The following is a 65,602-nucleotide window of genomic DNA, read 5'->3' on the forward strand; positions in this document are numbered from 1 at the left end:
AACAAGAATCACTGAAGCTGCTTGGATGGCTGTGGAATTTAGCAGGAATTCCAGCCAGAATCTCTGCCCTGGCTTCAGTCAGTTTTCCACTATGTCCCCAATTAAATATTGTTACACCATTAAATAAGGCCACTTCAGAAATGCTAGACCATTTTGACTCTCTTCCACACACTTGCCTCATTTTGTTTCCCAAAACCTGAAGAAGATTTAGGGTTTCCATGGACACCAAAAGCTTTCCTGCATTGCAACACACACTATGACCTTGAGTATCTACTCAAAGAGTGGCTACTCACACAGAACAATTGAGATAGGATGAGATCTCCTGAGATCGTCCAGTCAAATCCTGATGCTCACCTACAGCATGCAGCCTGAGTCATGTCCAGACAGATTTTTAATAGCTCCACTGATGAGATTCTGAATCCTCTCTGGGAAGCTGAGTTTGACCATCCTCATGGTAAAAACACAGTTTCTTGCATTCAGATTGAGTTTTCTGGATTTTAATTTCTGCTCATTGCCTGTTGTCCTTTCAAAGGGTATTCCAGAGAAGAGTCTGGGTGCCTCCTCTTCTTCCCCTCCCATTAGATATTTATAGGCACTGAAAAGATCCTCCTGTGAACCTTCTTATCTCTGGGTTACTGACAGGTTAATGCTTGTTCTGCTGACATGCCAGGGGAAAATCTGTTTCTGGTTGTGCTTCATTTTCTGAGGACTTCAGACACTTCTCTGAACCCCAGGAAAGCTTTTTATATGTTTGATAAGTAGGCTTAAAGAAAGCAACTGGCTTCGGTGGTATTTGTTAGTCTAGGAAACTCTCCAAGACCTTTGCTGGCACTTTGAATCTTGTTCTTGGTCAGCTCTTCTTTGAGACAAAGCTGAAACTGAAATGGCATATGGAGTCTGATAAACCTCTGTGTGTGTGTACTCTTATTTATATCCTCACAGTAAAAGTCTTCTAAGTTTATTTAAAAAAAATAATTCCAAGTATTCCGTGAAATAAATGAAAAATACAAGATGTCTTCTAGAAATATTTCACATGTCTCTCAACATGGTTCAGATGCTAGAATTACTAAGAAGCACTGAAAGAAGGGTATTCTGCTTTATTTTAACCATCAGTATCTGCTGGAATGCTACAGAACGGATTGCAGATATCTAGAAAGGAAGTAAAGAAAATCTAACATATATTTTTCTGAATTTGTGGCAAAATCAGTCACAGTAGGCACAGAATTTGATCCCACAGTTAAAGTGTTGCTCCAACGTACAGTGTCATGGATCACTAGATCCAGAAAAAATAAAATCTTCTCACTGACTTCATTTAGGATTGGGAATTATTAATTTTGTTGAGAAGTCCAGAACTGAAATAATAAAAAATATCATCTGCAACTGTTGAAAGAGAGAACAGAAAAACTTGTTCCAAAATTCAAAAGGGAATTCATTACCTTTGTCCATACTGGGTATATTTGCTACTCAGAAGTTGGAAAATAGGTAAATTGCCTTCCACTCAGTTACAGAATATAATTTCAAAGTAATTGGACTGGAGCCCTGCTTTTGTTACCCACGTGTCTGAGTCTCACCAGTTTTCTGCAATTGTCCTGTCTGTAGGGATGTGGTGTGGTCTCTGCTATTGCCCAAGGAGTCTGTAAACAACACAGGTTAATGATTTTACTCTTCAGGTAACTGAACACTTAGTTAAAGCCAAGGTTGTTCCTTACATTCCTATAAACAAACACTTAGTGAAAGCCAGAGCTAAATTTATTCCTCAGCAAAACTGCAAATGAGTTTCATTACAATTATAGCCTCAGCATCAGCATAGGTGGAAATCATGAGAGACCTTCATTGTGTTCCAGGGCATAGCCTCTGGGAACTGACATGGGAAAGGTTAAGTGACTAAGAACTGAGTGAATGGCAGGGCAGGTAGCAGATAGAAAAGGTTTAATTGAATGGCACTGTATTTTATTTTTTAACCAGCAGAGAGAACTACAAACGAAACAGCTGTGCTGTGAAATAAACACAAGCTGGTGAGCAGCAGAGTAGTAAAATAATGGCCATGGATCAAAATATTTTGTTTTCATAAAGGAGAAGCTTTTGTTGCTTTTATCTTTGTGTCAAGCCTTTTATATAGAACATCTATGCATTAATTTCCAAACTTTTTTTGATTGAAAAGTCCCAAATATTCCAACACCATCAAAAAATCGAAACATTACAATAATATATAATTTGAGGAAAAAAGTTCCAACTTAAATGTCAGCAAAGCTGACAGCTTTTAAACATGTTTCAACAACAAAGAAAAAAGAAAATCAGTTCCAGTATACCCACTAGCTACAGAAGATAAACACAAAACAATCATGCCAATCAACAGTTTAGTCTGTTTTCATCATGTAAAGGATAATTATGAACACTGGAGAGTTTAGAACAAGAGCAAATAAACTCAAAACATCTGAAGTTTTTCTACTCTGTGATGAAAAAGTGAAAGAAGAGTATATAGAAGTGCCCTTGAGTTTTGTTTTTTTTCACTTAAATTCTTACAACACTCTCACTCCCCTGCTCCTCTATTTCTTTTTTTTTCCATTTAATTTTTCTGCATCCTATGCCCATCCCCAGGTACCACACACTAAGTGCTCTGTTGCTGTCCTCTGATCACACTCGTCTTTTCTGGAGTATGCCCAAGAAACTGCCTCTGCTGACTAATACAGGAGTGACTCACTCACTGCTCCTCTTCACAAGAGCTGCCAGGGTGAAAATATGTATGTATATACAAGGCAAACAGAGAAAGCAGTGATGCTTCTCCTAACTCGTCAAGAAAATAATTCATCTATTTTCTTTAATTATGGAAAAACATGGATTATTTCAGCTCCTGTTCTCAGCAAGGTCCACATCTGTGGCAAGGGATGGAATGGTGAGAAAAGCCAGCATCAGGAAAGGACAAGAAGCATCCAGAGCTGTGACTTTAATTAACGCAAAGCTCAAGCTGAACATGTCTTTAAGGGCTTTTGTAGAATTTGGGACTGACAGATGATGATAGATGCATTAAATATGTGCTTTGGTAGAAACTCTTCATAGAGATAAGATCATCTTTTAATTAAGTGTAGCTAATTAAAGTAAACAGCAGGGTTTATCTCATTTGCTGCACTGAGAAAAAAACAACCAAAGCACTGTCACACTAAGGCTGTACAACAATATACAGATCTCAGGTCAGCTGCTCCAACATTTTTCCAGACATATTCATAATTTGATGTCTGTGTGTAACTTGTGGGGATGAGGTTTGGAGGGAAGGGGGGGAAGGCAGTCAGCATTAAACAAAGAGGAAATCAGTTGTGCTACAAAATCACTTGTGACACATCCTTTTCCTGTGGGAAAAGAAAAAGTGACAAATGCTGCAGTACTGGTCAACACTGTTTCACCTACTAAACCACAGATCATTATATCATCTCCTCAGAGAATCAGACATTTGTAGCAATCTGATGTTACTACAAAAAATTTTGGAAACATGTAGAAAGAACAAGAAAGGTATTGACAGAAAGCTCCAAAACTAAATACTGAGGGGCTTAATCCGTCTGCCTCCATTGCAGTTGTGTCAGATGTGCATGATAAACACACCTCAGCTCACTGAGATGTGTCTACATCCGTGGAGGAATGTCAAGTCCTAAATTAATAGAATGGCTGTGTCATGAAAACACCCCAAAACAAAATGAAAATGGAAATGAATCATTCTGTTTACATCAAAGAAAGGCAGGGAAGAACTCAAAGTATCCCACCAGACAACAAACTAGAAAAAAAGTGAAAACTGAATTAGTATTAGGTCCAGTGATTGAATAAGCAATTTTTTTCTTCCTTAGGATTTCCCATGGAAACAAATCTTATTGCAAGGACAAAAATTGATAAAGTCTTGTTTCTACTGGATTTATGCCTCTTTGTTGATTGACTTTTTAACTGAATTATAGCAACATTTCCTTTTATCTCCATATATAACTGGATTATGAGGCTGAGGTAACATGTTTTGCCTTCTCTTCCTGCTCCAACTGTCCTCCAGCAAAGTAGGGACAAAAACCTCAATTTCTTTGTCTACTTAAACATCTCAAGTATTAAGCCAAAGTAATCTCTTTCCCCTACAGTATCACCCACTATCTGCATACATATGAGCAGTTACAGCCAAGAGAATAGAAATTTATCTGGGACAATGTTACAAGTGTTTATAAATAAATGTTTCTTATTCTCTACAGGCCATTCTTCAGCAAATCTAGCAGAACAGAATGGCTTTTGAAACCTGTTTTTCTGGAAAACTTTTAGGAGGTGATATCACACACTGCTTGAGTGATTCCCTAAGCTTTGTTTCCACCAAAACTAGTATAAAAATACCAACTACATAAAAAGATGTGATGGAATAATGCCAGTGCAAAAGGAAAAAGAAAGAAAACTAAACCAGGTTTTCTTTGGCTTTTGAATCTTAGAAGTTTTCACAGCCTTAACATTTAGTTTAAGTAATTATGAATATTTAGAATGTATATAATCATATATTTATAACAGAATATAATCATATTTTTAAGTGTATACACTTATGTATACACATACACACATATATATATATATGTATACAAGCCAATGTAGTTTATGTATTTACACACATTCAGTTATACACCACTGAATGATAATATCTCGCTTTATTATTATTTATGCAGCTGGAAAAATTGCTATTCAAGCATATTGATTTCCAGCTATGATCTATAACATTTCCCCAGGAAAAACAGTGGTGAAAATAAAAAAAAAAATCAACTTAATCTTTGCTCCTGTCACCTGCTCTAACAGAAGTACTGTTAATTGCAAACTGGGGATTCCACTATTAAGATTTCAATAATTGTCATTTCACTCTGGAAGTAATAAATCTTCTTTGTAAAAGCAGCTTAAGTGGCAATTGTTCATCTTTACATATAGCAAAGATAATCTGCATGACATGAAGTGGTGTTTTAGTGTAGTCAAAAAGCCTTCTGCAGACATCTTTTCTTCTTTAACCTAGTGAGGAAAACACCAGTAGGTGACTTTAAGGATGAACATTCATTATTGAAGTGGTCTAGGTGCAAGCTGCACTGCTCAGACATTTACAAAGATAAAACCATCTTTGCTCTGGAGAATATGCAATTATCAGTCTTAAATGGAATTGATGAAAAGTCCCTGATGGATATTGGACCAGGATGCATAAGCAGGAAAGGGCAGATCTGGGCTTGAAGATTCATGCATCTATCAGAATACACAGCAGCTAATTAATATTGTGAAAGAAAACTGGAAAAATCAGGATTTTTCACTGCTTACTAACCTGGACTATCTTCTTCTCTGCTTAACTGGTTGGTAATTTTTTTCTTCCCATGTTGAAATGGTCAGATGAAATACAGTTTCCAAACATCTGAACGAAAAGCCAAGCAAATAAAATCACTGAACTGCCTGGGGAGTTTATATGAAGATATCTAAATTTAGACAGTTTTTACTGCCTTGCCTAACAGAACAGGTAGAATCCCATGCACCATTGAAATCCTGTTCAAGATCATTTTTCAGGGCTTCAGTGCAAGTAACATATACAAAGTTTCACTTTCTCCCAGGAAAATTTTCTCAGTAGTGCTGTGAGTGAACGTCTTCAGCTCAGAAATTCAGTTCTACCTCTGTGAGGTGTTTTTAGTCCTTTCAGGGGTCAGAGGTAGGAAAGTGGAGAAAGGCCAATAAAATCAACAAATTGGACCAAATTTCTGCAGACTACCTATGGAATGCAAGGCAGAATTTGTCCTGATTACTTGTAGTGACTTCTAGTATTTCCCATAAGAAAGCAAATTCCAAATTTTAGATTTTATTTCAATCTCAGTACAGCATAAAGAAAATACCCTATAAATCAGATAAGTGTTTATTGTTATAAATGACAACTTTTATAATCTTATAGTGGATCTGTGAGTATTAAAGTATTAATTTTTTTCTTAATTTGAAGCAGATATCTTGTTCTATTTTTGATGAGGTGCATTCAAATGAACATAAAATAAGGTTATGTAGTTGAAGTGACAAGACTAATAAATTTTAAGAGCCATTTCCTTCAGCACAATGTAATTCTGACTGTACTGTGGGTTCTGGAGAAAAAAAAAAACAAAACATCTGTAAAGCAGACCAGCTCTGAGTAGGATGAATAGGCAGGTGTCTCAAAATCTCTTTTATCCATTTTATACTTCTAAGTAAAAAATGCTGACAAATGTCATCAGTAGAATTTCTTACAGCCTTAATCCAGGAGAAACATCTTTAGTTTTAGGCTCCAGTTAAACTCATCTTTTCAATCAACCACATGTGCAGTGAGATTCAGGCTTGCATTTAAAGTAAACCATATGCTTGTTTTGTCCAAATGTATTAAGACTATAACTTCATAGGAAAATGGAAAGACCTTTATTAATTCAATGGAGCTTAGATTACGAGACTGGAGACCCAGAGGGCATTTAGGCACCAAAACAGGAGAATAGAATAGAATAGAGTAGAGTAGAGTAGAGTAGAGTAGAGTAGAGTAGAGTAGAATAGAATAGAATAGAATAGAATAGAATAGAATAGAATAGAATAGAATAGAATAGAATAGAATAGAATAGAATAGAATAGAATAGAATAGAATAGAATAGAATAGAATAGAATAGAATAGAATAGAATAGAATAGAATAGAATAGAATAGAATAGAATAGAATAGAATAGAATAGAATAGAATAGAATAGAATAGAATAGAATAGAATAGAATAGAATAGAATAGAATAGAATAGAATAGAATAGAATAGAATAGAATAGAATAGGTTGAGCGCCTGTAATATTTCACTGGTCTATATCTTTAAAGTCTAAGTAACATCTGTCCAAAAATGAAATTCCCCAAAATTCGTACCCCATAATTCCCCACAATTAGCACCCCAAACCATTGTTAAATCAATCTTGGGGATATTTGTTATGCATTTTAAGATACCATGCAGACAAACCAAAACCGATAAGGCTGAATGTTTAACTCATTATTTTTTATATATTTACTGTGTTTTTCTAAGTATATGTAACAAAGCAGACACATCCATCATTAATTACTATGTTTAAAGCTTCTCCCTGAATGATAAACAGTTAAAATTAGTTTTTAGTTGCCCTTTCCATTACATTTTTATTAGAAATTACCACTGTGTGCACAGTGATTTATACACATCTGTTATTCCTGCAAATGAAATACTACTCAAGAACATATTGTCCCTGAGAAAGAAGAACAATAAAACAAAAATTCTGCAGATTAATATACAGCAGCATTTCTGATGCTGAAGCTAAAGGGATGCTGTTCAGTTGATTAGGCCACAAAATTGATTTACCTTTAAAGATGTTTCATATTATAGCTCTTTACTTCCAGACTCCCAAATGTGATTCTTTTGAAAATCAGTCTTCATTGACAAATGTTTTTGACAAAGCAATAACAAATGAGGCAGAGAATGGCTCCAAGGGGTGTGCTTACTGCTGCCTTCTCAGAACACCCAAAGGCACTCTTAAGACCTGCCTCATTGTCTTTGCTGACAGTAAATGTGCAGCCCAACTCCCTACTGCAGCATGGAAAGCATCTTCCAGAGCACTCAGGACCCATATTTAAAGCCATGATTGTTGGTTTAGTGCAGCTTGTGGAAACATAAAATCCTGCCAAGCATTTCTGCTCAGGCCAACAACAAGGTACCCATTTCCAAGGTACATGGGAACATCCACGTGCTTCCTGGGACCTCTTTTTAAATATACAGCAGATTTAACCAAGCAATTTATGAGGACCAATAAGAGCAGAAAAAAAAATATTCAAGGGCATGAATGACAACTGTATATCTTATTCCCATTTACTTTCTGTAGAAATTAGGCATTTAAATGACATCTGAGGCTCTGAAAAGCTCCACCTGCTAATTTTAAAGCACAGGATGGTAGAATGTTACAATAAATTAGAAAGCATGTCATTCTGAACAAAAGACATCTTTGGACTATGAATCTGCTGCAGGCTCATCAAAGACAAATGTCACTGGAAATGCATTCATTAAGTTAGTGTATATATATTAATTCCTTTGTGGTTTAAAAGCTGTGGTTTCTGCTGATTGTTTAAAAAATTAAGAAATTTATCCCCTAAAGCCATAGAGAAAAAACATTAGACAGTGACTTCATGTGCATTAAGGCATAAAGGGGCATAATTTCAGCTGCTAGCTAAGACATCTGGACCTTTTAAAAGAGTTTCTACAGTAGGCAGTTGCATTTTGGGACACAGCAAAGACTTTCCCCATGATCACAGGCTTTGTTACCTCATCACATTTTCCTCATAAAGCAGGGCCAACTTAGGCTGCAAAGCCATCTGTGAGGGTTAGCATGTTACACCTAAATGTACTCTCTTTGCATCATCTGATGTGTTTTGCTAAAATCACAGGACAGCATGTTGAATTTTATCCACTTGTTGTAAGAACTGGAATATTTGCACACATGGAAACCTTGATGGAAGCTAAAATGGCAGCTGGGATCCAGTTAATCTTGACACTTACAAACCTGCACTTTGCTTGCTTTAAAAATGAAATCAATTGTAAAAGTTGAAGTTTTATACATAATAATACTGCAGGCAAAAACTAAGCTCCAGAGAATAATAGAGCTGACAGCAAAATCTGGAACATGACTTTTAAACTCAAAGGTGCTGTGCTTAGTTTTCAGGATATAATATTTTAGAAGAATTAGTGTGACATTACACAGACATGATCTGATTTTCTCTGGCTCCATGGAAAGAAGAGAGGATAAGTGCAGTTGCTTTTGTACTGAATTTTCTAGCAGCTGTGTTAAGTCAAACTGCTGAGGCCATGTGTTTTAAACCCTACACAAAACCATGGTCCTGAAAAGCTTTGGCAGGAGCAGCTTCCCATCCAGCCTTGCACTTCTGCAGGCAGTAAGAAAAATGCAGGCTTTGTACACAACCTGGGGACATGATTCTTTCTGGTGGAAAGCTGTCTCCTGATCTGAAAGATTTGCAAGTGATCAAATGGTCAATAGTGCAGAACTCGGACTTCACAAATTAGAGTGACAGAAAAATGTTTTGTAGGAGTACAAGTATGTTTTTCTACAAATGCTAGGCAATGAATATAGGGAAAGAATAACCTGAACCATGGCTGCAGGATACCAAAATCCAAACTGACACACAGCTCTCTAAAAAGATCCCAGAAACAATTGAGACCATCAGTTCATTATGAAACTTTTAAAAAAAAAAGTTTGACATCATTTGGAAAAGTACTGAGAACAAGACAAATGATATTATTTTGTTACTGTTAGAACCTTTATTTGTCCATATCTTGAGTCCTGTGATAGGTTCTGATCTCTGTGACTCAAGAAGGATGTAGTAGAGTTAGAGAAGGTATGGAGGAAGGTAGCTAATATGATCATGGTGATGAAGAAGCTGCTTTATGAGAAGATGCTAAAAATAACAGGAGTCCTCAACAGGGTGCTGGAAGGTGAGATAAAGATTTACAAAATAATTAAAGTAGTGGATAAAGTGAATGAAGAACTGTTATTCACTGTACCACGATACAGGAACTAGCGGTTACCCATCAAAACTATCCAGAAATCAATTTACAAGCCCTCCAAGTCTGGTGATTCAAACACTTCCCTGCACAAACTTTTCCACTGCTTGATAAGCTACAGTGAAGGAGCTGAAAAGAACTCCTTATATGCAGTCATAGCAGCAATATTGCAGGTTACCATGGGAATATTGTCCACATGTTAGTTACTGCAGACTTAGAGTGAAGTATCACTGTGCCTTATAGGAACTGACTGATTAAAACTGATTCGGGGCTTTTGGAATGCATGCAGAAAAGCTACACAACCTCTCAAGAGGAGACAGGAGATACTCTGCCAAGAATGTGGCAGACAAGCTGTTAGTTTCAAGCATCCCAGCTCCAGCAGATAGCAATCAGCTTCCTAACTAAATCAGCAGACTGTAGATCAAAGGAACTGTAATGTGTTTTAAAGCACTTCAGAAGAAGGAATGGAAGGTCAATTACCAGAATTGATGCCAAGCTGACAGGCAGAGTCAGTGGAGGGAATGTAAGGATAATCAGCCTTCTTGGATCCAGGAAACACCAAGATATGGGGAAAAGGGCACACACATTTTGGGTTTACTGATTTTGTGATATACCTTTCTTGAAAACATTTTATTCTAAGAAAATATTAGATGGCTTTTAGAAGATAAATTGATCACTTTATGAGTTACTGTTACTGCCCAACGAGTGGCAGGATCCTTCATTGCTGAGAAACTCTCAGGAGAGTAAAGGATAGAGCAGATTTGAGGGTAGGAGATGAAACAGGTCCTGTGCAGAAAGAGGTGATGGTGAGAAGCCAAAAGCAGTAGAATGGGGAAGGCTGAACTCTCCCTGAATTGAAGGTGGCTGTGTGCCTTTCAGCTGGCACAGCTGACAGGCAGGCTTGGAATATAAGGTGTGTTGCTAATTAATTAACTTTACCCACAACTCTGACTGTTAAAATGACCGTTTTGTGTTAGAAATAGTTCCTAGCACTGAGGACTGCAGAGAACACAGGTATGGCAGCTGGTAAGAAAAAGGGATAGACACCCATCTTACACATGGAGAACGTAAACATGGGATGATAAAAGACTTGTCTGAAATAGCAAAAGTGTCTCAGACACAACTAAAGACTGATCCCTCCATTTGTGAATGCTTATCTGAATCCTCAAGTCCAGGACCTCTTTCCCACTTGCAGTAATACTGTCTTATTAGGCAGGTGCATACCCAGATGGAAAAGTTAATACATTGCATTAGAATGACTCCATATAATCAATCAGCTGCAAGGGAGCATCTGGCAAAATAATCTTCTTGCTTTCCCCTCCTTCTGCTCCTCTTCTTGTTTCTCTAGCTGGTAATTTCCTCCTTTGGATGGAATATCTTTCTTACAGAAAAAGTTTCCAAAAGGCCTTCCATGCTCCGCTCAGTCATGACATGCACACAGCCCTTTTATGTTACCACAAGTACTAAACAAATGAGTTTAGTTTTAAGTTTTGAGCTTAAGTTTTTTTAATTTTAGTTTTAAGGGATTATTTCCACTAAACAAATGAGTGGAAGAAAAATATCCACCAGTGTTCATTGATAGTTGTAATGAAATTCACCTCAGTAATATTTGTGCCTGTTCTTGTTTTTGTGTTATAGGAGGATTTTAGCCAGACTTTACTGACATGGAGGAGAGGGGGTGTGTGTGTGGGTGTGGGTGTGTGGAAAGCAGAGGGAAAAGAGTGGGACTGACAGACAGAAAGGATATCTTCAAAGCAGGAAAATGAAATATAACCTACCAGGTAGATGGATGGGATACCCAGAAGCTCAAATCAGCCTTCTCTCAACAATTGTGCCAACCATCTCTCCGCTAGATTTCCTATGGTTTCCCTTCATTTTTTTTCATGTTTACTTCATATACATACAACATTCATATTTAGTCTATTTAGCATAAAAAGGCAGGTGATGGAGGAGAATTTTTGGGGAAAATCCCAAAGTTCAAGGCCCAGTAAGTGTCCCCATCACATTTAGAATGAGACAATGGAGGCAAAAGAGCATCTTGAAGAATCATAAAGCACAAATTGTCAACTTTAAATGACCAATTACAACACAGTCTGTATTTAAAGCACTGTTGTTAATCACAACCTTGAAGATAAAACTTTAAAAATGCACTTATCTAAAAATGAATACTAGGAAGCTGCAATTTGCTCATAGATATTTCATGATCTAAGAAAAACTCATCAGATAAATTGTTTGCTGTGAATTATTCACTTGGGTTTCAAATTGCTACATGTCCAAGTAAATACAATGAAAACCTATGACTCCTTGTCATTGAATTTGCTCTTTGGGAGCTGCATTACACTCACTCCTCAGCAAAATAGGCTTTGTGTGGCAGCAACATAACATCAACAAAAGGATTTTCTTGCCTTTTCCTCCAGGTTTTAAATTAGCTTCCAACATATCCATATTATAACTCTACCTTTCCCATACAGACCCTGATGCAGCAGAAGATTTCAACTTCCTTGCCTGCAGTCAAGCACGGCTAAAGAAAGATCTTTAAAATTAGGAGAAAGAATGTATGGTGAAGGGTGCACTTCTCTTCCCTGCTGAATTGGCACACTAACATGTTTTGTAGCTGATCTGAACTTTACATTCCAAAGGCAAATATTTCTGTCAGTTAACCTAATCACAGCTGAGGTCTGACAAAGGCCATGTTATTGCTGCCCTTTAAGCTGCAGCAGCTTAAGAGCCCACCAGAGTGCAGTCCTTTCTCCTCACAGAAAAACCACTGGGCATTGCATAAAGAAATGGTTGAGTAAGGAGCTTTCAAAAAAGTATCACAGGCAATCAAAACAAAAGACTATAGAAAATAACCTTTTGCTACTGCAAAGTAATTGTAGAGAATCAGTTACCCAAAAAAAAAAAAATACTACAATATATTTACACAAAAAACTTACGTCAACGATTTGAATCTTCTTTCCCATTTGAGCCATCCAGAAACACAGAGCTTCCTGTTTGCAGTTTAAGAAGTCTGGCTTCCCCTCCTGCCTGTTATATATAAATACATCCACACAAGGCAGTATTTTTCCCCTCCCAGCTCCCTCTATTATGATCAATAATGAACCTATATTTCATTGCCATATCCTTGCCAATCTCCTTCAGCATCTTTGAAAAGGGATTATTTCAGTTGCAGAGTGCTTATAATAGTACTTATATTTTTGTTTTGTCCTGCTTCAGTCAGTAGTCTTGAGATGGATGACTCAAACATAAAGCAGCTACCATAAAAGTCCAGCTGATGCACTGTAAATCTGCACACCTAACTGTGATTAATAGAGAGAGGTGTTTCAGACAGTGATCATATGAGGGATGTTGGTGAGGAGGAAGAAAAAGAGATCCAAGAAACCATAGTGAAGAATAAATTGTCCTGACAAAAGTGGCAATATATATATAAAAATGTTAACTATCTGCATAAGATAAATGGTGGGCCAACAGCAGAGAATGTCATTTGCCATAGTGAAAAACAGTCCTTTCCTACCAGGGAGCAAAACAACAGTGTCTTTGGCTGAAACAAAAGTGCCTGAAAGCATTACTTTTTCGGACTGTTTCCCCAGTTAAGTACCTTATTTACTTTTTACGCCGCTCTACCTCCTGACAGGGAGGCTGAAGGAATAACAGCACCTAGGGAGTGCTCTCTTAAACTGTCAGGTGCAAGTCTCTGGATGCATCAAGAAGTATGAAGGGCCTGCATACGGAATCTTCTCAGGTTCTTTGATCCCAAGCTGCAGAAAAGACTCCCATAGGTACATGAGCCTTTGGTTCAGGTCATACAGACATTTTCAGAAGCCCTGAGATGTATCATTCAATAAGCAAAGCAGCAAGCATGTAAGTTTGTCTTCTGTTTGAGAAATTCAGCCCCAGATGAAACCAAATGTCATGGATCAATTCAAGTTTAAGAAAAGAGTGATTTAGGGTGGTTTCTAAAGGTCTGAAGAAGAGGTTGAATGAGTGACCTCCACACGCCAATGAAAAGAGTGCTGGACTATTTTCATGATTGTCTGCCCAGAGGAAAGTGACACAGTGCCTACTTCTCACATGTCTTCTCATGTATATCCATACAATGAAAAAAAAGAAAGTTATAACTACTCCAGAGCATGCAGATATCCCTTCAGAAAGTTACCAAATAGCACTTCAGCAAAATATGTAATGGTAAGTTAGAGAAGCTACCATGAAACTAGATAATTTTTCAAATCCATTTATCAAAGTAGTTACATTTCTCATTTCAGGGCAAGTGACAGATAATAAATATAGATCAAAGGAAGCCTGTCAGTACATAAAAAGTTGTATTAAATGAAAAATTGATTCACAAAATAGTATTATATATTTTATAGCCTCTTCAAAACTCCTATTTAAAAACTGAGCTTTTTTTTCTACACTGAACTTTAACAGCTATCATATCACATAGCTATAACCCTTGGGGGAAAAATCATGGATTAAAGATCTATAGTGACTAGAGACGGTTCCAATCACAGTCCAGAAGTAGGATGTGAATCCTTTCAGATTCCAAGGACATCTAAAATGAGATTTCAGTTAGAAAACACAAACAAATGCTTTAGTTAAGAAAATTCATGCTGGAAATCAGATTCAGTAAATGCCTTCAGCCATTCTGCTGAGCACACACAGACATTTTAGATTTATTTTTCTGAGGAGTAAAACAGCAATGCATCTTCCCATCAGATGAGGCATTCCTGGAGCTTCAGATCATGTGGCTGGGAAAAGCCACGGCCCTGGGCTTTGGATGCAGATTGTGCCACTTGGCAGGACCATCTTTTACTCCAGGTCTGACTGGTAACCAGCTCTTTGGCAGCAACAAGGTGTCCCTGTTTCTTCCCCATTTTGTGATCTCAGCCCATGAGCACACAGGTGATCTCCTTCACAGCTGCCCTTGGCAGGTTTAGCAGGAGAAAATGCCAGAGACAAGCCCTGTCAAAGAGAGACAAAATCCCTTGCTGTGGGGAGGAGTGAAGTGTAGGACCATATTTACAGGAAAATGGGTGTGTACTAAATGAACCAGCCTAATCTTCTGGAACTAAAGAATGAGGTCATCTTTGTAGATAAAAAAGCTGATGTTGCAAGAAGAAAGAAGAAGCAGAAGAGTTGCTGACAGACAAAGGGGTGTCAAACCAAGTAAAATGACACTTACAGAATCTACCAATTAAATTAAAAATAGAAGTGTGTGCTTGCCTCATGGACAAAGCAGAGCAACCAATCAAGAGATACGTGGACAAAGCAGAACAACCAACTAAACAATGCATGACTGCGTAGACCAAGATAAGAAGTAAATACAAACAATGTTTAAAACCACGATAAATGGCTTTTGCTTGATGCACATTAAATTGTGCAGAGTCCTTTATCTTCTCTCCTCAGTGAAGGAGAAGTTGGATGGACAAAGCTCACGCTGAGTGGCCAAGACTTGACAGATGTGTGGATGCAGCCACCACTGCTGATCTTGGGACAAAGCAAACGTTGGTGCCGATGACCTTCACACGCAGCCTGCTTGTCTGTCCTCTGCAATCCACCAGAAGTGACAGTGACAACACAAGTCATTTTTACCTTCCCCAGCTGCTTCTAGCCAACCTGGCTCCCTCATGCACAACAGTTTTCTTTTTGAACCTGACAGCAAATATGGATTTTCTAGAGTGCTGAAGTCTAAAATGTAGTCATCATTGCACACTTTATAATGTACCTTGTCATTTCTGGCTATTTGATCCCTTCCATTCCTATAGTAAGAATTAAATGTTACCTTGAAATCTCAGAAGCTGAAGTAGGTATGTTGCATCCCCTAATATCTTAGGGATGTTCGACTGTAAAATATGTACACAGTTTGATTGAAAGTTATCACTATTTTAATAGAATTTTTTAAATGGTAAGTGTCACTTTTTCACTTAATTTTTCAGGAGAATTTAACCCTTGGACATATTACTGAGAAAATTTTAAATGTTGCATCCATTCCAAAGCATATGCTTAAAGTTTTGTTAGAGTTTGTTTGCAATGTAATCCTAGCTTCTGATCTGGAAACAACAAATATTAAAACTGTAGAAAACGGCATGAAAATTCTATAGGTTGTCAGATCTAAAGTGTTTTAAAAAAAACATCATTTCTACAGATTCTCCTGCATCTGAAAGACCTAGTCAGGAAAACATGTTTTAGACATATAGATGAATAAAGCAAAGCCAAGAAACAGGAGAAAATGTGCATGTATAGGCGAGGAAAATTACAATTTGCTTCCTGTAATGTAATGCCATGAGAAAAACAGGGAATGAAATGCCAGTCCTTTGGGGTTAGTTACTCAGTCCCTGAGCTGGCAAAACACTGCATAAAACAATGTTAATTTGTCTGTGGTCTCTGCTGAGGTTTGCAGGTTTGAAGAGAAGCTACGACAATGAAAGTTTAAATATATCTTTTCCTCTCTTCTAATATCTCATCTAAACCTGCCCTCTTTCAGTTTAAAGCCAGTACATGCCCTTGTAAAAAGGGCCTCTCCAGCTCTCTTGTAGGCTCCCTTTAGGCACTGGAAGGTGCTCTAAGGTCTCTCTGAAGCCTTCTCCAGGCTGAACAATCCCAGCTCTCTCAGTCTGTCTTCACAGCAGAGGCACTCCAGCCCTCTGAGCACCTCCGTGCCCTCCTTTCACTGGAACAAGCAGGCAGGTCCCATGTGGTGTCAGCACTGGTATCACCTGCCTTCCTGGCCCTGCCTTTGACTAAAAGTGCAGCAAGAAGTCCTCATGAGAGCATCCTGTAGGAACAGAGGGGCTTTTTTTCTTGTAAGGAAATTATATAAGAGCTTGAAGGACCAAAAGGGAGAGCTTCTCTCTCTCCTGTTCTGCTCTGTGCAGTGCTGTGGGAAAATCTATCCAGGTTCCATCAGATGCTCCACAAACATAGAGTGACCAGAATCTGAAGGGACATTAGATTTACTGGCCATCTATACTCTTATTATTATTCTGTCTTATTAAAGCAGTTCTCTTATGAAGACATTTGTTTTTCCTGTTGAGGTTCAGACAGGATCCTGCACCATTCCTCTCCTCTCTCACCTCTCCACCCCCATGCAGAACAGCTTCCAGATGAACACAGTCTGATATCATCTCATTTAAAAGGGCACAAAAGCACTATGCCACTCCCCAAAAATATCTCCAAGCATTTCTCACAGTGACGACTCCTCCAAAATTAACACTCTAACATTGCATCGAGGATGGGACCTTGAGCTAACTGCCACCTCCATCCACTCTGACAGGGAGGCAATGCAGAATCTGTCTATCTGACAAAGGCACAGGCAGTTTACTGACAGGATAACAGAACAAAGCTTCCATCTGCATCCCATTACAGGTGCTGTGCTGACATCTATAAATTAACTCTTTCTGCTTCCTTCAATTGGAATTGCTCTTTTAAGGACAGCAGTAAAATATATATGACTCCCAAATAAAGGGCATGGTATCATTCTAGATACATAATGAATCATGGACAGGGAATACTATGTTTCATATGATGTTCATTAGTAAAATAAGCAATCATTTCAAAACATCAGTGCAGATTAAATCCAGTTCTCAGCTTCTTAGAAAGTAAACCTCAATACCACCAAACCCAACAGTTGGGATCACTGCTAGCCAGCAAAGCTAAAGCTGGGTTTACCCTTTTCCTGTATATAATTTTTTTAATTAGAGCAGCTGTGAATGGTGATTTTAATTAAGGCTGACTGCTCATTATTCCAATTCTTCTTAATTTTGCTAAATTTTAGGCACTGGTTAATAATCGTAAAGAGGACAATAATACGTCTGGTACACCCTAATTTAGAGGTGCTTGACCTTGCATTTTTAATCTTCTCTCATTAATAATGATTTTGAGCAGGTAAAGCCAACTTATGATGGTCAAAGCTCTGCACAGCTACTTCAATTACAAAACTGCCTGATTCAGAAAGTCTTGACAGAATATGTTTAATATTACTAGCCCAAGGCTATAAAAGTAGCTAATATCAGAATTGCCAATAGATTACAGAAGTTTTATGCCTATAATGTCATGATTCATCCACTAATTTTTTTATTAAATAGAGTTTTCATTCAGATTCTATTCTTGTGATGCTGACTTTGAGCATTAGTTACCCTTTTGATGTCAGATGGTTATGGAGTAAAACTCCCCTAACTGTAGGCAAATGGAACAGTTATTCATTGATGATAATGTGAAAAATTACAGAGAACATTCAGCTCAGCTCCAAACCTGCAGTTTACTAAGGTAATGCTTCAAATACCATGGCTGGTTCATCAACCATGTGAGGTTCAATAACAGAAAATTAAATTCAAAATTTAATATATTAAAGAACTAGTTAGGTATAACAGGGACAGGCTCCAGAGAAAAGGAAAAAGAATCTGTTTACTGTTACTCAGAGTACATTCCCATATTTTCTCCTATTTTCTCTCCCTACTTGCATAGGAAACTTATTTCCCTCTCAGATGTTCAGACTATGATGCACTGGGATTTTACACCATTACACAGTCTGGTGGATCTATCAACCAGAAACCCCTTCCAAATGCAGGAAGGCTTCTCCTACCCATTTTAATATCTGCAATACAGACAGGAAACATTAATGCCAGGCTAAAAGAAATCAGTAATGTCAACATTTCTAAGCTGAACTGCTTATGTTAAAATCATTACCAAGAGAAATTGGTGTAGGCACTGACACTGACCATTCTAATGCCACATTCATGCTTCTGGGAGAAACACCTATATATAGTGATCATTTTTTTAGAATTAGGTACATACTGAAAAGCAAAACTGTTTTTCTATTAGCATGGCAAGTGTGGCCAGCAAGATTCTGGATGGAAAAGTGCAGCAGCATCTGGGAATTTGCAGAGCTGAGCTGCTGAGATACGAGTGACTGGAACAGCAGTGTGAATACCTGCCCATTCCTTCCTCAGGTGACTTGGATATGAACATGTCTGTTCTGGTGAATATGAATTATTTATGCTTCATCCATAGTTTGTTATAGCAATTAAGTAACTGTGTTAAGTAAGCAGACAGTTATGAAAGGTCTAAATTCACAGAAAAAGAACATGACTAATCCTCACAGGAGAACCAGGTTTGACGACATCAGACTGATTGTGCACCCACTGAAACAGGATTAAAGCAAGCAGAAATCTGCATGCAGATTCAACCTGCAGAAATATGTTCTAACACATCTCGCATAATCTGCATGCACATGCATGCAAACAGACAGGCTTACCTGCAAAGGGATAAGACCTATAACTACAGAGATGGCTTCATGTGATTTTACAAGCAATAGAGATAACCTTTGAGTATCCAGGCGCTGGATATCACTGGATATCACTGGATATCACACTGGTGTGTGATAAATATGGACATAACACACTGAGAGTACACACATCCTTACACAGATCCAGAAGGTCATTCCTTCTTTATAACATTAGGTCAGGATAGCTTCTATCTGGTGTCCAACCCTTCTATCTCTGCTAGATCAAGTCAACTTAAACCGATGAAAAACTTATCCATGGATCTTAAAGCACTTTATAAAAAGATGGGTAGGTATTACTTCAGCTCACAGATGTGTAGAAGATAGGCCTAAATTCATGCAGAGGGCTTCAAGTTTCTAATCACATGCAACTAGTCATGCAGCCCTTCATGCAACAACCCTAACTGAGAAAGAGTCATAGAATCATAAAATCATTTTGGCTGGAAAACAGCTCTAAAAACATATAGTTCAACAATTAACTTAATACTGCAAAGTCCTACTACTTAACCATGTTCTTAAGTGCCACATTTACATGTCTTTTACATACCTCCAGGGATGGTGATTCTACCACTCCCCTGGACAGCCCGTTCCAATGCTTGTCAACCCTTTCAGTAAGGAAATTTTTCCTAATATCCAACCTAAACCCTCCTGGCACAACTTGAGCCTATTTCCTCTTCTCCTATTGCTTGTTTCCTTGGGAGAAGAGACCAACCCCCACCTGGACACAGCCTCCTTTCAGGTGGTTATAGAGAGTGATAAGGTCTCCCCATGGCCTCCTTTTCTGCAGGCTGAACACCCCCAGCTCCCTCAGTGGCTCCTCACAGGACTTGTGCTCCAGCCCCTGCTCTTCTCTGGACACACTCCAGCACCTCCATGTATTTCTTGTAGTGAAGGGCCCCAAACCGGGCACAGCGCTGGAGGTGTGGCCTCAGCATCAGTTCCGTGTCCCTGTGATGTACCAGCATCCTGGCTGGTTCCTGCCGGGATGCCTTTGGCATGCTCCTGACACCCCGCCTGGCTTCTCTGCGTGCTGCACTCTCTGCACGCAGGAGATTCATTTCGGCAAGAAACCACTAGAGGTCAGGCAGGATATAATCATGGCCACAATGAGACGGGAGATTGTTCAGAGTGCCTTTTGCAAGAGCAATGAGGGACCAGAGTGACACTCACAGTAACAACAACAACAACAACAACAAAAAAAAAAAAAAATTAAAAAAAAATAATTGGCTACTTTTCATGTCAGGAAGCAAAACTCTGCTCGTGAAAACTGATATTTTCAAGACACATCACATGCACTGGTATGAAATTATCAGAGAGGAAATAGTTTTATTAGATAGAATACAGGTGTGGAGCTAAATATGGACATTCTATATAAATTGAAGTTGTTCACAGTAAACACAGTTGCTGAACAAACATTCAGGAAGTGCTCAAATCTACCCAAACTTTACTGTATCTTCAGCTGTCACCTGAATCAGGTTTTCCACATTGCTTTCATTATACAAAGGTGTATCTGGGCAGGATAATATGTAGAAAAACACTGTAACACTCTTTTTTCCCTCTCTTCTGAATGAGAAATGCAGTCCCAGTCTTAGAATACATGTACAATATCATACTGAAATGAGCACAATTGCTCAGCAGCTGCTTCCCTGAATCTCCCACTGAGTTGTCACTGCTCTGGTGATCTGCTCAGGGATCTATTCCTTCAGTGGAAATGGATGAGTCAAGCTCATGGCCTCACAGGTGACCACTCCCTGGCACAAAACCTGCGGCACCACTCAGTGGGAGAGCTGATCTGCAGCTGCCACGGACTCCTTCAGCCTCATAGGTTTTCCTGGCCACAGGAAAAGTGCCACTTCTGACAAAATATCCCTCCCCTCTGATATAGACACTCATATTCCCCTGCATCTTCTACAGGACTGTAAGGTCAAAGGCTAGGTGGAATTTTTCTACTTCAGAGTATGATTCAGAGGATTTCCTCAAACAACCACATTTCTTTTTCCCCTGTGCCACTTCACTACTTGGTGCACTCATCATCCTGCCTGATTTGCAGCTGAGTGCTCTAACAGCACTTCTATATTTCCTGGAAGCTTATTTCCCAGGAAGCACTTCAAATAATTCCACCAACACTGACATTAAAGTAGGCTGAGTTATCAAAAAGAAGGCTACAATAGCTTTGGTTTGTTTACTCACTTGCAAATAGCCATATTTATTTTATCAGCTACCATACCCTCAGGGAACAGAAGAAATGATTGAAAAGTCAGTAACATTTACTAAGCTTCGCACCTAACCCTATCTCCTACATTCCTAATTCAGTATAGATCTGTAAATCTATATCTAGTGATACCTGTCTGTGATAGCTCTGTCAAAAATAGCACATCCAGCAGAAATATCACTTATTTTAAGTTAGGCAAAATCTGTATAGGTACTTGCCATCTACTAGACTGTGAGACAGCTGTCTGAAGTGTGTAAGTCCTTAATGGTATTAAACAAAAACAGAAACACAAAAATTTATACCTACTTGCCACAATATTATGGGAAATAAAAAAGGGAAAACATGCAAACATATGTTACTCATTAAAACAGAATCTGCTAATCTTTTAATACTTACTGACTTCTGTCAGCTCATGTCATCTTTAACAGATATTAAAAGTCCTACATCTTCTTCTTGGCTGCTTCAGTGTCAGAACCGACATTACACAAAGCTGGAAAAGCTGGGAACCCTTCTGTTCAAATTTATATCTGAATAGACAGACAAAAATTAATGTCTAATTGCTGCCTGTAACAGTGTAAACTTGTTTCTGAAACAAGTTTTCTGGCTCACAGTGACTTCATTTGCCTCTTAGCACTATGAACAGGGTCTACAGAGGCAAACTGAAAAGTGCTACTGAAGACTGCTCTGGTTCCTGTGTCCCCATACATTATATGTATGTGGCATCACTGTTTTAACACTCCTAAACCATATTCATAGCCAAAATGCATGTATGCTTCAGTTCCTTTAGATTAAAATAAAAAAGCACCCCTCAGAGAAAAGCCCAAATAAACAAACAAAAAACCCCAACCAAATGAAAGAGGGACAATTGTTCATCAGTTTCCATGGAGCAGAGGGACAAGGAAATACACAGACATAGGAAAAGTCATTGTTTTTCTCTTCTTTGTTTTTCACCTCCACTGCAAATCCTGAATTTCACATTGCATAGCTGCTGGAAATTGGAGAGTAAGACCCAGTGGATGGATAGAGAAATAAATGCCACATCTCTGTGCATAGGCTGTATTGTTACCATGTACATAATGTAATCTGCAATTGCCTTTCAGATGGGATCTGTGAGAAATCAGTCTAAATACCCAATCAGGTGTCATTAGTGATTCTGCAAGATAAGGAAAACCATGAAAGAGGGAACAGATATGGGATGAGGCATGCACAGCATGTGCCGGTTTATCCAGAGAGGCTGTATTAACAGATTGCTCCTATACTCAATCCGCTCTGGCAGAGACAGAGTAGATGCCTTGACAAGAATAGTGACAGAGCTCCTGAGCATATTGATTGGATGGAGCAAAGCATAGATAAAACCCGGCTCTGCCAATTCATGGGGGATGAGCACAAAGCTTTATTTTCTATAGCTGCAGAAATATTCTGGGCATAGGATACTCCCTCTCCTTTTTCAAGTTGAGTCTTTTAAACTTCATTAATCTGCTAAGGAAATAATCAGAAGTACCTATTAGCACATGGTTGGTTAACTGAAAGTACAAATAAACCATGAGAGTCAGGAGGGGCTACCATAGCCAGCCTTCCCGTTCCTAAGGGTACTGCAGGCACTTTGGGAGGCATGAGATAGCACAGTGCAGAGGCACCTGAGCTGGCTCCACTGCTCCAGCCAGGCATTGCCCAGGATGAGAAAGAGCAGTGCAGATGTTTTTGTGCAAAGGGCACACGGTGATGGAGAGCTGCAGCCTGTTAACAGTGGTGATGGCTGTACCCTGTCACTGTGCCCATGCCTACAAACATCAGCAGCTGTGCTTCTGGAGTGTGCCATACACACAACAGGAGCAACCTGACAGAACACACTGAGCATTACTCAGCTCTTCTCTTGAGACACTCCTGCAGTATTCCCACATACTGTGCTGGAATAATGAATGTTACAGGTTTGCTGGGGCCTTCAGTAACTGCGCTATTAAGATGAAAGATAAAATTGTAGGCCATTTCAATTTAGAATTGCATTTAATCCTTCAACTGCCTGCTAGGACCGTGGAGAATGCAGCAAAAACATTCATTGAAAGAATAGAAGGGGCAGCATTGCAACACAACATTGCTCCAGACCATACTGTACTGAAGATCCACTCCAAACTGAGCAAAATGTTTCATACTCCATACAACCAATGTAGCAAGATGAAATATACACCCATTCAAGGAAGATATTCCCTTCTGCAAAAGAAAGCACAAACTCTTACACAAAGAGATTATGGTAAGAGCATCACCACAGTTCTGCCTCTGCTAATATAAAGGGATAGCCCATGTATTAAATAGGAAATGGACATGAGAAAGAGAAAAATATGGAAGGAGAGAAGGAGAGGGAGGGAGGGAGGGAGGGAGGGAGGGAGGGAGGGAGGGAGGGAGGGAGGGAGGGAGGGAGGGAGGGAGGGAGGGAGGAAGGAAGGAAGGAAGGAAGGAAGGAAGGAAGGAAGGAAGGAAGGAAGGAAGGAAGGAAGGAAGGAAGGAAGGAAGGAAGGAAGGAAGGAAGGAAGGAAGGAAGGAAGGAAGGAAGGAAGGAAGGAAGGAAGGAAGGAAGGAAGGAAGGAAGGAAGGAAGGAAGGAAGGAAGGAAGGAAGGAAGGAAGGAAGGAAGGAAGGAAGGAAGGAAGGAAGGAAGGAAGGAAGGAAGGAAGGAAGGAAGGAAGGAAGGAAGGAAGGAAGGAAGGAAGGAAGGAAGGAAGGAAGGAAGGAAGGAAGGAAGGAAGGAAGGAAGGAAGGAAGGAAGGAAGGAAGGAAGGAAGGAAGGAAGGAAGGAAGGAAGGAAGGAAGGAAGGAAGGAAGGAAGGAAGGAAGGAAGGAAGGAAGGAAGGAAGGAAGGAAGGAAGGAAGGAAGGAAGGAAGGAAGGAAGGAAGGAAGGAAGGAAGGAAGGAAGGAAGGAAGGAAGGAAGGAAGGAAGGAAGGAAGGAAGGAAGGAAGGAAGGAAGGATTAAATAAACCCAGCTGTTGCTTCAAAGTAAGGAAAGGGTGGCTGATTAAAAATGGACACAAAGTCACTCTCGTAAGCTGAAAGACACTGGAAAGTTCTCAAGCACAGCATTTTTACTTTATATAACCTGTCTGATTTTTACAGAAAGCAGCAACTGGAGAAATGACTGAAGTATAAATGACAAAAGAATATGGTTAGTTCCTGTGAAATAAGAGCATTTTCATTAATGTAGAAAACAACTTTTTCAGTGCTGCACTACAAAAAAGAATTTGTAGTGTGGCTATGGTCTTTCTTCAATCTGTTTCTGAACTTTTTTTTTTTTTAAACAAAGAGTCTCAAAAAACAGGATATGTTCCAATTTGTGAATAAATCTACTTGTCAATGAAGTATCCTAACTCATATTTCTTTTCCAATTCTTCTCCAAAGGGAAGTAATAACAACCATAACTGATTCCTTACACTTGTATATTCTGCACATCAGCATATGATTTCCAGGAAAAAACGCATCAATATTTGCAATATTTTTTACTGATGTAACATTCTTCATCTGAGATTCTCAAGGCTCGCCACAATTGTAGAAAAATATTGGATTATGGATGGGAAAATGAAGGCATAGAAAATGATCATTGGGACAACGAAGTCTCCCTGTGCCACTGTGTGACTGTTTTTGCTTATTTGTTAAATACCACAGGTGAGTAAGGCAAAACCCAAGAAAATAAGGAATTTGCTGTCCTTGCCCTTATAGTTATAAGGAGATACTTGGCTTGTACACATATATATAGTCAAAATATTTCTCAAAGTATTAGACTACATAAATTAGCACATACATACTTAACTGAATGAGGGTTTTTTTTGTGGTTTGGGGGATTTTTAAAATTTTTTAGTTGGTTAGTGAATTTTAGGATTGGTTTGGCTTGGCTTTATTTGTCTTCTGATGCTTATAGGACAACCAGTATAGCTGCCACCCACCCACACAAAGCCAGGACCATACTGCTCTGAAAATGTACATGTCAGGGTGCAACCCTCAGTGGTCCCCATTTGATTATGACACTGAGTAGACTATGAGCATAAATTTTTCATCACTGGTTTCAAATGCTCAAAATTTAAATCCCCTCTGTCTAATCTGTATGATTAATTTGGACATTCTGAACTTGAAAACTGTTGGTTTGATTAAAGCAGATTTATTCCATATCTTGTAATAGAAACCTCTTTGTTTTCTAGAACAATGATAGCTTACAGTACACATGCACACTATACACACAGTAGAGTTTCAGACAGTGCTTAATTCACCTAAAATATGGAACTCTTTCTAAAATAGCAGGATTTGGAAGCCAGCAGTCAATGTTTCTCCCACTTACATAATCTTGCCACCATGAAAAAAGGGGTTTCAGGAAATTCCTATAAAGGGTAAGAAAACCCTAACACATGATGAAGTACGTAGTCCATGAGTGGAAAATTGCAGATCTAGCAAGTAGAAGAGATCCTGAGGCAGCTTCCTTAAAACTTTTTGGTATTTTCTTGCTTGTTTGTCCTACTTCTGGTTTTACCCAACACCTCCAGTCCTTCTTTCACCCAACATATAAATTAGACATATTTATGCTCGCTTTCCACATGCAACTTTCACACAAACACCTTTTCTGAATTAGCCTAACACTACAAGCGTAAGTGTAATTTTTTTTTTTTTTTCTAAATGGCTATTTCTAAATAGATATTCTATTTATTTAGCCATTTCTAAATGGTTATCATTTCCACAAAAGCCAGAATGTTGACATCCAATTCTTCCATAAAGAGCTGGGAATTTTTAGTTTTCTAAGTGCTTGTAAAATTCTAGAAAGTCACGGTATTACTCTAGGCAGCTGAGAAAATGTAATACTAATACTAATACTAATACTAATACTAATACTAATACTAATACTAATACTAATATTAATACTAATAATTTATTTTTATTTAGCTAAAAAATCACATTGGTATCACTTTTAGTAGTCAGTGGTTTATTTCATTAACAATGAGTACCGTGAGGGAAATGATGTTGTTACATTTCCTCTTCGTTAGTATCAGCCCCTAATGCATCCAACTCTTATTTGCTTACTAGGAGAAGATTTCTCCTTTGTCAGCACTGCAAAGTCTGAGCTGCTGTGGGAAAAAAAAAAAAAAAAATCTGCAACCTATTCAGCCTCTGTCCCCATCAGCAAAGCTTTGGGCAAAGTTCTTCTCACTTCCAGTGTGGCACAATTAAATACCCTGACGCTTAACCCTTCACTGCAAAGGTTTTCTTGAAGGCAATTCCAGCATCCAAAGGAAAATCAGGGACACCCTTTTTACTCATCCCTTGTGAAGCCACAGATGGAGTGAAGTTCCGGGCTTGAACTTCCCAGGGTAAAAAAGACAGGGACATATTGGATTGAGTCCATTGGAAGATAACCAAGATGATAAGCTGACTTAAACAATTGACATATGACAAAAATCTCAAATGAATTGGCTTGTTCAGCCCTGAGATGACAAGGCTAAGGTAGCGAGATCTTGCTGCTATCTTCACCTATCTCATGAGAATACAAAGAGAAGATAGAAGCCAAACATTCTTGAAGAGGTAGGTACAGGATATAAAGTAACAAATAAAAAGTTACAGCAGTGAAATTTTGATTAGAAAGAAGGACTTTTTGTTTGTTTTGTGAAAGCAGTCAAACATCAGAATTAACTGCCAGAAAAAGTTGTGGTTTCATCACACTTTGAGATGTTCAGAACTTGACTGGTTGCCCTGAGCAGGCTCATCCAAATTAGCCCTGCTTTGATCAGGGATTAGATCATGTATAACCTCCAGAGGTCCCTTCCAATCTAAATTATTCATTGTTTCTACAATTTTATAACTTTGATTTAAAGAAATAACAGAGATTATCAAAAGTTAATTCCTTGAACTTCCATTTTCTATGACCTGCTCCTGAACAGAGAGATAAGCTTATAGAAATAAAAGGTAACTTGTTTTATGTGAAGTTTGCTTTAGTCATGAAGAACAGAATAATGTATCAGTGACATACATGCATACCCTTGTAAATAAAAGAAGGTACTTAGATGTGAAATAAATAATGAAAACTTTAATAATGAAAGAAAGGAAACCTACAGCCAAAAGGAGATTTGTACTCTGTGTAAACAAGTCCAGCCTGCTTACGTAGTATAGGTCAAACTTCCCAACCATTATTCACCTTCTGATTTGGCTGAGAGAATTTGTCAACACTGAATCATTCCTTGGCTCAGTTTTCAGAGCCAGCTCCTTGTTTAGAAATTGCTAATTGTGTTTACTACATAGTGTCCAAGGAAAAGGCATTTCCACAGAATGACACCCTACCTCAGCACCAAAAGCTGGCCCCCAGGTGACTTTCCGAGGTCCAGCCTCATTGGGATTCATGAGCAAGTACCAAAGAACTGGCAGTGTGTGTCTGACTTTGCTTCCCCTCCTGCTTCAAGTCCAACAATGAATACAGTCAATAATTTTTGGGTTTCCCTGTCTGCACACCTCGTTTGACCTCGGGAAAGAACAAAATAACTCTTCTTTCCTTCTCCTTTCCACTCCATCCTCCTTCAGTGTAAATACAACTAACTCATAAACAGAAAGAAAATCAATTGTCCAATTTTCACCTGTCACTCCCAGATCTCTTGTGTCAGTTCCATAACTTTTTCTAGGCTGCTATATATCACCTTTATTATTTTCTCCTCAATAGACTGAGTCCTATATGATGGTATTTTATATTATTGCTTGGCTGTTGTCTGAACTAACAGCTGTTGTGTATGAATTGTTCAGGATTACACAAAGGGAATATAGCAAGTAGGAGATCAAATTTGTGTTTTTAAATAAAACCTGCAATGGAACCAATATGTATTCAAGTCTCTTTCTTGGATTTTTATGTTGTGTTTGTTCTTTGGGTTTTGTTGGTTTGGTTTTTTATTTAGATAGCTGAATTAATTAGATTATTTTTATTCTAGACTGTTTGTGTACTGTATGATTTATACCTTATAGAATACCAACAGTGTATAACTCACTGCAGCAATGAATTGCAATTTATTTATTGAAACAGATTGGGACACTTTACCAATAATATAGGACGTCAAAATAGAATTTAGCCAGTAAGCAGCAAATTGCACTTTATCTCAAAGAGAATAACTGGACTAGAAAAGGCACAGTTCATTGATCTAGCAGTCTTCCTACACTTTAACTCATTATCATAGGATGATAGGTTCACAGAATCATAGAATGGTTTGGGTTGGAAGGACCTTAAAGATGTATGTAGCTCCAAGCCCTGTGCCATGACCAGGGACAATTTACATTAGACCACATCGCTTCAAGCCCCGTCCAGTTTGGTCTTGACACTTCTAGGGGTGGGGCATCTGTTAACTTCCTTGGGCAACCTGTTCCAGTGCCTCACGACCCTCACGGGAAGGAAATTCTTCCTAATCTGTGCATTTTCATACTGCCTCCAGTCACCTGGAGGTGTTCGAGACTGGATGAGGCACTCGGTGCCGTGGTGTGGCAGGCATGGTGGCGCTGGGTCACAGGTCAGACTGGACGAGCTCAGATGATCTCAGATTTGGTTTTCCGACCAAATTATTCTGTGATTCAGACTGGCGACAGTCGCTGCAGAGCAGCTCCAGCTCCAAGGCTGTTTGGGATGCTGTTTGCCAGGGGGGATTAGGAAGAGCGGCTGCCTGCTGGCAGACAAGCCTGACTCACACAACAGGCCGCATGTTCCATACGCAAAACATGTGGCTTTGGGAAACAGATGCAACCGCTGAGTGCCAACATATTAATTAACCACCACGTCCTTTCTTTCATGTCTCCCCGCTGCTGCTTTGGAAGCATTATGATAATTATCCGCAGCTCAGAGCCTCGGGGTTTGCAGAACAGCTATTCAGACACGTGGTTCCCTCAACGGAAGCAGACTCCTAGGCCGGACCCCGCGTCCCGGCCGTGTCCGGCTGAGCTCGGCACGGCCGGCTGGTGGCGGGTCCGCCATAGGCCGCGTCTCCATGGCAACCGCGGGGCCCGGGCGGGGCGGCGGAGCTCAGGGCGCATGCGCAGACCTCCCTTTCCCCCCGCGGTACCTGGGGAACGCGGGGACGCCGGCGGCGCGCGCATGCGCCTCGCGCTCCGTGTGCCGCCGTCCCGCGTGGGCGTCGCGGGGGCCGGGCACTGGGGGCTGGACACGGGAACCGGAAGCGGAAGCGCGGCCGCGCGCGAGTGAAGCCGCTCCTCGCCCCGGCGGGACCGCCCGCGCTGCCTCGTGCCCGGCCCCGCCCCGCGCTGCCCGCGCGCCTTCCCGCGCTGCCCCGAGCCCGGCCCCGCCCCGCCCCGCCCGGCAGCCGGGGAGGGGCTCCCGCCGCCCGCGCCGCCGCCCGCGCTCCCGGCAGCTGCCGCCGGCCCCTCGGCGCCTCGCCCGCCCGCGTTCCCCCGCCCGGCGGCCGCGATGTCCGACAAGGAGTTCATGTGGGCCCTGAAAAACGGAGACTTGGATGAGGTGAAGGACTACGTGGCCAAGGTAGGAGGAGGCGGCGGGGCGGGCGAGGCGGCGCCGCGGGCGGAGGAGGGAGGGAGGGAGGGAGGGAGGGAGGGATGTGCGCGCAGCCCCCGGGATGGGGCCGGGGCGGCGGAGCCGCGGCCTGGGCGAGCACCGCCGCTCGCTGAGCTCCGTGCGGAGCTGAGGGCCCCCGCCCCCTCCTCGGGGCCTCTCGCTCCCTCGGCTTCCTCCTTCCCTCCTGCCCCCGGCCGCCCCTCGAGCCTGCCCCACGAGTTATTCCGTGTCACTATGTGAAACTTAATGGACTGACAGCCAAGATCCCGCTCCTGCCTCGCTGATCTTGTGTGGATTTGTGCCTTCGGTCTGGTTATCCTTCCACTCTGTGCCTCAGGGCTCGTCCTTAATAGGATGATGCTAAGCTACTGGGTGTGCTGAGGCTTACTCCATTAACCTTCTGGGAAGTGTGGTGATACCTGGTCAGGGCGAGTGCTGCGGGCACGGCAGACACCTGTGTGATGGCTGAACACTCCTCAGGTACAGGGAAGGATTTGAAAGCTGCATTCTGTCCTCATTCGCCTTCTGTCGTCACTGAGGTTTTGTGGGAAAAGTACATAAGGGCAACATTCTGCTTCAGTGAATCCTTACTGTTGAGGAATATTGTCTGGGAACTGTTACATCAGAGCAGAGGTGTACATCTAATTTACCTGTAATTATTTAGATCTCCGAACAAATTAATGATTGTCTTTGAGAGCTTGACACATGCTGACACAACTTGCCATAATGATTTAAGTTCGTTCCACTCCAGTTGTCAACTTTCAAACTTGTAGCGCTCCTGGCAAAAAGAAAAGTGTGCAAGTGCTTCCAGCTGCTTAAGTGCAAAGTCCAACAGCTTAGCCTGAATAGTCTTCTCTTGACTGTTCCAGCTAAGCTTCTGGACTTTGCATCAAAGTGGCTGTGCACTCACATGCTCTGCCTATAAAGTTCTAGAGGAAATAACTGGGAATAATGTAATTATCCCACTTCGGCTGTTTGCTAAAGGTCGTGTACCTGTGTCTGTGTAATAAAGTTGAGTAATATATTGGTATGTCTAATATCTTCTCAGATTTAGGGACTTGCAGAGTGTGTCAGCAGCATATTTGGATTTTCTCTACAGCTTTTAAAGGATTTCCATGTCTAGAAAATTCACTGCACACTAGTAATTAATGGTTCCTTGTGTATGTTTAGCTGAGGCAAAAGCTTTAAAGCTTTGGCAGTAACTGTCTTGGTTCAGTTTATGTCTACAAGTTCACCACAGTACTAATTAGAAAGGTTTTTTTTGTATTCCCATTCTTCCCGAGTGGCACTGCAACTCATGTAGCAAATGGATTTATGTGATCACTCTCTATCTACTTCAGTGCTGTGTCTGATACTTGGTTCCATCTGCTACTGAAAGAGGCTTGAGCCAGCCTGGATGCTGCTGTAGTAAAGAGCTGAAGGCTATCATCTAACTGCACTAATGAGGCAGAAATCCTTAAAAGAGAGATCCTCACTGGGGTTAGGTGATTAGTGTAAAAGGAGCCTGCAATCCTTAAGCACTATTACATTGTAGAACTGCTTCTAATGTAGAAATTTAATAAACTCTGGGTGTTTTCTGTTGATTTGTGACCTAATCTTACTCACACTTTTCTCCCACTTGCAAGTATACATTGTGACTTCAGCTGTTCAACAACCTACAAGAAGTCAAATGCTTTCAGTCCTTTTTGTTTCCTTGACAGACTGTGGGCTAGTAAACTCTTAGGCTGGGTTCCTGTAGAAAAAAAAAGCTTATATAAGCAAGTTTTGACTGATCCTTATCCTTCCTAGTGGTCTGTAAATAATTTTTGTCTTTTTTTTTGTAAGTTTTGCAGAGGTGCAGGTGGGTGTGTTTGGGAAGGTAAACGAAGCAGAGGGGGTGCCTTCAGGGAAGAAAAGAGTACAAGAATGAGTTTATGTTTTACTGTACAACAGGAAATATACGTTGAGGAGGGGCAAAAGAACTCCCATAAATCATCTGCATGTAGGAGAAGCCTCAGCTGGAACTTCACATTCTCAGTTCTGAGATTAATGAAATATGTGAAGGCAAATCATGTTTTGGTAGTTAGAGTTCTCAGGAAAGTATCTGTTCTGTGCTGTATGTTCTTTCTGGCTTTCTTCCTTATCAGTTATACGGCTTCTGCTCCCTGCTGCTTTCCTGCCCTAAGTATGATTTAATGCTCAGGAATTTTACTTACATAAACTTTGCAGTGGCAGAAATTTCCTCTCCCTGTAATGGGGGAGGCAGTCATATATCTTACAGTCTGCATCTTCATAAAATTCTTCCTTGTCTGTCTTCCTGAAACTTTTGTTTCCCAACTTCTCATTTGTTTTGTTTCTTGTTCCAGTCTTATTTCCTCATTATTTGTTTGGAAACAATACAGCCTTTAACTATAATCTTGCAGTTTTGCCCTAATTACCACATGAAGGATTTGACCTCTGATTTTGTTTCATAGCTGAATGGCAGTGCTTGAAATGCTAACTAGGTGACCCTGGATAATTTAAAAATAATAATAAATGGAAGTTATCAGTGGGACTGTAGGAGTTGAACTCTCTTATTTCTTCACTTGTGTGTAATAAGCTGTAGAGGTTGTGTCTTTGGAATCACAAGTATCTCTTTTTTTCTTTTTTTTATTTGTTTTATCTGAGGTTTGGCTAGTAAGTACCAAAAAGAAAGAGAATGTTTTAGCCCCTTCAACAGTTCCTGGACAAAGAAAGGATACAGAAACATAATCAAGGGTCTCCATTTGAGTTATGTGTTCTTCTCCATAGGGATCTTGCATTCTCCTGAAGGTACTTTCTTCAGGAAAAAACTCTTCATAGAAAGAGTAGTTCTGAGGGGTGGCAATGAAACAGGCAGTGCTAAGTGATACTGCTTTGTTGCGTAGCAAAAGAGATCTCAACGTTGCCAGTCTGCATTTGGAAGATACTGGTGGCTTCTATTTCATGAAAATAAGAAAGATTATTTTTATAGTTTGAATAGTCTTTAAGACTTCTTTCTGGTTTTTTAAGAGACATCATATTAGCATCTACATTTCTCAACTTGCAACACTGTCAACTTTTTCTTTATAGTAAATGTAAGTTTCTCATGAAATACTGTATCTAGTGTTATGCCAGAAGTACAATGTCAGCTATTTTTATGATAACTAGATTAAAAAGTACTTTTTACTGTTTGCTTTCTTTGATGTTTTCCTTTTTAACATAGCCAGCATATGTTGGCTTCAGAGATGCCTACAGGAATCCAAGGGATTGAAGGAATTCTGCACTCTTCCCACGTACATCCACTCAAATTTTTCAAATTCCTCAAGAAAGCAGAAACTTCCATGGGAACAGCTGAATCAAATGTGCAGTTTAATGGGTGAGGAGGACCCACGCAGCTGAAAGAAATTTATCTCCCTCAAGGTAGGGAGTGGGTTAAAAAGTACTAGTTAGAAGAAAAGCAAGTTATATTAAGCCTACAGATTTTCTTAACATTATGGTGTTTGCTCTTTTTCCTTTTCTTTAGCCTTCCTCCCCAGTGGAATTAGATAAACTGTGCAGTTGCTTAGAGAGGACTTCTCTATCAGCATGTGCACATAGCATTTCCAGTCAACAGTAGATTTCTGAAGCCAAGTACAATTTTTTTATTCACTAGGCATAAAGTTATTTTGCAAGATAAACTTAGATTTGCAGGACAGGCTTCAATAACTATTTCTTCTGAAGTAGTTTCATCTCCCACAGCTTAACTGAGAATTCCCCACTTTCATGAGCTGCTTTAATCCCTTACATCGTTTCCTAAACCTACCACTGCTTACAGTTAAGTTTGGTAAATCAACTAACCTAATACCATAAGAAGATAGGACAGGCAACCAAACTGGAAGCAGCAGATTTGTACTGCTCAGAGGGCTGGGAGGTTGAGGTGATGGTAGGCTGTGAAATGGAGGTTTCTAAAAAGTTGTCTAGTAGGCATTTCTGGTATGGAGTCCTATTTGTTTTTTAAATAATGAAGCAAACAAAACCAAATTCCTGGAGGACCTCCAATAACTCATGTAGACAACAGTGACCACCTGTGTGTTCTTGACAAAACTGGTGCTGCAGTCTTGCAGTTCTTTAGGATGTAGTGAAGTTTGAATACACATCTTGAGAAATGCATAAAACTTGACTGCTGCTAAACTTACTACAGAGGCTAAAATTAAAAAAAAATGTTTAGAAGTTTTTGAAATAGAAGCAGCAGTCAGGGGTATAGTTAAGTGTTGTGAAAAAGAGAAGAGGCGTATATATCTGCAATAAGAAAGATTAACATGGAGTAATAAATACCTTAAAATTCTTGGGGGTAACCTCTGCTCTTTTCAGTGTCCATTCAAATGACTTCTACACCTTCAGTTACAAACTAAATGAAAATTAGTACTTAAATGGTTGCTATATATGAGTGGATTACTTGATTTACAGATAAAGCACACCATGGATACATGGATACATTGAAATTCCCCTTGTCTCATCATGCTGAAGTGCACATTATTATTGTGGCTGCATTGATACCTGAATTGCCTCTGGTCAGGTAACAGTTTTCGTGCTCTTGAGTGACAGCCTGGGGGCCTGTCTGGATTACAGTGCAGGGCAGCTATACCTCACTAGTTTGTCCAGGGGCATATCAGAGCTAGCCCTGACCTGGGAGCTGCTGGACTGAGCTTATTCCCTGTGGGGCCTTTTGGATATCTCTGTATTGTAACTCCCCGGTGTTATGCCAGCACTTTTACTATGGGTTTGTCTTTATCTGCAGATTCTAGGAGTTCTGTTGTTTTCCACTTGATTACTGTTGAGTCTGCTGAGGTGTGATTGATAAAAATAATTTTTGTTTTACTGCATGGTTCTAATTGAAGTTGATGTTCAATTTACATTTTGCAGATTTGAACATGATGACCTAAATCCTTCTTTTATGGAACAAGATAATTGTTTGCTGCTATAACCTGCTGTTAGCAGGTTCCATATTCATGGTGGAGTTACTCTTAACCAGAATCCCAGGAATGTACTAGAAAAACTTTCAGAAAAACACAGCACAACTGTCATTTCTTAGTAGTGTGTACAATAAAATCAATGAGGTTGTTGAAAACCACCTTTTCAAGATGGCTAATTAATTTCCTCAGTCTGATCCAAGAGAGTCTGAGGACATGTGGCAAAGAATTATTCAGAGATATTAATTAGTTTGTTCAGCAGTTCTTAAGTAGTTTATAGGAGCAGCATGGAGTAACGAACTTGCCTGCAAACCTGGTATTGCAGGGGAATGTGTGACTCACTGACTGAATGAACATCCCAGGATTCTCAAATCTCTCCTTTCTTCTTTGTGAAGATACAGATAGAACTGATTCTTCAGCCATTTCAATTTGAAATGTAAATAGAGCTCATTCCAGCTGTGATCATTTGAATGATCATGAATCTGGAACTGCTAAATGTAATATTTTCTTTGAGATGTTGATGTCAGGCTATGGTGATTTTGTTCATTGAGTTTGCTTCTCTGCTCTGAAAATCTTGGTGGCTTTAGCATATTGCCTAAGTGATTCATAATTGACCTTTCTATGCTTAAAAAACCCAAGTTAAGTACTTCCTTGCTTGAGTCTGTCTGAGTTGTTCTTACTGTGCTGACTTGTCCTGTGCCTAATGGGTGTTTGCTGCAAAAAGTAGAGTTACTGAGACCAGATTGTAATAAAACATTTATTTTAATTTTTCCTTTTTTCTTTTTTGCTGATATACGAATGTATTCCATTCCCTAAATTGTAAGCAAATTTTATCTCTGAACTGTATCCTGTTTTGTCCAAGTTTGTGGTATATAGCATATTCATCCCTAAGTATGACAGTCAAAGTTGGGAATAGGTTATGAATAACAAGCAGAGAATTCAGTGGTGTGAGGAAAATACTTACTTCTACTACTGTTCTTTCTCCCATCGCTTATTCTAACTGCAGTTTTCACTCTTGCATCAGTTTTATCTTTAATAAATCCTTGTCTTTCAAGCCTAGCTCAGTTAATTTGACATCAACAAGAAGACAGGAGATGAGCTAAGCTTTCTAAAACTCCAGGAGAACAGTTCTGCAGTGGTATGGAATAATGTTCCATAAATATAAATAAATAAATAAAATTCCATTTGGAATAATATGTGGAAAGTTGTGTTAGATGTGAAGATCATGCAGTGAATGTTGACTTGGGTATCATGGCATTGGTGACTCATGCAGGCCACATAAGTATAAAATACTGAATTAGTGGATCTTGCAGCAGTGTCAAAATGCATAAATGAGTATTCCTTTGAGTAGTTCTCAATAGAACAAACAACTTCTGTGCTTTGTCTGAAGGACCATAGCCATAGCTGGTAAGATATCAGGACTTGAAGGTCAAATATTCTACTTAATTTCATTAAGAGCATTGTGGACTCAGGGTTCTCATGTCCAAGACTTTTTATGTCTGATCAAAGGTCAGAAGAGAAAATTTAGGAAAGATGCAGAAAATCAGGAGATGTATATGATTGTATTGCTAAAGTCATGGGGATACAGTTCTATGTGAAGCAGCAGTTGAGTTTAGCGTGTTTTTTATGGCTTTATGTTTATGCTTGTTTGAACTTCTGAATATGTGTCCACATAAAAGTTTAAGTAAAGTTACTTCTTTCTCCCTAATTTTCCCACTTCTGAAGCTGAAGGTTTGTGCTACATTATGCCTGATTTTTTGTCCCCTCCATAGCAAAATGAATGTTGAATTTCCCAATACAATTCTGTAGAAAGAAGCAGTTGTCCTTTCCATAGACAGATCTATTGCTAGGACAAAAGCATGAGTTGGAATTAATAAGTGCCAATAACTGACCAGTTGGTTATACAACAGTTGTTTTTCTTACAAACTGCAGTTTCAGCAGTTTTGAACAATTAGATGTTTTTCTGCTTTAGCTCATTATGAGGAGGGGTAGGTACAAATCTGCACAGTTAATATTAAAGTGAATTTAAAACCTTTATTGAATGCTGGGTAGCAGATTAACTTCTCTTTATAGTATATTGGTGTTAGATCCTATGTTGATTGTGACCGGTGATGGCAAATTCTACAATTACAGGCCACAGATGGGAAGGATACTTTAAATTAAATGGTTAAGGAGCTGCTATCTGTAGTGCTGCTATTTTGACTTGGAATGCAGTCAGTACTAGTAAGTCCTATTGAACAAGCTATAATGTCCTAATTCTCTATTTGATTGGAATGTACTTGAGTGTGTTGTGTGGGGTTTTTTGTTGTGGTCTTTCATTTGTTGTTTTGGTTTTTTTATCTTTTTAATAAAGAATAGGGTAGCAAATAATCTGTTTTCCCAAAAGCAAATGAAATCCTGATGAGGACAAGGAGGAAGGGAAAGAAAAATACGGTCCTGAAAACTCATAATGCACATGAATATGGCTTTGAAGTAGTTTGGGGGACTTGGGATTTGGTGCTTTTAGCACTTTGCCCATTTTTACAGTCTTAGTATTTCTTGCGCAGTGTAATTCTGTAGCTCAGTTCAGATACATTGGCTGCCAAGGGCACTGCATTTCTTCAAAGAAATAATTCTTGCGTCTTTCTTGCTGCACCAGGAGTTAGAAAATGGTCTGAAGTTTGCCTTTGCTTGCAGACATTGCTGCCTTCCTCAGTGGTTACGGGGTGGAAGGGAAATGGCGAAATCCTTTTCTCGGCCTTCAGCTATGCTTTGGAAATCAAAGAGAGTAATTGCTTGCAGTGGCTAATAAGCTGAGCAGACCAAAACATCACTAGATTGGTGTTCTAGAGGCTGCCCTGTCACACTTCCAGCCAAAGTTCAGAGAGTGTTCCGAGTCAGTTTGTACAACAGAATTGTACACTCAGAGTTCCTGATGAGCTAAGATCAAGTTGTAATAATTATTGCTGAATGACTCCGGTCATTTATGAACTTGCTTTTTAACACACTTGTGACCTATAAATTAGTGATTAGCTTCAAGCAGGAAAGATGAGCTGTTAGGCCATTTGAGACAATACAGAGAGAGCTGTCCATAGAACAGCTACCATCAGCATCTCTCATTTAAACTGATTTGTTAATGACACTATGAAAGCAAATACCATAGGTAATAAATGTTTTAAACGTATTTTTCTGTTTGTTCAAAAATACTCCAGTGCTTGATTCAGGTAATGCAGTTGAAAGTAGAAAATTTCAAGTCCTTAAATAAGGAAGAGGTCGGGAGAGTTCCTGTGAGGTGAGATCTGCATTTCTCTATATGCCCTGTGTTAAAAAAACCCAAACAAACTGACAGCAAAAACCACAGAATCCTTTCACTCAAGTGAGGTGTTTTTGAGAATCTTTATTTCTTGGATTGCTGACTCCTCAATAATTTCAGTAATGCTGTTAACTCTTTCTTGACTAAAGTCATGGATATTTAGCATGGTTTAAAAAACTTGAATTTGGCTTGTGACAAAAACAGTAGTTGTCTGATATTTAAATTTATCTTGGGCATAATGACTATAAATATAATTACTTTCAAAATAGGGTCCTCTAATTAAAGTGTAACGTGAAATACAGTCTTTAGTTCCATTCCTGTAACGTGTTAGTAGACTGTATTTACTAAAGCATTTTCAACAGTAATTCCTGGAAATCTGGAGAAAATAGCTTAACTTTTGTAGGTGGATTATTTCAAACTTAAAAGTGCAATACCATATTGGTAAGTTTTAATGAAAGTATTGCAGTGAAGATGAATACTCCAAGTGTGTATAATTAGTTTAGGGAACCATTCTGTAGATGTTTATCCATATGTTTTTAAGAATATAGTGCTTAGGAAGCGGCGGTTTTTATAGATGTAAAAATAGCTTTTCTGATCTAGTTTTTTTGCTTCCGTGTTTTGTTTTTGCATAATTCCAATCACCAACTGTTTCATCATGTCAACAAAACTCTGCATTAAGTCACAAAACTTCTAGAACTTACTAATTCTGCTTTTGACATTTCATATATTTTTATGCATTGCTGAATGAAGAAAATGTAAATATAATGTTCACATGAAAATAACGCCTGTTAATCTTATAAGAAAACCTATTTAGAAGCTAAGCTTCATTGCTTTGAATTTCACAGAACACTTGATTTTGCCTTGGACGTATCTTTAGTTCAGTTTCTGGAGAAGTAATTCCTGTTTATAGTGCTAAGCCCCAATTAAAACACTTAAATTCTGGGGTTTTTTAACCATACCAATAATCTTTGGGAGATACATTCACCTTCCTCTTTATTCTCTCATATCTACCTGATACAGTACAACCTGAGGTTTGAGAATTCACATTTATTACTGTTGTGGGGGTATTTTAATTATTGTGTCTTTAGATCATGCAGAGAATTCAAAACATCAAGCTGGCATCTATTGAAACTGAAACCCAGAAGCTGGTGCTGTGTGTTTGTCTCAGAGGAAAACATCCACTTCCTGTTCATTCCTTGGACAAATATGTACTGAGCAGTTTAATACAGAACTTGATGTGGGCTTCTTCCAGAAACTGAAAGTGTTTTAATTGGGAGTTAACAAAATGCCTGGTAATGTCTGGAATCCTTTGTTCTATTGCTTAACTTTTGGAGCAGTTTCTGACATGTTAAGCTTGAGAAAAAAAATTCCTTTTTGCAGAAACAGGTGGTGTTTTGTAGATTTTTCTGTATTCATATTGTCATCTGTTGTCAGTTTGCTGATGGTCTAGTACTGAATTACTGAGGCAAAATTATTGCTCTGATTCCTGTTTTATGTATGGTTGATGGCTTCTGTTTAGCAATCATCTGGCACCCATGTGAGCTGGAATATCTTCTGGTTAGTATCTTAGTAATATTTTAGGAATATCTTCTGCTACCCTTAGAGTGGGTATAATCCAAATTACATCATCCAAAATGCAGTGGGAAAACGCGAAGTCTGGCCCGATCACTTCTGGAATAAAAAAATTCAACCCTTTCAGGCCAGCTCAGTGTTGCCTATGAAAATGGACACTGCACTATGTTCAATAGATGCAGTGCTTAACACATCTCTTTAGATAGGTTTATGTCAACTTAAGGTATAAAGTCATTAGATTGATCTACAGTTCTTCAGAATTAATGGTTAAAGGCTTTTATTGATGTTTGTGCGCCCTGTATCAGGGCTGACAGGTGAGTCCCGATCCTGTAGCTGAAGCATTTTAACTTTAATTCTGAATTCTAGCAATCTTTCTAAGCAGAGACAGCTTGGAAAGTGTCTTACCATTGGCTGTTTCAGTTGATGATCCAGAATGTTTCATGCACTAACATTCATCAGGTAAAGAGGTAATCTGAACAGAGAGTAATGATCCCTTGGTCTGCAACACTTCGCTCTGTCAGAACTGGTTGCTGCCATTACTCTGAGCTGTTGCCTGAGAAACAAACTTATAAATGGAAATTCATAGGAGCTGAGAGGAACTGCACAACTGAGCCCTTCATTCCTGTTTCATCACTTGCTAGTGCAAGTAGTGAGCGGGTTACATTATTTCTCACTCAAGTCTTGCACAGACCAAGGATTTTGGGGAGGGGAGAACAGCTCTTTTCAATAACACATGTGTTTGGCACATCTTTGAAGCTGGGATTGTAGCAGGACCTTCTAGAAGCTATAGCTGGGAAACAGTTGGTTCATTACTGTTCTACAGAACAACTCATGTATCAGGTTTGTTTGTCTCCCAAAATGCTGATACAACTGAAGCACAGATGGCTCAGTAGTTCAGTTTATTTAGCAGTTGTTTCTGGAATTGTATTCGTTTGACTGAGACAAAGGACTTCAGATTGCATTTGATTATGGTGGATAAGCTTGTTTACCACCAACAAAACCTGAAAAGTATGCTTGTTAAGCACCTTTTTGTTGGCTTAAGCCAGAATAAGTGTAGCAGTGCTTTAAAAGCTTTTCAGAGTACTTTAGATACCATATGAAGACAGGCAAAATTCATCATCAGGTTCATAATTCATTTTCTTAACTTTTATAGACCAAGGATTGGTGTTATTATTAGCAATTAAGGCTTCTCCTAAAGTAGAGAATTGCAAAGTAGATACCCATTTTTTTTACATGGACATCTACATCTGTCTGCTCTGGTTGTAGAAATTGCTGCAAAATGAGAGAGCTGGAGAGACATGCACTATCCTCAGAACTGAAACTCCTTTTTGATAAACTGATGAGGGTCTTCTATGGGGAATGTTGTGCTGAATTTTTTTGAGTAGCCTTTTTTTTCATATTTTTAAAAGCAGATTCTCTGTTGGCTATTGCAGGCTAAACTAATAGCAAATACTAGAAGTGAATCCAGAAAAAAAATGAAAATTTGATATTCATGTTTGCAGCCTCTTTAACAGGGGTTTAACTTTCTGTGTTCAAGTTCCCTTGTCGACATCTGTTAACTTGGATTTGGTTTTTGATTGCTATTTCTACAGGATTTCTTGCGGATGTTTTTTCTATTTCTGTTTGTTTCTGTAAGATGTGGTAAGAAGTGGTAAGGGGGAGGTGTAAAATCAGCTTGTCCCATATATTTCCCAAAGCATACAGGGTAGAAGGAAGACATCTGGGAGAAAATTCCTTTTTGCTTCAAATTATAAAATTTAGAGGACAGGGAATAAAACACCCAGAAGAGTTGAAAAGATGTTATTGAATACCTCTGAGGGTAAACACGGAAATAATCGTTAGGAAGGCTTAGCTAATTCAGTCACTCTCTGCTGTTAAACAAAAACCAACAAACTTCCAGGTTGTCTGAAATTCTCCAAGTGGACAGTGGTTATCCCACAATAAATTTAGGTCATTTGCTTCAGGTCACTTGTCTGCAGACAGCTGTAGTCCACTCAGGCTATGGTTGGAAAGCTCCTGGAATGGGTGGAATATGCTGAACCACTGAGCAGCAACAGCAGTTGTCTCTGTACAGGCTGAATGAGGCTGGGTTACACAGATTTTTTTAGGTTGACTGAAAGTAAGTAATTTTTGAAAATACAGGGGATTCACATGAAAATTTGGATCTGGCACAAAATTTTTGCAGTTGCCATTGGAAACTGCCTGCTTGAGTTGATAACCTTGGCTCTGGCAGGATCTTATCACAAGTTTTTAACTGAAGAAATCAGCTTCAAAGTCATAAGTAATTCACAGCTTACAACATTAATCTTTTTACTTTCCTTTCTGCTCTTTGGGCTTAACCCACACTTGAGTTACTAGTTATTTTACCAGGTTCCACTCTTGCTCTTGGTTTGAATATCAGTGACTATTTGTGAAACATGGTCATTTTTCTTATGAATCAGAAGATAGAGGCAAGAAAACCTGAGACTCAATAAACATGCTGAGCAGAAATGATAAAATACTATTGCTTCTTCTTAGACCTCCTGCACTGTTTTAGTAGTTTTTTCAATAAAACAGGCTGAGTGGAAAAATGAAATTTCTCTTTTCCGTCTTCTCTGCCTGGTTCTTATGATGCCTCAGTGATAGCAGACCCATGTCAAGTGTTTTTATCCATTTATAGGGAAAAAGAAGTATAGAAGCTTAAGTGAAACCTTGCACTGACTTGTTCTGAGCTGGTCATTTGAATTGTTCTTGCTCTTAGTTAAAACAAATGGGAATGTGAAAACAGCACACTGGACTAGCGTTATGATAAAATACACAAAAGCTGACAAAAATTATTTCCTTGTTTAAAGTACTGGACTGGTGGTTCAGTTACCTTCAGATTTGTATTAAGGAGAATAATGTGAGAGTCTGTCTGCTGGATCAATGTACAGCTGTTCCAGTTCCTGTCATAGATGCAAATATTTAAGCTCTCTACCCAGCAGAAACTGCTTCAGGCTGGTGCTCATTTCAGTTACCATAATGAAATATTTAAAGGAAATTTTATAACCAGCTTGGAAGAAGAAATTAATTTATTTTCTCTGCTAGTCAAAGGTGTTTAGAGTAGTGCTAATTTTACACTTGAAAACAATAAATATTTTTTTTGGAAACACCATAAAATGGATTCAGTAATTCATACCTAATGTCTTTTCCTATTGGTAATCTCCAGGGATGTGTGAAAGTGCTAGCATGGATTTTGGTTGGCTAAATCAGTTTGTCTTGGCAAGAATGAAAACTACTTCATCAAAGTCAGTGCTGCTTTTTAGACTCTGAGACTGTTCTGTGGGGTGGGGGCAAAAGTTGAACTCCAGCACTACTCAAAAGACCGGATGGAATGTTGTGGGATCACTGAAGGGCAGACCGGGTGACTGTTTTTGTGCAGCAAGCTGCCTTGCTTGACCTGTTATTCTACAATGCTGTCAGAGTTCTTCAACATATTTTATAAAAATACATCTCTTGGGTTTGTAGGTGTTTTTCATTTCAGGTTGCAGTTAAGGTTGGCAGTGTGTGAATCAGTGCTTTAGGTGAGAGCAAGGTTTACAGAACGGAATCCATACACAACCACTCCAGGGCGGACTGAGGAGTAGGAACTCCAAAGGCACTCTTTCCAGCCCAGGTCATATGGGAAATCCAGTACTCTGCACAAAAGCCCAAGGATTGTTTCAATAGTGGTAAAATTCCAGTAGTAAGAATACTGGGGTAGTAGCAGTTGAATTTTCATTGGTAAATCTCAGCCTACTATGTTAGCTTTTTGTGTTTGAACTCACAATATTCAATTTTAATTCTTCTGAGGCCTTCAAAGTTAATTGAAAAACAGAGCATTTGAGGTTCCAGTTCTGTGCTTGAACAGCTGATTTGTGGAAGAATTCAGAAGAGGAAAGCTATGTAAAGTTCTGTTTCTATGATGAAAGGTCAGAACGCCCTTTTTTGTGTTATTTCATAGAATCATAGAATGGTTTGGGTTGGAAAGAGCTTAAAATGAGCAGGGAGCTCCAACCTCCCTGCCATGGACACAGACACCTTCCGCTAGACCAGGTTGCTCAGAGCTCTATCCTCCTTGGCCCTGAAAACTTCCAGGGATCTGGGCAACCTGTTCAGGTGCTTCACCACCCTCTCAGTAAAGAATTTCTTCCTAAGAGCTCAACTAAATATTTCCCAGAGCTGAACACAGCACTCCAGGTGAGTGAAGAGGGGTAGAATTGACCTGCTGGCCCCATGGCTTTGGGTCCAATCCATGGTACATTTGGCTCTCAGGGCTGCAAGCACCCTTTGCTGAGACGTGTCAAAGCTTCTCATCCACCAACACCCCCAAGTCCTTCTCCCCAGGGCAGCTCTCAATCCATTCTCTGCCCAGACTGTACCTGTGCTTAGCTGTACTTGTGCTGTATGAGTACAAATAAGATGTTACTGCAACCTTTCTAAAGTGAAGAAGCTCAAGATCATCCTTCAGGGGCCTTTCTTTAGAACTTGGAACTCTCTAACATGGGAGCAGGAGAAATACTAAGTGTTTTTCAATTCTGCAGCTTGTATCCCTCGTCACATGTTTAGAGGAATCTTAACAAATACTCAGAGTCACTGAGGTAAGTTAAGAAGGGGGAAAGCAAAACTAGTTACTAGTTAAGAAGGGGAAAGCAAAGTGGTCCACTGGAAGGAATCTAGAAACATACAAATATGCAGAGACAGGGGAGGTATGACAGCTGAAATTGAGTTGAAGTTAGTTAGGAATCTGGAAGGCATAGGAAGATCTGTACCAATTAGTTTATGGAGCAAAGGACTTGTTGAAATAACGATGAAAGCTTTTCTACTGCTGTTTTTATTGGTAGGTGAAGGATGTACAAGTTGATGCTGTTAGAATTGCAGTAGCTTGTTTTTTTGAGTTTTGTTGTTAATATTTTGGGTTCTTTTCCTTTTAGGAAGATAAAGGGAAGATTTTATATTTAGCTTTCTGTACAAAGGGCAAGATATAGAGAGGTTTGCTTAGCTGTGCACAGTGAAAGTGTAAGAGACAACAGTTCCAGTTGAAATGCAAGAAATTCTGATTAGATGTTAGAGAAAAAATACTTCCTTATGAGGATGATGAAACCCTGGGAATGGCTTATGCCTGGAGAACTTTTGTAATCTTCAATTCTTGGAGATCTGTAGAACTCAGCTGAGCAGCCGGATCTGATTGGATCTGCTTTGAGCAAATGTTGGACTGTATAACCTCCAGAGTTCCCTTTCAGCCTTAAATAGTCTGTAATGGCATGAGTCACTAGACTGACAAGCTTGTAGAATTAAACTCTCCTTATATTTTTAGATTATTAGTCAGATTTCAGGAAGTGTGGTATTTGACTTTTCTCTCATTACCACCAGTGTTTATGACCCATGGATTAGCTATATGAAAAACATCATCTTGTTTCTACTGTTTGAGTAAGGACTGAAGTTTGTGCTTGGCTTACAGTATTTTTAAGCTCATAGTTACTTTAGAAATTGTAGAATGATTGTGTATAGAAAATGGGTGGTTTTTTCAGTTGTTTCTGCTGCAGTTTTTAGGGATTCTCCATTAAGGTGTTTATATCTTCAGTGCTAGAGAGGTAACTTTTGGTTAGATGATCCCCAGAGCTGACATGTGGTAGCAGGAGACACTTGAAAACTCTGAACCTATAACTGAAACAAACACAGGTTAAGAAGTACTTTGGCTCAAGTACTTCAAATACAGCCATTTTGAGAATTTAAGTGGAGTGGCAAAAATAATGTATTTTAATCTTCAGAGTACTTACCTGGTGTTTGTGGAATTTTGATGGTTTGGGGAAGTGGGCTTGCGGTTTTTTATAAAGTCGTTCCAGAGATGAATGAATCCAGAGAAAGTTGTAGTGGAGAATTATTGAGGGGGTGTGAGCAGACTCAAACTCTGAGAAAATGAAATAGTGTGTTTGGGGAAGATTAAGACATAACCAGTTCATCCATGCCCCCCACATACCCATTGTGGAAGTGCAAGATTTATTTTCTAAACTGTTTGAGTATATGCCTAATAATTTTTTTCTACAGGTGTATTTATCCAAGCGCTTGCTCTTCCTTCAGAAGACTAAGGAGTATATTGTTCTTAAGTGATTTCAAAGCTCAGTTTATATATGTTCTACTTCAAATAATATAACTTAACATTTCAGGCACTTAGTTTGATTCAAAAACTAAAACTTACTTACATTGGAGGGAAAGATTTAATTTAGTGGATAGCAGCATAATTTCTGTTATGGCAAAACATTTCTTGAGATTGTATCCAACGCCATAAATTACAGTTTACTTCTGCCATCTTACTTAATCTCTTTGAATTTCTAAAAACAAATAATACAGCCAGCATAAACAAAGCCTGTGGGGAAAATAGTAAATATGAAGTTTTTGGAAGTAATATTTTCAATATGCAGCAAAATAGTCAAAATATCTCATCCATAGGACTTAAACTTTTCTTTATAGTAAGAGGATTTTTTACTCTTCCTCTTTTCCACTGAGATAGCAGTGATTAAGTTGTTGCTATATTTAATATGTCAAAGTTATCTAATACACTGTAGGGGTGGCCATCCCTTGTATGCAAAGCGATGGAAGTAATGCAACAGACTGTACAGAGAGTTATTTTCTTTCCTAGAATAATGAAGACAAGAATTGCCCAGTAGCTCCTGCAAGATGCTTCCCTGCACTCTAAGGACATCTGACTGCATGGAATCTGATTTCCTTCATTAAAACTGAAATGAAAGGAATGCATAAAAAGGGGAGATGCAGTTATTTTTGCATGACGGGATAAGTACAGATGGGGATATGGAGTTGTTTCTAAATCTGAAAGAGCATTTTAATGCCACAACTATTGCAGGCACTGCTCTACTAATACAGTTAACCTATGCAATAGGATTTAATGAGGCTGCAATTGTCAGTTTCTATTCCTGTGGTAGAACTGCAGTGTAAATCCCAGCTATTAATTGCTGGTGTGTTCAGGTGCCAAGTCATGGAACAGATGAAGGAAATGATCAAATAAATTCTCACACTGATTAATTTCCTCACTGGATTCATCATTCAGTGACTAATTCTGGTGCAGGGGTGGGAAGGGTCAAACTTTGGCTGGAAGCAGCAGAGCTGTTCCTGCCACGCAGGAGAAAAGTTGGTGCTAAAGTGAAGCTGTGACATTTGTAGCCTGGCATAATGTTCTAGAACAACACTACTGACAAACCACAGTGCTCACGTGAACACCTGGCTCAGGTTTGGTTTCAGTTCCTGTGCCACTGCAAAATAAGCCTGTGCTTGAGGCACCTGGAGCATGCTGTAGGAGTGCTAGAATGGTGCTAGATGAGGTTAAACTTGAGTTTAGCTCATTTGGCTTTAAGTGTTGATGCTTCTGAAACTGGCAGGTGCTAGGAAAAGAGGGAGTTAGCAGATAAAGGGAGACCAAGGCAGGCATAGGATACAGCCTTGTGTAATACAGGCTACAGAAAGGCAGGGGCTGTTGAAGGATGGAGTCAGTTTGGTATGGTTAAATAATCTCCCTGGAAAATAATGAGCTTTAGAAGTTGTACTTTATGACTAAACTTGTTCATCCAACATTTACGTGGAGCTGATGTCATAACGTGCATTAAGGACAAAGTCAGCAAAGTCTGGTTCATTCTTTTAACAAGGGCTGCAAAAGAAAAAGAAATTAAATCTGGCACAACTTATTGAGGGCAGCTGTTGAGGTGCAGATCCTTCCAGATTACTCTGGGACATCCATCAGGTGTACAGGAAGGCAGCTTTGTTGTCAGGGTATCCTCTCTAAGCTCAGGAAGAAAGAGGGGTAGCATAAAAATTGGAATTGGGGGTTGAGTACCCAAGAAGAACACAGGCACTTTCCAAGGGTATGCAGGGATGGAACTAAAAAAGCCAAAGCCTTGACTAGAGCTAAACTGGAAAAGGACATGAGATATAACAAGGGATTTTGTGTAGGTATATTGCCAAAAGAAGGTAAAGCAAGGAAAATGTGTGAGAGAGAGGGTAATGAAAGAATTAAGTTCAAGAGTAACTACTTTTGACAGTATTCATTTAAGAAATTAGTCAGAACAGATCTTTTTATGGATTAAATTGCTCCATTACAGAAAGTGGGTGATAGTTGCATTCATAAGACGATATAAAGAATCCTACTCTTAGTTACTTAAAAAGCAAAGTTCTCAAAGGTATTTTGAAGTGAGTTTCCAGTTTTTTATTTTCCTGTCCTTCAGTAAAAAGTTGATAGCCACGTCTCAGCTGGCATTGATACTTAAAGACTTTCTAATTGAATGTGCTGTTAGCTATCCTATGTGACTTTTTGAAATAGGCTATATAAGTTTTCTTTTATGTCGTCTTGTTTAGTAATTGGAGATTCACAGAGGCTTTTCTTTACCCATAATCAGATTTTAATAGAGGGGATTAAAGCAGATACCTGGGAACTGCTGTTTCTGATGTTTCATGGGTTGAATGGGTTTTTAATGTTATCGCATAGCTGGTGCCCTGGGTCTTTGATCTGAAAAGAAAAATGTTACTAATGTGGATTATGCCAGACTTAGCCTTAAATGGGTGACTGAGTAAACTCAATGTATTCTGGAAGGTCATTAAAGAGGTGATCATGTCCTTTTCTTTTGCATGGGCAAATTTTTGAAGCTGTGCACAAATACTTGCACCATTGTTAGTGAATTTGTGGGTCTGCTCTAGAAAGTGAACATAAATCTTCTTTCAGGAGAAGCATGACCTTTGACTGAAGCTGTGTTTTATTTTGAGGGTTATAGGATTCCTTGATCCTGGAGTAATTGTATCTTTTCCAAATATATGAGTTAATATCCTTGCTGATCTGTTAGACTCTAGAAGATGGCAGAAGGAAAAAACTTCTTTTGAAGAATCCTTCTGTCACTTTTGGTCCAGTGCACAGAAGATTTTACTCCTGTGGGTATAAATGAAAAATTATGCTCCATTTTGTCAGTTCATGTGGATTCGGACCATGTCCCTCTGCAGGGGATGGTGATTTTTAGTGTAAACCTTCAGCAGCTTAGTTTCAGCCCACCATTACTTTGCCATCTCAGAGTTCTGTATTGAGAATGGTCATTGCATAAGACTGCTGATACCCAAATTCATAGCATTCATTATGGCATGTTTGGCCAGTATTATCCAAAACCACAGTAAATCTGGAAAACTTTATGTAGAGATAACATTTTTCTTTGAATCTTTACTTGTGTGCTGTTTGCTGTACCAACCTATGGCAGGGCTTGAGAGACCACTTTGTCTCATTGTGTTGGCATCAGTAACCACACCTTCACCAGAGGTGTTCCATTTATGAGGCAGGGGCTCAAGTCTTCATCTTATGCTTAAAGATTTAGTTCCAACTCTCCTGCATGGACAGGGGCACCTTCCACTAGACCCCATCCAGCCTGGCTCAGAGCAGGGAGGGTTGGGACTTGATATTTAAGACAACTTCAATATGTATTCCTGTATTGTGTAATGTGCACATTATAAAATATATCCCAAAAATGGAAATGAAAGGTTGAACTTAAGATGAAATAGACACTATTTTTATGTTTTATTAATAGTGCAATATAGATTTTCTGTTCACACCTCAATGGATTGTCTTGCACTTTGAGTTTTCACACCTCACTTGGGAAACCACTGCTTGTCCTACAGAGAGATGCCCTTGGCAATATAAATAGGAGATCTAAAGCCCAGAGAGAAATTATCTCTGAAGAGTCCTGCAAGTTTTTTAATGTATATATGTTAATGATTGCATTTGAAACAAGTGGTTTTGCCAGAGTTTGATCCCTGTATATTAAATATTTTGCTTTACCTTCCCTTCCTATTTCTATATATCTTGGACTGGCAGTAGGAAAGGCCAGGTAAAGCTTTATAACATTCAGTGGTCTGTTTTACCATGGCTTTTCACACCTGTGAAACAGCTGGATATTTGACTCGGTTTATTGCAGAATATAAGAGTACTTTTTTTTTTTAATTTTTGTAATTTACATGATGTCTTTGTTCTGTTAATTCAGACTAAAATGTTCTGATGTTTAATTTTGAATGTTATTGATATGTGTTCTCAGTGTCAGTATTCAATACCATGTTATCTGTATTTGGGACAGCTTTATTTGCAGACCTTTTACTAGATACTCCCCTGTAAATAAGTTTTCATCATCTTTATGGGGATCTTAAAAGAGTAGGAGATCTGGTGGCTTTTTTTTTCCTTCAGAAAGCATTGTCCAGCAGGAATTTATTCCACAGCCAGCTTAGGAGAGAACAGAGGACCTTTGTTTTATTCTTTAAAAACAAAGAAAAATTACTATAGTATAAGTCAGCGAGCCAAATAATACAAGTTTAAGAAAGTGAGAGCTTTGCTGTCCTAATCTTGAGAAGTGGTGACTCTAACTTTCCTTTTGACTGTGAGCTTTGTGGCTTGACTGTGTGCTGTCCCAGGACTTAGCTTGCCTGCCCTTCTCCCATGCTCCTTTTCTTACCATGTCTTGGCATGTGCCAGACTTTACAAGGGTTGTTGTAGACTGTTTTGGGTTGGTTATTATGTGGCTTTCATGTGGTTGGCTTCTCAAACTTGTGCACCCAATCTCTAATGTATCAGCAAACATGAGGGGTTATGTAAATGCCAGTTGTTTTAAAATTGATGGGAAGAGTCTGTGTGCAAATAAAAGTATGGGTAGAGTTTAATGTTCAGCATAAGTATATGCTGTTTCTTTACTTGCTTTCCCAGACTATTTATGTGCTATTAGCCTACTTTGATCTGGGTGATTTTTTTTTTTTAATTTTTTTTCTTTGGAACTTAATTGTCAATGAAATTCAGCAAATGAGAAGCTACATCACAATACTATCTTCTACAAGGGTATATGATGAATAATTGAATATCCTATTGAGAAGAGAGGAGAATAACAAGGTCATCTTGTTATTTGATTAGTAGTGTAAAACTCTGATTATATAGAACATCAAAAGCAGAGTAAGATTTCCTTTTGGCAATCTTCTCTTCCATTCTTAGAAGGGAAGTAATGTCTGGAAGATAAATGTCAATCCCTCTATTCTGTGTACTTTCTAGAAATTTGGGACAGGAGTGAGGGAACTGCAGGGGCCCTATAGAGAAGTATGAATTAGTGCTGCAGCCGAAATTCTCCTGGTTGTTTTTCTGTGGAGATACAGGGCTTGGAGTATGATGCTAAATGTAGCCACTTCCTAAAATACTAAGATCCTTTGCACATAGGAACAAGAAGTAACTTACCACACAGCTTGTCTCTAGTTGGTTTCTAGTAACTTGTCACTAATGAAGGGCAGTAAATCAGTTTATCCTTAGTTGCACAACCCAAGGTGAAGAAACAAAGCTGATTAGGTACTCAGTAAATTAAATTTTGTTTACGCCTTAAGAGGTGTCTCAATCCACTCACACAGGAGGAATTAGAGTACAACTTCCTGTGGCCTGATTCGGTTGACTCTTCAGACTTGTTTATATCATGTAGAATTGGCAAGTACTATTTATAAAGCAGTGTGGACAGTTTCATAATTGGGTTGTAAATTATGGATAGCCTGGACTCATTTGCTGGTAGTTATGATGCTGACTTACTTCTATGCAGCTGGTTTGTCATTATGCAAAACTTCAGTATTCATAGAAGCAGATAAAGGAACTTAGCCAGATAGCTATGATCCTAGCTGTGGGGCAAGAGGAGAAAAATGAGCCAAGGGGTGCATCTCATACAAGTTCTAATGATTTTTTTTTTATTGATTTGGTTTGGGTTTTTTTTAAAAATCATGAGTTACTTAGTGCACTTGGTACTTGTTACACCTGAGATGCAATATGGAACAAGAGATCGAGGTTGTCTTACAGTCATAAAAGCTGATGTGAGGGAATAAAAATTGAGTAACTTATTTTTCATTTTTCTTGGGCAGTGACTGAAATATTTGGGTAGAACATTCTTCAGCACGTTCAAAGGTGTTGGATTTCTTTCAAGCTCTCTCTCGTTTGTTAGCTCAAAAATTTTGCTCATTAGATTGTGTTTATATTGAAGGGTGAAGATGTCAACCGGACACTTGAAGGTGGGAGGAAGCCTCTTCACTATGCAGCAGACTGTGGACAGCTTGAGATTCTGGAATTTCTGCTCTTGAAAGGAGCTGACATTAATGTATGTATTAATGTATTTGCAAACAGGTCTTAAAGTCTTCCCACACACACCGAAGGGGTTGGTGTAAGTGCCTAAATAGTCACTGAAATATATAAATCAAACTAAACAGTTGGATGCATTTAAGAATATTTGAGAGGTGGGATTCTAGAGGTTAGAATCTTACAAATTATGTTTATTAAATGTTTTAATTCTCTTGGGACACACTGGAAAAAGTTGCTTGTAGCTATAAAAAGTTAAAATTTAATTTGACCGCAATTAGAAAAATTATTCCGGTAATCACATCATAAGGTTTGCAATGCATATTTACATTTATTGGAAGGGGTTTAAGAAGACATCCTCAGCCAGGGCAGGATCAGCTGTTAAAATTTTCTTCTTTGGAGACATTCTTTATGGTTTAAGTAATTTTGCTGTAGCTTGACAGGCATGGCTTCTTGTTTTGAAAAGACTTGACTGAGCTATATCAGCTCTCCAGAAGTTAAGCTCCTAAATACTTTAACCATACACCCCAAATGTTGTTCCTTAGTGCTTGTCCAAAAGTTAACATGTAAGACATCTTAGCTTTAGTTCATAACAAAAATGCTTAGATTTTCCTCCTGGATGTCTGGAAACATTATCTCTTCCTTGGGAATTTTCCTAGCTAGGGAAGAGTTAAAAATAGCATTTCAGTTGCTCCCTTTCTTATTCTTTCCAGGGCTGTAGTTTAGAGAGAAGACAGCCAAAACAATGTTTCATCCAAAATTGTTTTCTAAAGTAATGTTGGCTGTGAACTGGAGAATTAGGAGTAGCATTTTTAAATTGGGCAAAATTTGTCACCTGAAACTGCACAATTTCCATCACTGGCCTAAAATTATGGACAATTTATCTAGCTTTGGGATACCTAGAAGTCTTGTGAAAGAAATATCTTGCTACTACCTATTTTTTAAATGAAAACTTTTATAAAAGAGAGAGAAAAAATCCAGTAGAATGTATTTCTGGCTAATATTCTTAAATTTTTGCTTCCTCTGCTGTTGATTAAAGATAATTAAAAAGTTCTGTGAAACCCTGTAATGCTGTGTGAAATTGTCCTTCAAGTAATTGTGTCTCAACTTACAGGCTCCAGACAAACACAATATCACACCACTCCTATCAGCAGTCTATGAGGGCCACGTTTCCTGTGTGAAATTGCTTCTGTCAAAGGTAAGATAGGAGTGTTTTGAACAAGTCATCCATTAGCAAAGCATATTACTGTGATATTTTTTTTTTTCAGGAAGATTATGATGCTCTAGATCATATGTTCAGAACATCAAATAAATGCCATTTATGTTGCTAAACAGAGAGGGTACTCTGTGGTGCAAGACAGCTGAAGGACAAAGTTGCAGGACTTCTGTGCTGTAGCAAAAGTAACAGTGACCATAAGACTATTGTGGGTTCTAGCTAGAGAGCAGAACTGCTAATCAGTAAGGGGAAAAAAAAATGCATTCCTTCAGTGGATTTGGCTTTGGCAGCTGTTTAAGTGTTTCATGTGATGGAATCTCTGCTGTGAAGTTGCTCAGAGGTGTGGTTTCCCTCAACTTTTGCCAGATGACTGAGAACCCATCTGGGTTGGCAGAGGGAGAGGAAATAAAAGTAGGAAGCCAAGCTTTCCCTGTCTTATTGCTTTGTAAATTTTGTCCTGGGGAGAATAAACTTAATTTGACTCTGTTTGCACTTCGATTTATATTACAAAGGTGATCAATTTTACAAAGCCAGTAGTTAGTTCAGGCCATCTTTTGTCTCCAGTGGTATGCACTCCTACTTGATTACATTTACATCATTTGTCCAAAGGATTTCTTGCTGTGTAATACTTTCATATGCCACTTCCAGGGTAAAGTTTTCCTTAACTGCTTTAATTCTGAATAAATTTCACTTGACTTCTTTGATCTTGTCTGATATTACTTACACATTTTTGCCAACAAATGCAGTGACGTTTAATTTAGAATTCAAATGGTGTATACTTGCTTAAGTTTATTGTGAGGATTGATCCTTCATTTAGGATCATCAAAAAATGAGGTATCCTTTATCCCATGTTGATTTATTTCTATTTCTGGTTTGGAGGTTTTTTCCATCTTAGGTAAGTTATATAATAAATATAAAATAATATATTACATATATGTAATACCTATATATATATAATAAATATATAGGTAGGTCAAATAATAAATTACTTTCATATTTCTTCATGCATAGTTAAATGTTGATTGTTTCCATTTACATGGGCTAGCTGATGAAATGTTTATAAACTGGAAGTTGGCTTATCAGCTCTGTTTGAGGCAGGGTTTATATGCGGTGGTTGTTCTGTCTTCTAACACAGTTATTTTATGGCCCTTGTTTAAACATTAGTTTAAACATGTCACACCGTGTTTGTGCCATAGTCATATGTTCTTTGGTAGCAGATACCTGGGAATCCAGATTCAGCCCTTACTGAAATATCTAAAAATTCCTGACTGTTCAGTGTTCTTCTTGGTTACTAAGCCAACATTCTCCATTGCTTTTTATGCATCTTCCCTGCTGTGGGGAAGAAATGTTTCAAACATTGATCCATGTTTTTCTTTAATAATTCAGTGTTTGGTTTGTAATGTAAAAAGTTGTGATTTTTTAGTTTCAGAGAAACCAAGGTGTTAAAATAGACAATTAAGTTTGAAAGCTTCAAATGGAGGGCAAGAGTTGTTGCATAGGATGCAACAAACTTCATCCATTTGTTCAACTTCCAAAATAGTTCTGCTTTTGTGTTACAAGAAATATCCTGTTAAGCACCTTTTTTCTTCTGAGTGTGGCAAAAAGAAGAGCTGTGAGTATGACATCTGTTCACTCTTTCCCTTCATTCTTGGTTGCTGTACTGGGGATTTCAGAGGTGTTCACGTCTGTCCCCCGTTCAAAAGTGTTGGCAGATCTGTTGCCCATGAATTCATCCATGTACTTTTTGAACAAGAAGACATCTGCCTCTGTTATGTCACCTGGCAACTCTTTTTTAGCAGTTTGCTGCTTGCTGTGTAAAGCAATCTTCTCCTAACTTCATTAAGTGCCCCCAGTTCTGGTTTTGCAGTTTGATGGGGGCTCAGCTCCCAACATGGGTTCTGTGTTTGTTGCTTTGGGTTTTTTCCAGAACTGCAGCTGGAGCAAAGTAGTTCCTGTGTGGCTCTCAGAGCTTGTTTAACATTTGTGCTTGGCCTGGTGGCTTAAGTGAGTTTGTTTTTTATTACCGTGCAAAGGGGAGAGAGGGTTTATATTTGTGTATGTGTATTTTCAGAATAGAACATAATACAAATATTAGTAACTTTTTACTTTAGGGAAGTAGAGAATACTGTGGAATCATTGTACTTTTATGAGTTTTTTATTAAAGTTGCTTCCAGGCAGTGTTGTACTTCTGCAAATTAAAGTCCTCTTGATCTGACCTTTATTGTTTCCTTCTCTTTTTATTGAATGTAGGCAGGAATCTTTCTGTCTAGCTAATGGGCCATTTTCTAAATTTATTGGTACTGAGTTTAATAAATGGTGTCCTCCTTAGGTAGTTATGACCCTCTTATCCTACATTCAGTAAAGCTGTTTTAGAAACCCAGGTCTTGCATGTCAATAGCTTTACTGTAGTATTTTTCTGAGGGGGGAAGAGCAGTCCTGTGTTAAAATTAAAACCTCTCTTTATACTTCAAAGGTACCTCAGTTAACTGTTACCTCTGGTACCCTAAATGCTGGTACATTGGCAAACAGTTTTGTGAATTGAAGTTCTTTCCAACTTGTCAGATCAGTTACTGCATAGTTCCATTTTTCTTCAAGATTTTCTGAGCTTAATATCAAGGAACAACTTTGAAGCCTTCTTGATTTCAACATAGACTCTAATCTGAGTGCTATCCAAGCAGTAAAAATAATCAACATCTGCAGAAGGAGCTATTTGTACTCCTAGTTGCCAGTCTTTTCCCTGGACAACTAAGACTGTAAATGTTGAATACCTGCTAAATCTCTCGGGGGTATTTTTAGGGGGGAAATAAATGTTCTACAAGCAATGTTCCCATGCTTTGAGCACAAGTGTGTGTTTTCAGTAACCAAATTGTCACTTGTTGGGAGCAGGCTAATTCAGCTCATGTTCATATCCCAAAGAACTGCAACATCCTTGGGCCAAGGATGTTACACAGTGATAGGAGAGAGAAAATACTACAATTTCTCCTGTCACTGGAGTGAATTCAATGCATCTCTTGCACTGAGAGTCTCTAGGGGCCACAAGGAAGGTGAGCAGCTCCAAGAGGATCGGTTTGGCCAGTGGACCTCAAGACTGGCAGTGCTGTGTTAAAAACCACTGCAAACCATCTTTTTTGAGTGACAGGTTGAGTACATGCAAGTAAAGAGTACAAGTTTCAGAGGGAAATATCCTACATTGGGAAAAGTAGTATTGGTGGCACATGGCAGTGGTATCAGATCCAGTTTATTAGAAAAGTTTAAGGAAGTGAGAGTTGTCTCAGGAGCAGACATGGTATTACGTTTGGAAGTTCAGTGAGGCTTTGTGTGTTTAATCAGTAAAGAAGCTATGGAAATTCAAGATCCATTATGTTCTTAAGCTATTCAGTCTCCTTAATAGTAACTCACAGTCTTCCTTGTAATTGAGAAGGGATTTGTACTTATTCTATGGAGAGCTTATGCATAAACCGAAGACAACCTTCTGCTGTGCACACTTTTGACAAAATGTGTTTGGACCCAAAGTGTTTTTCCTCTCATTTGATATAGCAAACAGACATATTTTCAAGTGAGATTTGCCTATCATCTTGCAGAGTTGTTCTGAAATAAGTCCTGTGATCTCTAATAACTTTTGTCCCCTTATTTAGCTACCCTATTTACAGTTTAATCTATGTTTTCCCTTTCATGAATATGATTACACAGTGCTCAAAGCAAACATGACTTGTTAATCACTGTTTCCCTTCTTTTGTTCTCCTCCTATAAATCTGGCACTGTGCTTGTGCTTACTTGAAGCAGTTTATTCTAATTCTTTGATTTAACCAGTTGGTGCATTATCCTTCATTTTCCTGTTGCCTCCCTGTTCTGTTTTGTTGCCTTTTAGGTGTGCTCATAACTTTCAAAACAAACCTGAGCAGTTTTGGACTTGGAATGATTCTGTGGTGCTTTTCTGATGTATCAGTAGGGACTTTTTTTTCAGAATGGAAAAGAAGCACAGTCCTTATTGAGTGCTGCAATTTTATGATATAGAATGGATATAGTATGATTTGTTAGTAAATCAGCTCTTCCAGGTATTATCCATCCAATTTAGCACGTGAGAGCTTCTTGCACTATAGAATTTGTAGAAGTGTGTAACATTGAATTTTTGCTTCTGTGAGAGTAGTAGTTTCTGGAAACAGAAAATCCATCTGTTTCTAAGATTAACACTGATAATTTGTTGGACTTGCAACTTGCTGTGTAACAAAAATATGTGGCTTTTTTCCTTATTTTTAAATGACGAAGCTGGAAACTCAGATTAGCTGCATGCTGAAAAGTTCTGTACATAAATCATGTCTGGTTGGTTTCTGAATGAAAACAAGGCACTGCACTAAAAAGCTGTATGTAATCAATATAATTATGCAAGGTATGTGAGTTTAGACGCACTTTGTACTGATGCAGCCTGGCTTTATGAATTGACAGTCCTTCTCATTGTCTTTCCAGGGTGCTGACAAGACTGTGAAAGGCCCAGACGGACTAACTGCCTTTGAAGCCACTGACAACCAGGCAATCAAGACTCTTCTTCAGTGACGGATGGACTGATACCTTAAATGTCTCTCCTGTGGCCTCACACTGCTGCCTGTCTGTCACTCTTTGCATCTTCCAGCTTCTTCAGCTAAATACTTTGGGGGGAGGGAAATTCTTTGAGTCAGACTAGTTAGGGGCTTGTATCGAAGATAATCTGGTTGGAGAGGGTTGAAAACTATTATGAGCAGTGTCCCTCTAGGACTTCTTTCCAGTGCACAATCTCTTCCCGTTTCTAGTGAAAATGGAAGGAGGAAGACAGACCATGCTGAATTTTTGGCTTGTAAGCCTCCTAGATTAGTACTAAGATTTTTTAGATAGATGGAAGTACTTCCTTTAGATGGAAGTACTGTGCTATGTACCTGAAATTAATTGTGAAGGAGACAGTAGTCCCATGCTATTAGTGTCTGCCATAATCTGAAGTGTAGTAATGTAGGTGGCTGGGTTGCTCTTCTCTCTTCTCTCTCCTCTCTCAATGGGTAGCTTTATTACTCTTCTTCTGCCTGAAGCTTCTGTTGCAGTTTAAAGGACTTTTGATACTAGTTATTGGAGCTGTTCTTTATATTGACTAATTGGATGTCACACTAATGTTTTCTGACTCTTGAGCAAACCGAGAAAGACTGGTTGAGGCATGGTGGTGTTACACTCCATAATATCTGCCAAGGTACTTCTGGGTGCTTGAATTTGAAGTCTTTCTATCCCATATTTGTTCTGGTCCAGGACAGGCATTTTAAGTAACTGGTTTTGAGAGAGAGGTCAAAATTTCACTAGTTTTTTTCCGAAAGGAATGTAAGATGAAATTTCTTTACTCACCACATCAGCATAAAATTCCTAGACACGTGTGAAAGCTCCACGCTGTTTAGTACACAAGGATAATCAAGGCAAATGTGGAAAATGAACAGTAGTTATTTAGACATTCATATCAGGTGAATATTGTTGCTAAACTTTCCTGGTAAACATGGAACCTTTCTAAGTTCAGATGTAGAAGCAGGAAGATGTACAAGCAGAAGTCTTAACTTGCTCAAACTACTACAGAATTTTTTAATTGTGCATATCTTCAAATCAGTGTTTCATTGTCAAATGGATGAACCTCTTAAATTCCATTAAGGCATGAGGCTTGTTTTGGAAGTTGCCAGTGTGACCATACCACATTAACCATTGACTTTTAGATAAGATTTACAATCCCAGTAAGTATGACAGTCTTGATCATTTATGGGACGGTGTTTAATCATGTTCTAGGCACTCCCGTCACATCTTGTGGTCCTCAGGAATGTCTGAGCTTCTGACTTTCATCCTGAAAATTTTCATTAGACTCTTGGTTCACCTAAAACTGAATAACAGGTTCTATACCACAAACTATACATCTTCCTCTCTTTTGGAATACCAATTTCAAACTTTCTGCTGACAAACGCAATACAGCAAAACAAATGTATATAACGTCTCATGCTGAATTCTTAAACAAAAGTAGCTGATATTATTTTGATATCACTGTTGAAATTGAGAGGATATATAGAAGTAGACTGGTGGCTACCACTTGTATTTAATGGAGACTTAGTTTTACTTGAATAATGTTGCATATTAGGATTGAATGTCTTGGCTATGAAAAGCATTGCGTTTAGACTGTAAAATGAGAGCAGGAACCGATTTACATCTTCACCTACCATAAGAAAAGCAATGGAGGAAACAATCAACTCTGGCCATAAACTGTACAGAGCAATTACTCTTTTTCTTGGAGATGGGTGGCGAGGAAGAGCAGAAGGGTTGGAAATCAGTGATAAATCAATTGGTGAACTGCTGATAAAAGAACAAGAATATTTGGTGAACAGTGCTTTTAATAACTATTTATAAGAGGACTCTTTAATCTTATCTCTGATCAGTGCTGGATTGTCATGTCATTGTAATAGTGTGAACACAGACTATAGGTTTAACTCTTTATTCAGCTATGAAAGTAACAATCTTCGGCATCAATTTGCCTCCATATTATGCTATTAAATACTTAGCTATTCAGATACTAGTCTAGAAAACTGCAAAAACTGTTTTTACGTGGAGAACTTGATTATTCAAGTTTTTTGTGTTGACTAGTGTCAAGTTGTCTGGCCAATAGCGGTTTTGTATTTTTGTTGGGTTTTTTTTTCTTCTGTATTCTTTCCCGCCCTTCCCTTTAACTCATTTAAGTGAGCAGAGAAACATCATCTTTGTACTAACTCTTCTGGAGATTCACTGAGGCAATTTTGCCTCCCTTTTTCTACAATTATGGGGACACCTTATTTTTTCTTACTTCACCCTGTTGGGGGAAAAAAGAAGCAAACAGACTTCAGTGAGTCAAGTGTTAATTTGGCTGTAATATATACCCAAGCTGCCTTTTGAGATAGTTAAAAAGATGGCATTTAACGTTTGGCTTATAAAGAAGAAATACTTTTCTGCTTTTTGCACTACATAACAGATGTTTAATCATTTTGCCCAGGATTTAAAAGAAAAAGTAAAAATAAAAGCTTATGCATTTGTAATTGCCTAGAGACTGGGCTTGTTAATTTTTTTCTTTCTTGTTAGCTATTTTGTGCAAAAAATAATGGGTGGCTTCCTCTATCTTTGAGTAGGTCCTAACTAGATAAAAATACCAAACTGTAAATTATTTTTCATTCTATAAACAGAATTTAAATACTTTGTCAGACTGGAATTGCATATACTTGGAAATCCACTCTGTTCTTAAACCTTTTCCTTTGAAATTTGTGCTGAATAAGTTATAAACTTAAGTATGTTTTGGATTTTGTACCCTCTGCTCCCTTTTTCTTACAGGGAGCAAATGAGAAAAGGAGTACAATAGCTAAATGGAACTGAACATAACATTGATTATTTGTAGAAGAGGCTGGCAAGAATAGAGTGTCCTAGGTCAAGCAATTGCAGTGTTGCATGCAAAATTTCAAAATGAACTTGTCTTAATTATATTTTGTAAATGGATAAACAATCATCTTTCTACGCAGTGACAGAAGAAAAATTAGTGCTCTGTGCATTTTGATATTTGACTTTCTCTTTTCACCATTGTTAACTGTTTTGACACAGTTGGGTTCATCATTATCATGGTTCATAGACATCAGAATGCTAAATGATACTGTATTTTTAAGTTTGTGTTGCAAGAATGAATGGAATAAACTTGAATTGTGCTATATGAGAATTTGGAGTTTCATTTCCCTTTCTTGCTGCCATGTTTTGTTAACCTCAGGCTACAACTTTTTGTTTGCCTGGAAAGCATATGAGTTCCAGCTCACATGTACAGTGATTAAACTGTTCAGCTGCTTATAAAACTGAAACGTGGAATGGAAGCTGCTTTGAAAACTAAATATATAATGTTCTTTGTGGTTGTTGTAGGGGGTTTTAAAATGCATCCATTTAAAGGGGGTTTTGATTATTTTTGTGGTCTTGTAGTCTGCTCTTCCTGCTTAAATGGTAATTCATGAAGATCTTCTATTCATGTTATGTTCTAAGAGACAATCTGTAGAGAGAGGAATGTTTCTCCTATTACCTCTGAAGACTGAAGCAATTTACTTTCTCCTTTACTTCATCTAAGAAACTGAAAACGGTTATTAACAAAAATTGCAGCTGAAGTATAAATAAAATTATATAGAAATGTTTATTCATTATTCTTGTGACATCTTTACAGTGACTTTGTCAGAACTTCCTTTTATAACTTTGCTTGTCAGTAGAGATTTGAATCTAATTGCCTGAAGTGTTTGATATGATTTATTTTAAAATAGACCCTTGAAAAGTACAGGAAGATGTGTCAAAGTAGAAGAACTATAAATATCAAAAAAAAAAAAGATTCAAAATAAATTAAATTTTCCTGGTTTTCTCTGCTAAACTTTGAAAAGTTTGCAGAACTTCTCTTGCTGTGTGCACAACCTTTCAGTCAAATACTGGAGAGAGCAGGTGTGTGTTCATTATAAATGCCAAAGCAGTTCCAATGGTGTAATGGCCAGTGGCAACTGATGTATGTGGGCTTCAGTTCCTGTGTTCATATTACTGATTCTTTGTTTTGTGTTTTTGGTGTGATTTTGGGTTTTTTTTAATGGGCAGTTTTTCTATGGGAGGAAGTATTCTCAGTTCAAAATACAGATTTCTTTCACTCGCATTCCTCAGTGACTGGCAAACCAAATTGATCTCTGCAGGTAAGGAATCTCTAATATTTATGTCTCTTGAAAGAGAATGGTTTGCCAGGTCCCATTCCAAAAGGATGTTGGCCCAAGAAAAGAATTTTTTCAATTGCACCTCTTGATTGTTTCTCTCAGTTTGGGGAAAACTATACGCTCAGAGCTCTCCTCAAAATATTTTTGTTTTACTCATGATATCTGGGAACAGCTTTCTACTCTAAGCTATGCCAAACTTCTTAGATGAGTGTTTGAAAAGCACTTGTTTTCATGCAGTGCCTTCAGAGTCTTCAAACCCATGCAATTGTTGTCTGCTTGGGAAGTGAATGAACATTTTTTCCTAGGATCAGGGCTCTTCTCTCCCCACCTTAGCTGTCAAAACAGTGTTTTTGAATTTTAAACTTGGATGTGTTGCATTTAAATACCATTGCTTGGTATTGTGATCTAATGTTTTGGAGAGCACATCTTTTAAATTAATTAATTAAATTAATAAATTAATTAAATTAATAATTAAATTAAATTATTTAAATTCTTTTAAATAGAAAACCCTGGAGTCTCTTGTCTTCACTCTTGAAGTGGTGTTTGGAGAGCACCTGGGTGCACCTCTCTATTCTCCCACGTCCTGAATGTCTCTGGCTTGGGTGCACTGCAGGCTGCCACAGAACATCGGATTCTTCTGTGCTTTTCGGTCAGTTCTTGTTTACTACATCATTTTGCAGCGTTTCAAAATGAAGAATAGAGGCTTTCATGCACTGAGGTTCATCTCATGGCCATTCAAGTTAAGAGGCAGGACAGTGTGCCAAAACCACAACAGACTGCATGTCACAGTCCATTTATCAAAATTCATTCAAGGAAAATTGTCTCAAGCTGAACATAGATTTGAAGGGTCCAAAACTCAGTCTCAAAAATAGTTTCTTGGCAAATGAGCTAAATTTTGGTGCTTATATTAAGTAATTTACCTCTGAAACCTTTCTATGTGTTTCTTATTATTTTTCCTCTAAGTTAAAATAATTCCTCATTTGGAAGAACATTCAGTTGGTTCAACTTAAGCTTTTGTTCTCAAAATAAGATCTAGTTTGGATTCATGTTTTAACTCTGTGTTGTCTGAAAAGTATTTGGAGGTGGGAAGTCTTGGAGAGTATGTAACACTTCACAGAAGTTAAATTATGCTTCCTCTCGCCTTTTGAAATACACTTTTAATTAAGATTTGTAGCCTTTTATTTGAATAGCAGCATCTTGTGACCATGTCCAGCCACCTTTTTTTTTTCTTTTATTACTCTTTTTATTTATTATTGTATTATTCACAGTGGAAAGCCAACAGATGTGTTTGATTGCCACACAATATCTTGGTTGGTTGGTTATTGGCAACGTTTCAGTGCAGCCACCAAACCAGATCTATGGCAAATAAATTTTGATTTTACATTCCAGAAGTCTTTCCCAAAGTTTATTCTTGTTACTTATAAATATTTTGGTGGGCTTTGTCCTGCAACACTACTTTCAAAGGGTTTTTTTCATCTTTCTTTTGCATAAAGCAATAACTTTACCTTTTACAGTAGAAATTTATCATCTTCAGTATTTTGGCAAAAAGAAAAAAAAGTTTAGTATGTATTTGTGTGTGTGTTCTATAAGAACATTGTGCTGAAGGATACCTCACATCTACACTTTTGACAAATTACTATGGAAAGCCAGTGGAGCACTTCATACCAATATCTGCATGTAGATAAGTCTGGAACAGTTTTTGAGATGCTGGTGAGATGCCACTAGAACTGGGATCAGTACAACAGCAGCAGATTTTTATTTTTTCTTTGTGACTATGCATAAACTCTGCACTTCACTTATCAGCTTCTTCTCTTTTGTCCACTAAAGATGCAAGTTGATGGAGGATTATCTCTCAGGTCTTGATACACCTTAAGGAGTTTATTTCAATTTGCGGTCAATGTCAGTAATGTTCTCAGAAGCACAGAAGAGCACATTTAGAGAGAGAGATGAGACAGATAGAGGAAGCACACACAAATTTCTAGTGTCAGAGACTTGAAACATAAGAACAAGACCTAAAATTATAAATTAAGGAAATTGCTGAAGATTGCTATACATTCAAATATTTGCAAAGCCATATTAAATAGTAGCTTGAAAGAAAATAGATCCAGCCTACAGCAGTGAGGCTGCATAACCTGTACATCTAATAAGGAGGTGCTTCTGAGGCTGTCTACTCACTATGAAAAGTGAAAAGTATATAAAAGTATATATTCTTTCTTTAGGCTTTAAGAAAAAATAAATAACTGGCAGTTACTTAATAGATAGTTAGTTGCTTTGGGGAAAAAAGAATTCCCTTGTTCCTAATTTACAAAGCTCAGAGGCTGAGATTGTACATCTCTCTCAACCTCACATCTACCAGTAAAACAATTTTAGAGAGTGAAGTGTGCTATAAATTACCACCCAAACATCCCTGAATGGTTTCAAAACATCACGTTCTGTCAAAAGCAATTGTTCTCCATGTGCCAGAGCTGGCCTGTGACACCTTTTACCTGCCCCTCCTGAATGCACAGTTTCCAAAAGCTGTGCTTTACCCCTGCCACAGTTTTCCCTTTGTATCAGGTACCTTGAGAGTAGGTGGAGAGCTTTTAGTAGATGTTTTTAGAAAAGAATTCCATATTAGGCTATCTGTCATCTATAACAGGAAAGAACGAAAACCACAGGAGGAAGGACTGGGAGAAATTAAGTAAATTAAAGGTTTTCTCCATCTTACCTCCTTTCTATTACAGGCATATTCTTTAAATCTTATAGTAGTTTGTGTCTTTTTTTAAAGGATCAGATGCTTTATTTCCTTACTGCTTTTTTTTTTTTTCACATTTTGGGGCTCGGTAGTTGCAGGTTTGGAATACCATCATTTACTTTCTCCTTGTTTGTTTCTTTGGGAGGGTTTGGTTTTGTTTTGGGTTTTTTTTCCTGAAAGCTTCTAGGAGATAAAGTGGTTGCAAAATACTGTAATGTCAGTGGTGCCACGGAGATCCTTGGTGCTACCCTGAAGTAACGTGGATGTGACAGAAGTGGTTTAACTTGCCTGTTGTTTGAGTTCCTGAGGCCCTTTTGACTGCCTCTCTCCTAATTTTTAGTGAAAGGTGTTCCTGCCCATGGCAGGGGGTTGGAAGATCTTGAAGGTCCCTTCCATCCCATGTTGTTCTATGGCAATGCAACAGGTGGCTAAGAATAATGTAAATTACTGTATCTTGTTTCAACCTTTGCAGCAAGAGAATTTTCTGAAACCTGCAAGGTACTGAATTTCTCATACTGAACTGCTGATGGTTCATACATCATACTGCTGGCTGAAATAGAAGACATCCCATGTTGCTATCCTGCAGGTCTTCATGCTGTAGTTGGCCTTGTGATTCCTAATGTCCGTGTTAGTTGTGATAACAGCATAATTCAGAATACATCTGGGCAAGTGCACACCTCAAAGATTGGGCATTTTTGTAGAAGGATGACTCGGAAACAGACATTTTTGATTAAAGAGCAGGATTTAAAAGACCATCTGCAGTGCAGAAGAATAAAAAGACAAACATAGGAGCCCAAGAGGAGCTGGAATTGGACTTTGCAGGATTTTAAAATACTGCACCAATGAACAAGGCAGGCAAGTGAAGGATAAAAAATAAGATCCCATAGTGACTGAGTAGTTTTTCACAGAGCAGTTTCTATTTCAGGCTGATTTCTTCACAGTTTCTATTGGAGACTAAATGCTTCTCAGTAAGAATTATAAGCCAAGTTTATAAAAATCTGAGCTGTGGACTAGGGGCTTGGAGGGCAGTACATGTTGAGGTAAGGCAAAGAAAGGTGTGTTGCATTCAGGTTTTGTGTTCCATAAACTCCATTTCCCTGAGCACCTTGTAATTTAATGAAAAAGATATTTTTTGTGCATCGGTGGGATACAATTTAATTAATTAAAATTGTTGGGTTTTGTTATAAATGTTTGGAGTTTAAGTGTTTGATAATACTTGTGTGTGTTCATGCTGAACATGTGTTTTATTGCCTTCCTGCTTCAAAATGATAGATGAAACATGTTCTCTGTGAATTGGGTTTTATTACTTTCAGTGTTTTAATTTTTTTTTTTTTAGGAAGACCTTAGGTGTCCCTAGCTCCTCAGCCATTTGGACTGGAAAATGCTGCTTTTATTGCACTGGAGTTTTGCTGTGAAGCAGAGGCCCGTGTCAGTGCAGAGCTGCCTGCTGCCCA

General features: G+C 38.6%; 1 protein-coding gene across 1 annotated transcript; it reads left to right on the plus strand.

Annotated features, from left to right (window-relative positions):
- Positions 1–29,327: 29,327 nt before the first annotated feature.
- Positions 29,328–60,405, plus strand: LOC131592008 (myotrophin). Its single transcript, XM_058863200.1, has 4 exons — positions 29,328–29,526; positions 51,381–51,494; positions 52,587–52,670; positions 57,153–60,405. The coding sequence occupies exons 1-4, from the start codon at positions 29,455–29,457 to the stop codon at positions 57,237–57,239; spliced, it is 357 nt and encodes a 118-aa protein (XP_058719183.1). The 5' UTR covers positions 29,328–29,454; the 3' UTR covers positions 57,240–60,405.
- The last annotated feature ends 5,197 nt before the right edge of the window (positions 60,406–65,602 follow it).

This window comes from Poecile atricapillus, chromosome W (genome assembly GCF_030490865.1).
Source record: "Poecile atricapillus isolate bPoeAtr1 chromosome W, bPoeAtr1.hap1, whole genome shotgun sequence".
Classification (NCBI taxonomy): Eukaryota; Metazoa; Chordata; class Aves; order Passeriformes; family Paridae; genus Poecile; species Poecile atricapillus.

Coding starts and splice junctions, on each gene's coding strand:
- LOC131592008 (XM_058863200.1), top strand. CDS start 29,455: ATGTCCGACAAGGAGTTCATGTGGGCCCTGAAAAACGGAGACTTGGAT. Junction 29,527..51,380: donor TGAAGGACTACGTGGCCAAG/GTAGGAGGAGGC, acceptor TTTATATTGAAG/GGTGAAGATGTCAACCGGAC. Junction 51,495..52,586: donor TGAAAGGAGCTGACATTAAT/GTATGTATTAAT, acceptor CTCAACTTACAG/GCTCCAGACAAACACAATAT.